At 39.4% G+C, this 68948-nt stretch overlaps 8 protein-coding genes, 1 long non-coding RNA gene, 1 other non-coding gene and 2 pseudogenes across 10 annotated transcripts in view; 4 read left to right on the plus strand and 8 right to left on the minus strand.

Annotated features, from left to right (window-relative positions):
* Positions 1–1406: 1406 nt before the first annotated feature.
* Positions 1407–5176, minus strand: LOC133740254 (RNA-binding NOB1-like protein; annotated as a pseudogene).
* Positions 5177–10392: 5216 nt separating this feature from the next.
* On the minus strand, positions 10393–14039 carry LOC133716530 (protein ALTERED PHOSPHATE STARVATION RESPONSE 1). The gene is made up of 5 exons (XM_062143236.1): positions 13810–14039; positions 12822–13714; positions 12504–12721; positions 12173–12399; positions 10393–11501 (listed from the first exon to the last, which is right to left on the minus strand). Exons 2-5 carry the CDS (start codon positions 13546–13548, stop codon positions 10721–10723), a joined length of 1953 nt encoding a protein of 650 aa, XP_061999220.1. The 5' UTR covers positions 13549–13714; positions 13810–14039; the 3' UTR covers positions 10393–10720.
* A 3071-nt stretch (positions 14040–17110) lies between these two features.
* On the plus strand, positions 17111–19235 carry LOC133716555 (L-ascorbate peroxidase 3-like). Its single transcript, XM_062143254.1, has 9 exons — positions 17111–17325; positions 17445–17569; positions 17698–17747; positions 17950–18015; positions 18119–18167; positions 18264–18346; positions 18439–18518; positions 18679–18781; positions 18869–19235. Exons 1-9 carry the CDS (start codon positions 17213–17215, stop codon positions 19064–19066), a joined length of 867 nt encoding a protein of 288 aa, XP_061999238.1. The 5' UTR covers positions 17111–17212; the 3' UTR covers positions 19067–19235.
* Positions 19236–19330: 95 nt separating this feature from the next.
* On the plus strand, positions 19331–21308 carry LOC133716562 (L-ascorbate peroxidase 3-like). The gene is made up of 9 exons (XM_062143261.1): positions 19331–19590; positions 19839–19963; positions 20030–20079; positions 20166–20231; positions 20311–20359; positions 20439–20521; positions 20611–20690; positions 20773–20875; positions 20964–21308. Exons 1-9 carry the CDS (start codon positions 19469–19471, stop codon positions 21147–21149), a joined length of 864 nt encoding a protein of 287 aa, XP_061999245.1. The 5' UTR covers positions 19331–19468; the 3' UTR covers positions 21150–21308.
* A 428-nt stretch (positions 21309–21736) lies between these two features.
* On the minus strand, positions 21737–23958 carry LOC133716547 (protein POLLENLESS 3-LIKE 2). The gene is made up of 4 exons (XM_062143248.1): positions 23671–23958; positions 23359–23571; positions 23106–23261; positions 21737–22930 (listed from the first exon to the last, which is right to left on the minus strand). The coding sequence occupies exons 1-4, from the start codon at positions 23836–23838 to the stop codon at positions 22013–22015; spliced, it is 1455 nt and encodes a 484-aa protein (XP_061999232.1). The 5' UTR covers positions 23839–23958; the 3' UTR covers positions 21737–22012.
* A 2550-nt stretch (positions 23959–26508) lies between these two features.
* Positions 26509–28316, minus strand: LOC133727182 (uncharacterized). The gene is made up of 3 exons (XM_062154804.1): positions 28172–28316; positions 27201–27314; positions 26509–26929 (listed from the first exon to the last, which is right to left on the minus strand). Exons 1-3 carry the CDS (start codon positions 28187–28189, stop codon positions 26792–26794), a joined length of 270 nt encoding a protein of 89 aa, XP_062010788.1. The 5' UTR covers positions 28190–28316; the 3' UTR covers positions 26509–26791.
* A 9-nt stretch (positions 28317–28325) lies between these two features.
* TRNAI-AAU (transfer RNA isoleucine (anticodon AAU)) lies at positions 28326–28399 on the plus strand. Its single transcript has one exon. It is a non-coding gene; the product is annotated as a tRNA-Ile (tRNA).
* Positions 28400–28936: 537 nt separating this feature from the next.
* LOC133716570 (proteasome subunit alpha type-7) lies at positions 28937–31406 on the minus strand. Its single transcript, XM_062143268.1, has 3 exons — positions 31145–31406; positions 30032–30446; positions 28937–29314 (listed from the first exon to the last, which is right to left on the minus strand). The coding sequence occupies exons 1-3, from the start codon at positions 31315–31317 to the stop codon at positions 29153–29155; spliced, it is 750 nt and encodes a 249-aa protein (XP_061999252.1). The 5' UTR covers positions 31318–31406; the 3' UTR covers positions 28937–29152.
* Positions 31407–33955: 2549 nt separating this feature from the next.
* On the minus strand, positions 33956–39584 carry LOC133716578 (histidine kinase 1). The gene is made up of 13 exons (XM_062143273.1): positions 39021–39584; positions 38623–38865; positions 37726–38526; positions 37324–37571; positions 37015–37174; positions 36786–36912; positions 36585–36674; positions 36319–36510; positions 36171–36240; positions 36005–36047; positions 35666–35806; positions 34442–35533; positions 33956–34335 (listed from the first exon to the last, which is right to left on the minus strand). The coding sequence occupies exons 1-13, from the start codon at positions 39234–39236 to the stop codon at positions 34117–34119; spliced, it is 3642 nt and encodes a 1213-aa protein (XP_061999257.1). The 5' UTR covers positions 39237–39584; the 3' UTR covers positions 33956–34116.
* A 14423-nt stretch (positions 39585–54007) lies between these two features.
* LOC133716584 (protein EARLY-RESPONSIVE TO DEHYDRATION 7, chloroplastic-like) lies at positions 54008–57488 on the minus strand. The gene is made up of 4 exons (XM_062143278.1): positions 56232–57488; positions 55554–55720; positions 54836–54920; positions 54008–54479 (listed from the first exon to the last, which is right to left on the minus strand). The coding sequence occupies exons 1-4, from the start codon at positions 57317–57319 to the stop codon at positions 54293–54295; spliced, it is 1527 nt and encodes a 508-aa protein (XP_061999262.1). The 5' UTR covers positions 57320–57488; the 3' UTR covers positions 54008–54292.
* A 943-nt stretch (positions 57489–58431) lies between these two features.
* The window catches only part of LOC133727184 (alpha-mannosidase-like), a 13231-nt pseudogene continuing 2714 nt past the window's right edge, over positions 58432–68948 (plus strand).
* The window catches only part of LOC133727183 (uncharacterized), a 1600-nt gene continuing 1344 nt past the window's right edge, over positions 68693–68948 (minus strand). Inside the window, exon 2 of the long non-coding RNA XR_009855046.1 lies at positions 68693–68948. This exon is cut by the window's right edge and continues 108 nt beyond it. This is a non-coding gene — a long non-coding RNA (uncharacterized LOC133727183).

Here is a 68948-nt window from a genome sequence, read left to right on the forward strand (position 1 = left end):
GCTTCATCATGATTTGTTTAAGGCCAACCACTTTGGCTTGGTAGCCTATATATAGAGGCTACGACAAGTAACAACACACTTAATTCATCAACTAATCTCTACGATTATCCAAGCCTCTCTAGAGCAACCCCTCTCCTTCTCTTACCGGTGACCACACTCCAGTCCCAGAATCCTCAGGAGCCGACTGTCAGTGCCACCAAACCCTCTGTCAACGTGCTTCGGTCCTAGTCTCCTAGGGAGCCGACTGTAGTACCGCGACCACAACGGTTACGGAACCAGCCAAGCAAGGGTAACGCCCTCGCAAACCAGCCAAGCTAAAGTCACGCTTTAGCAAGTTCTCCCCACTTCCCAGTGATTTTCGCTCTGCTCGATCTACTACTTCGAGTATCGATTGTGTGATTTTGAAGGCTATCATCCAAATTATCAAGGCTATCATCCAAATTATCAAGGCTAGACACCCCCAACATCAAGATTAGACACAAAAACAAACATTCGAGATTCAAAGGACAAGAAAACAACTAGATTGCAACACTTGAACCCAGAAATTCATCATATTTATGTTCTTGAACCCGGCTAAAAAGCAAAAGAAGAAAATTTCAGCAATCCTTGATTCGTTCATGTTCTTGAACCCAACACGAATTTCTAACCCGCAGCGGCCTTTGACTAGGTTGAGGTGGGGATCCACTTCGTCGGCACCGTCGATAGCGAGATCGAGGATCAGGTAGTCATCGAGGTTGGATAATGAAATTCTAAGAGAGATGATTTGTTGGTGGGTGTTCTCGGAAATTTCGATGATGTTGTGAACTTTTCCCGGTTGTAAAAGCTCGCCCAAGCGATCCACGGTGTGTTTGACGGTGGAGCCGGAGCCGAGACCGAAGATCATGCCGGACTCGACGACCTTGTAGGCGGCGATTTTCTTCAACTCGTCTTGGGTCAGAATTGAAGAGCTGAAAGTAGAAATTGGGAAAGAGAGGAGGCAAGAAAATGGTCTTACTTGTTTGATCCATTTGTGCGTCACTAAAACTCTTGGTTAGATCAAAAGAAAAAGTTGAAGAGAGGAAGTTGAAGGGAGGGCGACTGGGCGAGAGTGCAGAGGAAGAAGACGAGAGGTGAAGAGGATAAAAAAAAAAAAAAGATAAAAAAAAAAAGTAAATAGGTATATATTATTAATAATAAGTAAAATGTCAAATAAAGGGTAAATCAGTCTTTTTGCCCTCATTTTGCGACTCACGTGCGTCACACGTGGTAAAGTTAACAGCTCCTTGACGGAAAATGGCCGCGGGTACTACGTTGATAAGAAAAATTGAGTCTGGGTATTACTTTGATAACTTTGTAAGTTCGGGTATCATATTATCAGTCACCCAAGTCTCCAGACACTGTTGGTGCAAAAAACCCTAAGTTATAATATAGAGCACATAATTATCGCACTTTTTAAGAAGGCAAAACACCAAAACTGGATCCAAAACAATCTCTTAAACCGAAATATTAGTCTTTTTAACACAAACAGAAGACGGTTAAACACACTATTAATGCTTGGAATGTGAATAATGATTGTCATTGGGATTCCTTCTTCCACTGAAAGCAGCTAATGCCTTCCTTATTGGAGGCTGCAAAGGAGCCTTTTTATCAGAATGGTGGCGGAAGATGAAATCACTGGAAGTGAATAGGTCGTTATCTCCCGGCTTATTTGCTTTCTTTTTTGTCTTTGGATGAAGGTACATTTGTGGGAGCTGATCCTCACTTGGTAATGGCATTTCTTCCACCTTGTGGCAAAGGAAGTGAAAACTGCAAACAGCCAAGCATCAAGATGCATACATTGTTTCTTGACGAAGCTTCGAGTGAAATACAAAAGTAAATTAAGCATCAAAGCGTACAAGCACACATCAGCCAATGCAGACATAAAAGAGACGGGTTCAGGATTGTTGATGGACTTATGTTTTCTTATTCATATATAAGGTCAAGTTAATCTCACATCCCATTCAGTCACAACTATGTGAATAAATTGCATGCTTATGTTCTCCCAGTACCGAATGTGCATACAAATAAGAAACCAAATCCAGTATGCAATAAACAAATGAAAATAACGACTAGAAGAGAAAACAAGTATAACAACCACTCTTATCATCACCTTATACATACGATAAAAAAAAAAAAAAGTAAAGGAACGAATAAGCTAACAATAAGTACTTAGGTAGTGACCAGTTTCTGAAAATAACTGAAAGAAATACTCACTTTTGTGCCACGCAACGTGATCCGGGGCTTACGGGCAAGAATAATCCCATTCTCACCCACTGTAACTGCTACCTTGCTCAAGGTACCGCCATTTCCACACTTCGGACAAAATATTCTCCCAATTTCAGCATGCAGTCACAGTATTACAAGCATGACATTTCAAAATCCACCTAGGAAAGATGAGAGATCAACTATAAGCACAGAAGCTTATGATACAGTTATTTCATCAAGCAAATATTAGAGGCCTTTTTTTTTTTTTTTTTGAATAAAGGGCTGGTGCGGCTACCCTCAAGCCTTGATTAATGAAACTATCGAATACAAGGGGGGGGGACATAGAGCCTAAACCCCTTATTACAATAAGCATCAAGAGGAAATCCCGAAATAATATCAGGAATCTCTATAAAGGACATGTATTCTAACAAGCACCAACTAGCAAAGAGTGCTCTACTGGCTACTCCATTTGCTTTAACATAGCAGTGACATAACAGAAAGATAACTCGATATGTAACCCGATTACAACGTAGAATAATTACCAATTGCACAGCTTTCCTACTATGTTGCCCCCGGAGGATAAACCCGACGACACTTAGTTTCATCCTGCCACTAGGAGGCAGCGACCATTTGACCAAACAAAGAATTCCCCGCCTACCTAGAGCAAATACGGCACACAAGGTGCATAGACCGGCGTGAAACCCTTCACGTCCTACTGAAACAAGGCAGAGACTTATTATCAAAACAATAACAAAACAACTAGAAACTAAATAACTAGAAATTAAAGACCACCAGCAAGGCCCAACAGCAAAAGCCCGGCCCAACCACCACTCCAACCAAGGACCAAGCGCTGCAGCCCACCGAACTTGCTGCCATCGCGCTCTGCCGACACCACGCTGCCTCCTTGCACCACCATGCCGCCGTGCCGCATCCCTACGTCGCCTCACTGCCGCGCCGCATCGAAGACCACCCCAAAACCCGGCTGACTCCCGAGACGGCAACCCAAAGCGAGTCAGACTCTCTCCAGGCTCGTCTCTGCCATGAGATCGAAGTCCCAGCCACCGCCCAGATCCCAGTTGCCGCAGTGACGCCATAACTCGCCGCCGGCAAGCCCCACCCCAGCGCTGCTGCACGTCTGTCCTTGTCCCCGATCCCAAACGACCAGATCTAGATCGATCAGCCCCCTCCGAAATCGAGTCACCATTCTCCAACCCCGGACCCAACCGTTGCCATTGACCTACGCTGCTAGCCCAAACCATCATCCTCTCCCGGACCGGAACGCAGCGGCAGGGGAGCTGGCGGCGTTCGGCCTGGAGAGATCGCTCGATGCACTCCTCTGTTTCTTCTTTCTCCGCGCGTGAGGCGCGCTCTAGACCTAACTAATGAGAAGATACAAATATTAGAGGCCTTAGTCTAGAGGACAGAGAATATATAAATTCATACAAATTAAGCAACTTATATGCAAATCATCATCATAAAACATCATCTTACGTGCAGGTGTTTTAAAAAACCTTGAAGCATGAACATTAGAAAGGCAGCAGAATGTTCCTTTTTCAAAAGTGTTTAGTCCTTGATAAACGCAGATAGTAATAGAATGTGAAAGAGGTTAATAAAATGGGGTATATGTATCAAACAAATACCTGTGCAGCTGGCGGATCTGCATTCCTCCAGGTGCCAACAACCGTAAACCCATCTGCAGAATAACATTTTGCATTGCAAAATCACTTGTTATATAAGCTACACTAGACTCAGACAAGGATCGCAGCGTCCAGCTCTGCTCACTACTATCATCGTTCACATTTGATGTATCAAAACTAGCATCATTATCGCTTGAGACCTCGAAGTGATCCAGCCCTTAATTTATCACTTCAACCTCATATCCTTCAACAGAAAAATTCACACCGTTATCAGAAGTGCTTTTCCCTGCTTTGAAATCATTATCCTCAACCCCATTCTGCTCCTTCCCTTTTTGAAGAACCCTAATTGAATCTTCATCATGCCTTGTTTGCTCGAGGATTGAGGAAAGATCTTCATCACAATTCTTCTCCTCTGTCATCTCACCCTCCACAGGTCTGTAAAATTTAGAAGCCGATGTTTGATCCACAAGTAGGTCACCACTTGTGTTTTCCTCAGCATCTTGCTGAGAATCATTATCAGCCGATGCCTCATAAGACTCACGTTTACCTTTTCTCCTCAAAAACCTTCTATGTGTACTCGAACTGACGACAGGCATCCAATCACCGGCATTATCATCAACTTGTCCTTGGAACGCATCAATTCCGTCAGAAACCATCTCCCCTTCAATCTTTATTATCTCTTTCTTCTTTGGAAAATATCTCCTATGGCTCCCCTCACCACCCTCCTGATTCTCAGAATGAACAGAAGGGCTCTCAGAATCATGGATAACATTCATGTTTATATCTTTCAACGGAAGAATCTTTGAATTGTGGATAGCATGCACAGGCGGAGGACAGTCCCTGAGGTGCTCAGTGCCATGTATCTGAGCCTCCAATGTATAAGTCACAGCAATGAGCTTAACATCCACATCTGACAGTATCCGTAAATCCCCAGTAGCCCTCGCAAACTTAATAACTTTATTGAGGGATTCAGGGGAGGGTTCCATGGTCTGGACTTGGAACGGAACGACGGCGAGGCGGTGGCGGGAAATAGGGTCACGGACCTCGTCCATGACTTCAGGGACGGAGACGAACTTGTCGGCACAGTGGCCGAGGCTCTCGCCGCCTTGAATTATAGCATTTGCCTCTACGACGGCCACGGCTATGCCCTTAGAGGACTTGCAGCTTTCGACGAATACTTTGCTGGTGGCCATTGAGGAGTCGGAGTTTTGGGGATTTAGCCCCGGCTGCTTTTTCACCATGTTGCTCCAACAGGAGACTGAGGCGGCGTTCGGATTCGGGTCGGGCATTGGGGCTGCGGTGAAGGTGGCGCCCATGCTTGTGTGGCAAGAGATGTGGAGGCTGGTATATATGTGCTGTAAAATCGAATAAGTTCATATAAATTAGCATAAACCCTAGTATATATGAGTCCATATATGTGCTGTAAAACCCTAATATATGTGCTGTAAAATCGAATAAGTTCATATAAATATGCTATTGCCAGAAAACTTGCCTATATCAATCAGGAGAGAAGTTTGCAAGGAGCTAGGTTCACATTAGCTATCGTGAATTTAATTTTTCCAACAGTACTCTGATTATCAAAGCTTGGCTTTGGTTCCCTCATATCTTAGACTCTAGTTAGGGTCTACTATAATTTAGTGTCAAGGATAGATGAATAGTCGAAACCAGTAATCACAAATTTGTCTTTGGTAATTTGTCGACCTTCTCCCACAATCAAATCATTCAAAATAGTCGAAAGAATGTATCAAGCTCCAAAAATAGGCAATGGACTCAAGTTTTGACAAAATTCATAACTAATCAAATCCTCATTCAGAAAAATTAGATTTACAAAGTTAAATATCAAGAGTTGAGAGCAGATTGTGTACAGTTTGTCAAGCAAAAATAAGATTTACTTAGTTAAGAAAAGATAATCATATGAATAGTTGAACAGACTTGGTACGTTTTACTAATAAAGAAGGGTCAAGGACCCAAAGCACCAAAATAAGCAAAAATTATCCTACTTACCCCAGCAACAAATTTTTGTTCTCACATTCACAATTTAACGTCAAATGACCATTTTGCCCTTAACTAAATTGAAGAATTACAACCACTGCCACTCAACATCAATCTCTCTCTTATCCCACACTGAGCTCGTTGCCAGTCGTCGAAAATCTCCGGTAAGCTTATCCTCTCTCTTTCTCTCTCTCTCATCCATCTTACCGGAGCCACCGCTCTCATCCATCTAAACTTGGTCCTTGTCCTCTTCGCTATTGTCTGCGGCTTTCTCAGCAGAAACACTGCCGGCAACGATGACGATGGCGATCGCACCGGCGTTTCAGCTACTGCTGCTGCTCAGCCGCAAGAGGTGGTCAAATCAATCCCATCCACGCCGCGTCAGTGGTACGAGTATTCAGATCCGACGGTGTACAATGATCGTGTTGTTAATAGAGTAGGCTCCATGAGAAGTAGCAGCTAGTACCCGGATCTACGATAGGACTCCAAATGGGTCGCTAGATATGACCGGTGGCGATTCTATGATGATACCCACGTCAGCAACTATCGGGTTCCGGACTCCGATCAGGTCCGGCAACATCACCGTCGGGCGTCTTGGCATGAAGAATATGATCCTAGTCACGCCAAGAATATTCATGTGGACACTTATGTGATCCATACAGAACAAGCTTCTCCATCATCTCCCCCATGCATCGAGCGTCGGATTACCGGGGACGGTTGCTGGAGCAGTACTCTTCTTCTTCTCTGTGCTTATCTTGGTCAAAATTCTAGTCGCTGACTCCTTTTTTTTTTTTTTTTTGTGGTAAGCTGTGGGCAGAAGTCCCAGAAGAAAAGAAAAAAAAAAGTTTTATTATCTCGTAATAAAGGTCTATTGGGGGCAATAAATGTTTTGAATTGATGTAATCTCCTCTTTTTTTTCCTTAATCAAAGTTTTATTTGTCTAATTTTAGGGAGATTAGTTCCCATTCCGGCAACTGAAAGTTCTATTGTGAGGCAATAGACGTCTATTGGTGGGCAATAAGCCTCTCCGGCCCCATATGAGATCTCTGACAACCTCTTTGGAGACTTCCGGCAAGGTTTCATAAACCTCATTTGCTCCCCAATAGAGGTCTATTGGGGGGCAATAGAGGTCTATTAGGGGACAATAGAGGTCTATTTAGGGGCAGTAAACATTTCTGACGACCTATAAGATCTCTGACAACCTCTTTAGGGACATCCGGCGAGGTTTTCAGAGAAGTCCGGTAGGTGGCGGCTGGTGACCGGACTCCGGGGAAGTCTCCTATGGCTTCTCTCTCTTCCATTTTTCCTCTCTCTCTCTCTCTCTCTCTCTCTCTATATATATATATATATATATATATATATATATATATATATATATATATATATATATATATATATAGCAAAGGGGTGAGGTAAAATAGTCTTTAAAAAAAAAAACATAATTGGGTATTAAGGAAAACCTTATTAAAGTCTTCATGTGTAAGAGGGAATTAAAAAAACTTAATGGAGTAAGTGAAAAAAAAATCCCTAAAATTAGGGTAAATGGACAAAATATTGTGCGTACAAGTAATGCTAAGAAAAGAAAATTAAACCAAGGGTGCAGCTGGCCCTACCATTTTCTTTGTTCACCCTACTTGCTCATTACACCCTACATTTTAATTTCAATTATTAAATTTACTTATGTAACCCATTTCTCTTTCCAAGAATTTCATTATATGATATACCCAATTAAAAGAGATTTTTTTTTTTAACGAAAATCTCTCAATTAATTTATACAAATAAAAAAACGAAAGTATATTAAAGTTAAACAACTATGAGCAATGAAGAAGAGATTGAGATTTTTCTTTTGTGTTTTAAATTTTTACTTTCGGTGTTCACAAAGGGTATTGCAAAAATTTTGATGTAGTTAACACTAGTAATTTTGTGAATTGAATAACGAATTCATGATGTGAGGAGGTAACAAAAAAAAAGCATAATAAATTCAAATTTAGGTGAAGAAGTGGAAGATTAATGTTATCCAATGAGAAATTAAGTAGTCTTTCTATTTAAATCATTGGTCATTTATTTATTTTTTCTTAGAAATTTGTATTTTAGAAAATTAATGTATTTAGTAGTCATTTTACACTTAGGTAATATAGTCTTTTAATAATTCAAATGTTTTTAGGGTGAACTAAGAAAATGATAGGGTGGCAGTAGACGCACCCTTAAACCAATTAGATTGCATATAGAACAAATGAACACAAAACTTCTCGTTTGTGAAGCTAATGAAGTACAACTATGTCACACAACCTAATCAAAACTTGATTAGTGGTGTAACTGATAGTAAAATTTTATTTTCTAGCTAATTGGTTTGGCCATTAGTTTCTCCCATTAATATTTCAACTCCATATAGTAGCAAACTTGTTGCTCAAGTTTGAATATAGGCTTGTAGCCGTAAAAATATTACAAACGGAGGCCTCCGAGTTTCTTGGAGCGACCTCAGAAGTGAAACCTAGGGTTTCATGTTGTTGGCGGAGGTGTAGCTTAGCTCCCCTGACCAGGCAAGGCTGCGGCTCGCTCTTAAGGTGGTGTGCGACAACGGTAAGGCGGCGGCGCGGGTCGGAAGTCTCGTTTGGATCTCGATTGTCCGGGTTTCGTGTCGAATTTTGCGACGAAGGTGATCCACAGAGTCAGCAGCAGCGGTTGTTGAGATCGAGGGCGGTAGTGGTACCCGGATTAGGGCAACGCGGCGGCCTGGTCGAGCGGTAACTCCCTGCGAGGCTCTATGGAGTTTGTGGTAGGAGGGCGGCGACCCTAGGTTTTGCTGTGCGGCAGTCTGATTCGCTTCTAGGCCGAGGTCCCAGAGTTTCTCCCGCAGTCCAAGGCTATGGTGGAGGAGCGCCCCCGCCCGCCAGAGGATTGATGGAGCGCGTCCTTCCGGCGGCTCCGGTCTACTCGATCTGAAATGAAGAGAGGGAGGAGATGGGTTCTGGGCTAATGGGCCTCCAATCTGTCTGGGTTGCATCTTTGTGGGCTAGATGGGTTAGCCCGTCTCTCTCCTTTTCTTCTCTTTCAGTTATGGGTTAGGTGGGGTCTTTGGGAGGAGGCATGTTCCTTTCTTAATCCTATGTCGGTCTGGTATTGTGGTTGTGTTGATTTGTTGCGATGTACACCATTAGAGGTCTTAGGCATCAAGATGCTCAAGACAGTGGTTCATTTTTTAGACTGGGTAGGGTTAGGAAAGTTTATTTTGTTTTGCTTTTCTTTTCGGTAGTTCCTTTAGGCTTTTCGTTTTGTTGGCTAGTAATAATTTGGCTGCTTTGTGCAGTTTGTAATGTGTCTAAACTTTTTAGTTTAGGCACCTCTGCTTTGTGCAGACTTAATCTATTCTTCGATTTGTATTATGAGGGATTTTCGAATCTCTCTAGCTTGACGCAGTGACGTCGTTTGATTTATTGAATATAGGCTTAATCATATTGATAAATTTCATCATATCTCTTCTATTGTTACTTCAAATACAGTAGTCATCATGCTAAAGTTATGTTACTAGTCATCCCATTATTTGGCCCTCCAAAAATTATGACCAAAATATCACGAAAAGAGTTTACATGAGAATGAGAAAACAAACCAGATTACGAATCTGATTTCTTAGTTTTAGTGGGATGATAAATGTATCAATCCAAAAAAGAATAATAATAATATATATATATATATATATAGGGGCGGGTTCTGAAGCGGACGTCCGCAACCCAGAAAAAGTGCGGACGTCGCTCCTCCGGCCTCGATCGGGCAGCGACGGCGGCGTTTCTGTTGCCGGACGGAACCAAGCCACAACGTGGAGCAGTTCAGAAGCGGCTGGACTCGTCGGCGAAGGGTTTGAAGTCGAGCTCGATGGGCTTCCATGGTTTCCAGAGAGCTCGCCACACACCGCTGAGTTTCCGATCACCTTCGCCTTCACCGCTTGATCTAGGTCGTCCGAGATGTCCAAAGGGTGCGTCCGGCACCCGCAGCGCAGCGATCGCCACCTTCCCGACGCCGGAGGAGGGACATCCGCACTTTTTCTGGATTGCGGACGTCCGCTCTCGAACGGCTGCGTGTGTGTGTATATATTGATGACCGATTGTTAGACTAAGAAATACTTGACGCGGCAAACTTTTCAACTCCAATATATATATATATTGATGACCGATTGTTAGACTATGAAATACTTGACGCGGCAAACTTTTCAACTCCAAAATTATTTCTCATGACTTCAATTTTGCATGAACCACTCCATAAAGCATCGTACTTTGTGCTCTATTTCTCATCTTCTTCAGCAACACATCCGTAAGTGCTGCAGTAACGGACTGCTGTTTCAATTCCACCTTCCAAGTTCTCCGATCTTCCCCACCAAGACCAATGGTCGCAACTGTAAAGAATTACGCCCAAGAAATCTGAAAAAACTCTAACTTTGATAGTGATGAGATTGTACAGAAGAATTTCTCGTTCGAGCATCACTGCGGTTGCAGCAACGGCAACAGACCCGTCAATAACAAGCACTTTCAAACAAACAATTTAGTAGTAAACCTCTAAGACCTTAACCCTTCATTAGAAATAATTAGATAAAAACTACAGTCAACCCACAAGAAAAAAGAGAAAAGGAAGAGCATTCAAAACCTATTACTCTTACATAAAAACACAAGGCTGTTGAAAGTCGAAAACTAAAGATTCTCCTTACCCTATTCCGAATATTCGAACACTTCTTTGTCATACCCCCAAACAGCCAAAGTCACGCATTTTCATTGTTTCCTAATCTGCCTACATTGTGTTAAGTTTAGGGAATCCATGGGGATCTATACACAAAAACTGATTAGAGTGCTGTCATTCTCTCCAATCCCACATCTTTCTCCTTAATTTAGTAGCCTCTTAACATCCAGCTCCTGATCAACGCTTTTGGCTTGGTTATATAATGACTCGAACGCCTGCATACACACACTTGAAAAGCCTACCATCGACTCAAACACATGTGGAAACCCCATCTGCAAGTTATTTATGGTCATGGATCTTGTCACGCTCACAAACTTTTCATGCTTGTTCTTCTCCTCTTCTGCTTTTACTCTCGAGTTCTCCACCTTTGCTCGCTTATCAGCGACTGGGTTCTTTGCAGTAGAGCTAGAGGAATCTAGCATTGAGAAAGGGCCATGTTTGGACTCAAGTGACCTAAGTTGACTTGACTTCCTCTCGAGCTCTTTAAACGCAGATTCTGACTTCTTTTTTTGCTTGTTTTCTTCGGCTTGTTGAACTACAATGGCATGCACTACAGTTAAAAAGCTCTTGATTCCTTCAGATGCTACTTTGTCTGGGATCCGATCAACTGCATGGTGCCATTCTTCACAGAACGTGTAAATTCTTGATTCTTGACTTGTTTTTGGTAAAGGATTTCTCCTAAACTGGAAGAGGCTAAGCCGGAGCCATCCTGTAAGGGACTGGATATAGTCACATTGAGCCCTGACCAGGTTGCAAAAGGACTGGTGCCATTGCTGGACATGAACCTCGAGCTGGAGAGTTGATTGCCTGTGAATCTCAGACGTGGGCTCAGTAGATGGTATGGTGTTAAGGTATTTGAGTTGCTGAACTATATGCTTCTGGACTTGGTGGCACTCATACATGCTTCTCCACATACACATCAATCTACAAAAGAGCAAGCAAAATAGTCAAATATTTCAAATGTAAACAAAATGACCTTAAATTGTCCAGTTTATGGACTTCACACCCCAAAATCCTCGAGTATTGGACTTGAACCCATCTAATTGAAATTGACATTGAGAAGGGTACAAGTCAAAAAGCTCATTAAATTGACATGCACGAAATGTAAAGCTCACTAGTAAGTCTAAGTCTAGTAGGATCAGCTACCTCATACAGAATTAAGTCTCACTACAAAGCTTTGGATGTAGTGACCCTAAATCTGTTATAAGTTAATAGGATAAACACAGTAACAACAGAACTTATCCAAAAAAAAAGAAAGAAATAAAAACTACAGTAGAAAGATAGCACATTATAATTTGTCACAAGTTTTCTATGGGTTTGCGGCCCTTCTCTGAAAAACATAGTACATTCATGCCCAGAAAAATTGTCTTATTGTCTTTCACAGTAGTACATCCATAAAACAAAAGCAAAAAACAGGGGCATAAAACAACCATAAAAGCAGTCAAAAGTAAATGTTCAACACTTTACATTCTGACCCAATATATCAGAGTTGACTTAAACTCTGCTGAGCCAGAAATTTTAAACCTTCTGGCAATTAATTGGAGCACAGATGACATAAGGAGCAAAAATTAGGCAGAATTGAAATGAAGACTAACCCTTTGACAAGCTCAAGTAGTTGAGGGTACAACTCTGTGTCCCTTATCTTGATGATCTCAGCAGAAGTTGTCTCAATGGCCTGAGAAGAAACCATCATTTGTGACTCCAACTTTTCCACCTCTTTCTTGGACTTCTCAGTCTTCACATAGTCTGCTGCCCTCTTCATCTCTAACTTCTTCAATGTTGACACCCTCTTCTCATGCTCTGTCTTTATTGTCTCTGCCTCCTGAAAAGCACCCAAGGAAAACAAACATAAAAATCTCATGGATTTTACATGATCACATTGAATAAGTCTGAAATCATCAAAGTAAAAATGAATAAAAAGTTTACCTTGACCTCCTGGAATAGTTTCTTTTCCCAAGCATAGAGCCTCTCCACAGTAGAACAATGGCTGCTATGTACCACACCATCAGTCCCAATTTCGCTGCCTAAATGACTTAACACCATTTCGTCGCAACCCATTTTCCCGAAACCATTGAGTTTAGGACTCGAACCCCATGTCCATGTAGATGGAGTATTCAAATTACAACCATGGTTATATACTTTACCTGCAGGAAAAAACACCAAAATTATTATTATTTTCTCTCAATTTTCTCAGCAACAAACAGAGCTAAACAAAACGTGAAAATTTCAAAAACTAACACTTACCTCCTTTAATCTGAGAAGAAAATCCAGGAGTGGGAACTTCCAAGAGAAACGAGAGATGGCCACCGGCATCGGCAGCTTTAAGAAAATACTCATCAAGCTCCTTAATGATCTCCACCAGATCCTTAGCATTCCTGGACACCACCATTGCCATCGAGCTAGCCTCACTGTCCTTCGAAAACCCACTAACAACCGAAGGCGGCGCCACGGTGCTCGCCGCCCCGGTGACAGTCGTAACCACCGCCTCCGACGCGGTGGTCGTAGCCTCCCATTCCTCCTCGGTCACCGACCGAGACGAAGCCGGCACAAAAGGGTCCCAGAAATCCCACGTGGACGACGGCGGCGGCGGCGGAGGAGGCGGCAGGGCGGTGGAGGCTGTGGAGGTCCACGTGGTCTCGGAGCTTGGGCTCCGCGGAGGAGGCGGAGGCGGTTGAAGCGGAGTCTGTGGGGTTTGAGGCGGCGGCGGCGAGTGGTGGGTGTGGTTGTTGAGGTGGTGGGACTGGTGTTGGGTTGGGTGGTTGGGGTGGTGCTGGTGCTGGTGGTGGAGAGTAGTTTCGGCATTTGAAAATTGGAGCAAAGCAGCACCTGTGCTTCGGAGAGATCGTAGGTACATGGAGTGTGAAGCCGACCAAGCTTGTCTTGCCTTGACCAACTGCTTCATGTACCTCTTTCTCGATTTACATCTCGACACCATTTCTTGTCTCTCGATTCTCGAGTAACAACAACCCATCTTTCACTTGATTCAACAGTTTAAAACAAAAAAAACAAAAAAAAAAAAGGAAAGGAAGAGGAACAGGGTTTTGAGCAAGAACACCAAAAAAGAAAAAAGAGTGGGGCTTTTGAGCTAGTGATGAAGCTTGGATACACTCATTAATGGCGGGTCAAAGGTAGTCAATCTGTGACACATTTTTCAGGTAAAAGTACGATTGTTTAGGCTCTGAAAATCTCTTTCTTTCCAGACAGAGGCAGAGACAGAGACAGAAACTCTTACCTCCAGAAAAATCAAAACTGTTATACTCAGTTGCAACGTTGTAGCTGATGCAGACTTTTTTCTGGGTTAGGAAAAACTACATTTGCCCAGTTTTTTGATCTGAAACCCAGTTTGTTTTGATCTAAGACTCTCTCTCTCTCTCTGGAGATTTGGGAATTATCTAGGATGTGGTGGAGGAAGAAAGGAGAGGGTCATAGGGGGGTTGAGGTGTTCCAGAGACAATAGGCCTTGGGCAGAGAGCTAGTGTGCATTGTATATTTGAATTTTGGATGACCAAAGTACCCTGACCTTGTGTTTGGATTTACAGCACGGACTTGTTTGTGAGTCAGTGACTCAGAAATGTCTGTCAGTATCCAGAAGTACAGTTCGACCGTTTATCTTTATTTTGGTTCAACGAAAAATGGAAATTTCTTGATAAGAAACTTTCGTACAAGTTGCAAGAAGATATGTTTGCGCCTCCATTGCCAATTTGCCATGGCAAAATTAAGAGAACTTGGTTGTATAAAACGGTGGAGATTTTTCGATCTTATCAGTTTATCGGTTAGGTTTTGGATCACTATGTACACTTTAAACATGATAAAATCAATGATATAGTATATAAAATTTTATTGTGGTTAGATAAGTTCATTATTCACATATGGTGAGAGTTCAATTTTCATTATTTTCACTTTATGTGTTGAACTTAAAATGAAATTTTATGATTCATAGTGTGAAATATTGTAATGCTCATTCTTTTTTATCAATTTTATTAATATTTCTTCGAGAATACTTAGCGGTCATAACATACTAAATGACTCTTCTAACAACACTAATAATCAAAATAAATTATGTGGTACTAGTTTAGAGTTTTGACAAAATCAAATTTATCAAAAGCATTACACCAATTCAATTGATGGTTAACTTGTACAACTTTGCAATGAAAAATAATTAAACTTCGAAGGTTAGAAGATGATCAAAAGTATTCCTAAAAACAGAAGTAGTTAAAGTATGTTATTAACCCTAAAAAAAAAAAAAAAAACATTCAAACATATATTCTGGGTTCGTTGCCTAAGCAGTAATCGATTGAAGCTGCATCAATAAATTATTTGCTTTGCTTATGAAGCATTTGATTAATTTCGAGCTATTGTTCATATTTCCAACACTTTTAACGACATTTTGATTTTTTGAAATATTGGCCCCTCAAGAATTAATGAAATTTCCTGGTCCAATAATGTCCGTTGGAGTATTGTGTAAAATTAAATTCTGAGCATAACGTGAAAAAGTATCCTCTTCCTATTATTGCTATTTAGGTCAATTATTTTGAATGAAACAGTAAAATTAGTTAAAATAGCAATTTTACCTTGGGGATCCTAAACCCTTTGAAACCACAGTCAAAAATGGTCTAGTCAGATTGTACTTGTTTCCCAAGTTAATTTATCTTCGAGGATCAAGAAAATCATAGAATAGCTCAAAAACAACCATTAAAATAAGAGCTAGATTAGTACTAATTAATTACGAAGGACAGCATTATTCCTCCCAGTATATTCTAATACCATATGATCTAAACAAAAGTTTTGTTTGATTCGGGATCAGATGGCATGGCAGAAGGGTATCATTTGGGGCGTTAAATCTTGTTTTCTATCTCCTTGGTTCTTCTGGAGAACAGTGAACAGAGCATTTCTGGGTTTAAAAATGGCAGCAACGTCCCCTTTTGATCTTTCATTTTTATATTACAACCTCTACTTTGTTGTTCTGTCACCACATGCTTCATGGGCCTCTTCATGCATATGTTATTGCATAATTCTTTTACCCAGAAAAGAAAAAGTTACCAAGGTTTATGCAGCAAATATTACTACTTTACCAGAAAGGGTAATGCTAGGCTCAACCGCAGGGTGCGGTTGGGTCAGCCACACCTCAATCCGAGTCCGCCACGTGTTTGCTTTCTTTTCTCATTTTGTCTCTTTATATTAAACAATAATAAAGGTTAAAAATAACTTATCACTTTCCTACATTGCCCTCCCCCACAATCCAGATTTCTCCTCTCTGTTCTCCTCTACATTACCCAGAGACCAGAATCCTCTGCAATATTTTGCTTTGTCTTCTGTTCTTCAGTGAATAAATTTCAAAATTTCAGTCCTCATCGCCTTCACATTAAGCAAGCAAAACCCAAATCTTTTCCTAAATCCCAAATTTTCAATCTTGGCAGTGCTCTCTCTGAATTTTCAAATCCCCAAGATCTTCGCAATATCCAGAAAACAAAATCAACCTAAAACAATCTGACCAAAGAAAGACCCAAGAAACAAAATCATCTAGAGAAAGAGAAACACAAGAAACCCGACCATTGCATGTCCTCCTCCCTCATATCAAGTTCATGAGCCCGTACTAAAAAAAGAAAACTTACTCAAACCCATCTTACACTGTTCATTGGTTTGATGTTTGATTAAGATTGGGGGCCTAAATTAAGAATGGTTTTGCGAGGGATTTGATGATTTTGTGGATGTGTAGAACTTGATTCTTCTTACAGTGTGCTTTAAGATTCCAGTACATCAGCTTCCGAAGTACATAGAAGATGGACTTGTTTTTAAAGAAGTCATGAGACCTACTCAATCTACTAGAGTCCTACCAGCGGACCACACATGAATAAATCAATCTACTAGTCTACTTATAAATCTTAATTACTGCACAAATAATTGAACTATTGAAGTATCAAACTATGAATGAGGTCGAAGAATAATGCGTTTGACCAAATGAAACTGAAGCATTAATTTTTCTGTTCTTCAAGGTGACCTAGCCTACTGCTCTTGCTTTGATCTTTCAGTTCTTGTTCGCTGAACACAATGGCGATAAACATTAGGCCTGGAGCTGATTATATGAAGACTAGATGAGCTTGTAGACTAAATGTCTAAACACAAATTCTTACTTTAGTTTCTCCCAAAGGCATTTAGGGTCACTTGCTCCGTTAGAAATTTAGTCAAAAATTGATTGATCTTCGACAGTTTTGCAGATTGTTCTTGTTCTTCATTGTCGTTTTGGGCCAATGGCCCAAGTAAAGGCTCAAGGCCCAAGGCCCAACTTAACGACAAAGTCCTTCCTCGGACTCCGGATGACGCATCGGTTCGTTAATTCGTTCCAGAAGGTGCGAACTCCAAGAAAGATGAGGAGGTTTAAACCCACGCGCACTATCAAACCACCCAGCCTCACGCTCCACTAACACCTCCCGATTATTCACTCTATCCGTCCTCTTTCCGGCGCCTCCATCTCACGCGCACTGATGACGCCCCTCTACCACCTCCCTTTAATTACTTAAAAACAACGAAAATAAATAAATAACCAAAAACGCTCAAAGCTTGCCATTCCCTCTCCCGCTATCCACAGAGCTAAGCAAGCCGAGCCAGAACCAAGCGCGTGGAACGTACGCGCTGCCATGGCGGAACCAGTCGTAGACGCGCGGTACCTGAAAGAAATCGAGAAGGCTCGTCGGGACCTCCGCGCTCTCATCTCCAACCGCAACTGCGCTCCCATCATGCTTCGTCTGGCGTAAATTCTCATTTCCCTCATTCAATTTCGTTTCTTGCTTTCGTTCGTTGACTGAGTGAAGCTCAGAGTTGACCAAAATGCTTGGAATTTCTGCAATTCTTGGACTTTGATTGTTGCAGGTGGCACGATGCTGGAACTTACAACGCTGAAACGAAGACTGGAGGGGCGACTGGCTCCATCAGGAATGAGCATGAGTTGGGCCATGGAGCTAATAGTGGTTTGAAAATTGCTGTTAATTTTTGTGGTGAGGTTTTTTTTTTACTTTTAGTAAGTTTCTCTGATTCTAAGTTACACTAATGTTTGATCTACAAGGATAGTATTGATTCTTGTTTATCATCGCTAATTTTGGTGTGATTCTATTTTGATATGTAGAGGAAGTGAAAGCCAAACATCCGAAAATCACATATGCTGACCTTTACCAGGTGACTATTGTTATTGTGTATCTCTCCTCTATACAATTGTTAATCTTTGGCTTTATTCTGTACTTCATGTTTAGCATAGCAGTGAGAGAAAAAACACTGCAAATCTCGGTTTACTCTATTACAGTGTCGAGGTCTTTAATTTGATGAATTTTTCTGTGTTTGATCTGTAAAACTTAACAACTTTTTTGTTTTATGACCTTAGCTTGCTGGGGTTGTTGCAGTCGAGGTCACCGGAGGCCCTACTATTGAGTTTGTTCCCGGTAGGAAGGTATGTTACTGATCATGCCTTAATGGCTGTTGTCAAAAACAATCTAAATTGTTGGGTGTTGTTTTTAGTTTTTAATGAACTTAATTTTTATAATTTTAAACAGGATTCATTGGAATCTCCTGAAGAAGGAAGGCTTCCGGATGCCAAAAAAGGTATATGGATGATGCCTATGTACTGAGATGAAGATTATCATGATTGTGCTTTTGCTTAATAGTACTGAATGCTTCGGCTCTTCAATTTTGGTGCAGGTGCACCACATTTGAAGGACATCTTTTACCGCATGGGTCTGTCTGATAAGGACATTGTGGCACTGTCTGGAGCCCATACATTGGTATATCTATAGCTTTTTACATGGTTCCATCACTTTGTGTCACACTTTTGCTAATTATAGTACATAGAACTTATTGTTCTTTGGTTCTGTAGGGTAGAGCACATCCAGAAAGGTCAGGCTTTGATGGCCCTTGGACAAAAGAGCCTCTTAAGTTTGACAATTCATACTTTGTGTAAGAGAATCACTGATTTGTTGAACATTTTATTTGATAGGAACAAATATAGTATTAACAAATTTCAGTGGGATCATCTGGACACCCTTTTCTTTTAATCTGGTTTTGCGCCGATAAGTTCCAAGTTCTAACTACTGGTTTAACTATACGAAATTGTCAGGGAGCTACTGAAAGGAGAATCAGAGGGGCTGTTGAAACTACCCACAGACAAGGCTTTATTGGATGATCCTGCGTTCCGCCCCTACGTTGAACTTTATGCAAAGGTAATTCGACCTGGGTACTTCTGGAAACTTGGGTGAAATGTTATTGTGGAGCATAATGTTTACCTTTTCCCCCCGATTACTTTGTAGGATGAGGATGCATTTTTCAGAGACTATGCAGCATCACAGAAGAAACTATCAGAGCTAGGCTTCACTCCACCTCCATCTAGTCTCAAGGAAGCTGTAAACACCAGTGTCGTAGTGGCACAAAGTGCTGTGGGAGTTGCAGTTGCAGCTGCGGTGGTGATTCTGGGTTACTTATACGAAGTTCATAAAAGAGTCAAGTGAAAGTGTCTTCTTTCTAGCATATCATAAGAAACCAGTGAATTATATTTCTTGTTCCATTCAGAGAAGAATAGTACTTATTCTCAGTGGAACCTTGCACTTTTGCTGTAATAAGTTCTAAAATTCTCGATTCAGCTTATAAAGGACGTGTTGCTGGTATTTATGACTACAATGCTTGCCTTTTAATAACTTGACAGAGAAATTTAAAGAGCACAATTGAAAGAAGGGGGAAGAAACCTTCCTGCTTATTCAAAAAGGGAACCAATGCTTTTCTTGTTCTCTGCAAAACCCTCCTGCCAATCTTCCTTTATTCCGATTCTTCTTAATCCTCCATATAAAATGAACTGCAACAAAACCTCTTATTAACAAGCACTGCAATTTCAGTAAGGCTGCATACCAGTTCTCATGGCGGCATTACGGTCTGTAAAGGAAAAGCAACTCTACCTCCAGGAAATTCAGAGGGCTCGCCAAGACCTTCGTGCTCTTATCTACAGCAAGAACTGCGCTCCTATCATGCTTCGTTTAGCGTAATTATCCCCTCTACCTCTTTCCTTCACTTGGTTGTTCCACTAAACTTGTTCTTCGATGTCTTGTATTCCTAATTTCCTATTGTTAGCTTAACTCTTTAGCCTACCTGATTCTGCCCCTTCTTAGACTGTAAAGATGGTACTTTTTGAATCAAAATTTCAATATTATGGATATGGTGATTAGTTTTCATGATTGAGGGTCCTCATTAATCAATCAGAAGTCACATTTATGAACAATATTCTTATAGGTGGCATGATGCTGGAACATATGATGCTGGAACAAAAACTGGAGGGCCTAATGGCTCAATCAGGAATGACGAAGAGTTAAAACATAGCGCAAATAATGGATTGAAAATCGCGGTTGACTTATGTGGTAAGCCTTTCTTGTTCAAATTTCAGTTGGGATTCTCTGTGTTCTTGATTGTGGTTTGATTTTCAGAAGAAGTGAAGGCCAAGCACCCAAAAATTACATATGCTGACCTCTACCAGGTATAATACTTTCTAGTGTTTGATGTGTTTAGTAGCTAATGTTAATCAAACCCACAATTTCACTTACTTTAAAGGTTGGTTTCTAGCTTGCTGGGGTTGTTGCAATAGAGGTCACTGGAGGTCCACCTATTGACTTTGTTCCGGGTAGAAAGGTATGCAATCGAAAAGAGTTTCGTGTGACCGATACCTAAGTTGTTTTTCTTCAATACCTTTCTTTATCTCTCAATTTAGGACTCAAAGCAGTCACCACCAGAAGGGCGCCTTCCAGATGCCAAACTCGGTATGCCATCAACTGTGTTCGTACAATTTCATGTGTTAAAAAAGGTTTCTAACTGCATTAAGTTTCACTTTGTTCATAGGTGCATCACATTTAAGGGATACCTTCTACCGTATGGGACTGTCTGACCAGGACATTGTGGCGCTATCAGGAGGCCACACATTGGTAACTTTCGCAATCCGAAGCAGACAATCTTATTCTTCACTGCACTGATCAACATATATAGAAATTTATCTCTTCTTATGGTCCTGTAGGGAAGGGCACATCAGGAGAGATCAGGCTTTGATGGAACCTGGACAAAGGAGCCTGCGAAGTTTGACAACTCATACTTTGTGTAAGACATTCATAGAAAAGTCACCTACTTGTATATGCAATAATCAATATGTAATGTCTGGAAATGTGAATTCTTTGATCAGGGAACTATTGAAAGGGGAGTCAGAGGGACTGCTGAAACTTCCCACAGACAAGGCTCTAGTGGAGGATCCTGAGTTCCATCACTATGTCGAACTATATGCAAACGTAAATTGGCTGAAGTGTCTATGTGCAGTTGATAATTTTATGATACCGCATATTCCAAAATTAAGATGAATCATATGTATATTGGCAGGATAAGGATGCATTCTTCAGAGACTATGCAGTATCACACAAGAAACTATCAGAACTTGGCTTTAGTCCACCTTCTTCAGGTCAGAAGGTAGGACTTGCTCTTAGCATTGCTGCTGTCTTAGTTCTGGCAATTGTCTGGGATCAGTTGACAGACCCGTTTCTCATATGGAAACAATACAATAATTAGGGTCCATGGATATACACTGGGACTGTACAACTTTCATATATAAGTACGTTAAGCGTGTAAATAGGTACACATACCCCATGTAATTTGATTAGTATATATATTGTTGCTCAATCCAGAGCCAGAAAATGAAGAAATAAAGATTTCAAATTATCGAAACCACTCAAATAAAGATGTGCTGTTTACAATGCATACATGAATCCATTGAATATGCTTCTACTTCTACTATTTAGAGGAGAACAAGTTCATCTCCAACTAAACTGATCTGCTGAGGAACTTGGCTTGTAAATATGCTTGAGTTGATGTTATCATCATCATCAGCAAAGCAATATCTTGGTGAGTTTTACATTTACCAGAACCTATTGCTAGTAAATAGCAATTGATGGAGGCGATAGTCTCTGAAAGGCTGAGGCTGCCAAATTGATGGAGCCTAGGAAGGTATCGAAAAGCTTGATCTGCACTTGTTCATCATACATGTCAGCAGAAACATCGAAAAGCCGGGTCTGCTTGATCTGCACTTGTTCATCATACATGTCAGCAGAAACAACACTTGTTGGACATTTCCAAATAAGATAAAGGAAACAAAGAAATATAAAAAAGATTCATTGTTATTCATTATCTTTAAAGATGGCCCAAAAGGCATACATAAATGTAAAACTTAAATGAGCTTTTTTCCTGCTGAGTGGAGTAATAAGCCTGAGATTACAGCTTCAACTACACACTCCCATTCTCTACCAGAAGACGATAATTGAAGGAGAACAAGTTCATCTCCACAACTCCATCTCCAGCCTAAACCCCCCGAACTTAAATTAGTTATATAGCAGATACTTAGTTTAATTATTAGAGACTAAAGCAACTTAGATTACTTAGGCCCTTGCCCTTGGACTTAAAGAGAGAGTAATGTCTTGAAATACCCTGAGCCTCTTCTCAATCTTCTTTGGAAACATCCCCGAATTGTTTCCATTGCCAATCGCCTTCGCTGCTTCATTTGTTGGGTCAATCACAGCAGCAATGATGGCCTCTTCAAAGTCCTTGCTATCAGGCAAAAACTGAGCCAACTTGTTGTTCTCTTCATTTTCCTCAAGTGACAGCCTTCTTCGGGTCTTGTTTTCCGGTACACCCAACTCCACAGTAGGCTTTGTTGGGATCTCAATTGCATCACTCACTCTCATATTGGCAGCATTCCCAGACCTAGTCCTCTTAAGGGTCTCAGCACATTGAGATTGAGAACCATTCCCTATTGGACCAGGAATGAGCTTCGAGTAAAAAGGCTGTGCAGCACAATTCAGTGAGTTAAGTGCGTTGTTGTTTCCAAGAGGAGGCAGAACTTTGGTTCTGGGCTGAGTTAGCAGCAAGGAGTTGATGTTTTCGTCCGCAAACTCATCGATTTTGACAGATTCCACTGGAGGCAATGTGGTGTGGTGATTGTCTCTGCAAGGCTGGGGCTGCCAAATCGATGAGGACCCAAGAAAGGCATCGAAAAGCCGGCTCTGCTCTACCCGGTCCAGACCCTTGTTCATCATCTCAGACTCCAAGTCCTTGAGCATTTGCTGCGCCCTTTCATAGGCTTTGAGATGTGAATCTGTTCCTCTTGGCCCATCAGCCACCGCAGGCTTGACTCGCCGGAGATTTTCTTTAGCTTCCGAGATTCTTCCTTGCTTCATTAAGCAGATTCCGAGATTGCACATTTTGTTGTTGTCTGGTGCTATAGTTAGTGCTCGCCGGTATGCATCTTCGGCTTCAATGTAGTTGTTCTGCTGCATCAAAGCCCACCCCAAATTCCCCTGAAAACACAGATTCAATTAGTACTAGTCTCAATCTATTGACCCAGATCACATTTCTTCAACAATTTGGTTTGTTCTACAATAATCTAGTCACTTAGCATTAGACCCAGATCAGATTGATTCAACAATTCTGAATTGAAACAATAAACTTTGGGGTTTTGGGTTCTGGTCTTACCAGTAATCTAGTGGCTTCTTGTTCCACAGAGACTTGAAATTTCTTCCCTTGAGATCTGGCAGTTTTGGTGCGTTTTCCATTGAAAGCCATTCCTTGTTGAATCAAGAACAACTTGTGCCTCAAAAGTGCTATTTGATCATCCAATCTTCCACATCTCTGCACAAAAATCAACCCCAAATTATCAACAACTCCTAATTTATACACACACAGAATGAATATTGAGATTTTGTTGGGGTTTATGAAGAATTAGTACCTTGTAAAGATCCAATAGAATGTTGTCAAGTGACTCCTGGGCTTGATCCGAACACCGATGTCTCAATGACTTGATGGCTTCAATGGCTTCCTCAGCCCTATTCTGTTGCTTCATCACAATAGCCATGTCCTTGAGAGCACTGTCAACTCTATCCCCAGAATTAATGGCCGCCCAGAACAGAGGAATAGCCCTCTCTGGATCCTTATCCACCAGCTATTCAAATCAAAAACCAAACACCCATCAATTAAACATGAATTGAAATAACTAATCTGGGTTTTGGAATCGAATTTCGAAAAGGGTCCAGAAGCTTACCTGAACATTCTTGGCTCTGACGTAAGGAGTGTCCCCCACTGGGACCTTGTGAGTCACATGGAACGACTCGGACCGAGTCCTCGAAACTCCGAGAGGCTTGGCCGGAGAGGAAGGAGCAGATTTGGTGGGTCTGAAACCCGGTGGAGCATTCCACATATCTTGCATCATCTTCGAATCCGAGATCAATTTCAATCAAACCCGATGAAGAAGACAATATGGAACTGAGATGACTCAGATGGAATTGGGAGGCTTCAGAAGAAGAAGAGAGAGGAGGAGAGTGAAGGAATCGGTGTGATTTGTGAAGGGGTATTAAGAGAGAAGAATGTATAGAGAGTGAAAGATTCGAATTTTTTGACCGTTGAGGTTACCGTTCTACAAAGTAGCCGTTGGAGATGTTGGAAAGAAAATTAGCGTATTCGCACAGGTGGCTATTTGTCCAAGTTTGGGTTAATTATTTGTATTTGACCCCCTTGTTTTTTTTTTTAATTCCATATTTTAGGGGTTACCTACCATATAAGTTTGATTTTTGTTGGAATATGATTCTGACATCGTAGAAAATTTGGAATAGTTGAATTTGATTTGGGGTAAAAAAAGAAAGAAATTTAGGATATAGAATAAAAATGTACATAGAAATTTGTATTATATGGTATGAACACAATCCAAGTTTACCTTGTAGGGGATTTTGATTTGAAAGTTTAGATCGGGATTGAATAGTAAAATTGAAATGTTTATTCTCCGGCGTGTAATCTGATGACGTGAATCGTGCATTCTGTAGACTATTTTTTGAGAATCTGTCCGGCCAAATCATTCACCCACTTGATTTGTGAAAATTTGGCAGACTGTTTTTGTATTCATTTTATGGATGATCAAACTGTTTATTGATTTGAGTGATTGCAATAAGGATGCAGAGATCAAAAGAACAAATGAAACATTTCATATCATAGAATAAAATTGGGTAAAACAAACGTCTTAGGATATAGAATTAAAATGTATACAAAAATTTGCATTCTAATGGTATGAACACAATTTAATTTTACCTTGTAGGGGATTTTGATTTGAAAGTTTGATTTCTGGTTGAATTGTATCCGAATGTTTATCCTCCATTGTGCAATCCGATGACATGAATCGTGCTTCATGTAGGCGTTTTTTTTAGGATATGTCCAGTCAAATCGTTCAACCAGGTGATTCGTGAAAATATTGCAGACTGTTTTCATATTCATTTTTTGGATGACTAAACTATTTATTGGTTTAAGTGATTGTACGTAAGAAGGATGCAGAGATCAAAAGAACAAATAGTAGTGATAGTAAGAACGAATGATAATGATAATGATGTCACGTAAAAAGTTAGGGTGGTTGGAGAGAGTGCACTTCCACATCTTTCAATTTGTAGATGTATACTCAAGAGCAAGTCTAAGTTCGATACACATACATATATATAGTGGTTTCTAAAGTAAAAAAAATTGAGGTTTGACATGTTCGAGGACAAATATATAAATTAATTATATTTTGGTGAGCTGGCAAATGAGTGCACAATCCGATCAAATAAAATATCCTCTAAAATTTACAATTTTAGATGGAATGTTATCGTCTCAATTCCAACACGACTCGAAACCCGCACGAAATAAAGAGGGTTGAACCCGCACGATTAAAAAGCGGGTCGGCCGTGGGTCAACCCACCATGATCCATTTAATAAATGGGTCGGCCACTGGTCAACCCGCCAACACGAAGTGAACCCGTATAACCTGATTATGCTATACTTCTTCTTGAAATGTTGGACGTTGGGAGTATTTGATCATAGGATTAGACAATTTGAAATATTTTGCTTTATAATTATTGGATTTAATTATTTATGAATCTATATAATTATTTATATTCTTCGTCTTGTGGAGTTTTTAGTGAATTTAATCAATTTATGCATTTTTTTAGTTAAATTGGTCGCATTATTAACCCTTAAATAGGTCATGTTGTCTAACACGACACGACCTATTTGTTAAATGGGTTAAGCGGGTTGGAAACGGGTAACCCATTTAATAAATAGGTTGGGTTTAAGTTTAAATTTTTAACAGGATTATTAAATGGGTTGGGTTTGAGTTTGTATCTTGCAATACGACAAATACTTTGACCCAACACAAACCCAACCCAATACGACCCATTAACAGCCCTAATGATATCGACCAGAACAATGTACCAACTTTATGGTGTTGCTTTTGTGCCAACTTCCTTTCAGGGCTGACAATTTGAGGCTTAAGACAAGTAAAATTCATGGAGATGGAAACTTTTCTATAGATTTAAACTATATTTTTTAACTAACCTAAATAAAAAATGAACGTAAAATAGAGATTACAATCATTACATAGCACAATTGAGGAATACATTCCAATCACCTATATATGAGAACCAAGATCAACTTATGAAAATTCAATTACAGAAAATCAGATTCATAAGATTCTTATACCAATATAATTCCAGAAGAAGAATATTTAAACTCTAGTATCAACTAGAGCATCCAAGTGATCCAACCATTGTCTTCCGTTTCTGAATTGTTAATAGCGAAATGGGATCAGCCTAAAAGATTTGTCGATCGTACATCTCTTTTTACTTTATTCACTTATGGGAAGCTTTGGAGGGCTGCTTCCGTCACCTTGCCCACCAATGACCAACCTGAACCTTTTCAAAATGAAGCTGATTAAATGATTTAAATCCCCAATTTGCCGTTTCTGCGATCTCCAGGAAGAGTGTAGAAATTTTCCCAAGATCCGTCCTGGATCAAATCTTACTAGTTGCAGGCCAAACTAATCAAAGTTCTAAAAGAATGAAATATGATCAGTAACCAAAGCTCCAAGAGAATCCTGTATGTTCTTTTTTGATATATAACAAGTCATGGCATATCCTGGACTAATTAATAATACAATGACTGATCACATCATCTGAACTCCCATAATCATATAGTAAATTGGAAGCATAGGTACATCTCCAGAAAGGAAAGGTGCAAGGATTGGTGTAACTTGTGTTGTATCACATTACAAATATCCCCAACAGGATGAGAACACTACATACAAGGGGAGACAGAATGTGCGGACAACTGTAAAATATCAAACAAATAATAACCGCTACTTCAACTCAAAGCGCCCGATCTCGAAAACTGTCCGTCTTATCAAGTCTGGCAGTACCTGAGCTTGACGATTCACCCATTAGATCAGGAGAAGCTGCTCTCTGGGATGAATCTTTCTTCAAAGAAGTTGGTAGACCCGAAATCTCCTGAAGAATAATGAAAGCAAATGAATCACCGAAAGCTAATGTAAATTAACATGTCTATACATGGGGCAAGAACCCTGCATGGCGATTGGGACACCGAAAGCTAGGCCTATGCTTTCATCAGATACTATGTATAGTATTGTTCACAATCACTTCACATGGCGATTGGGACACAGTTGTATACTCATTCCTTCAATCACATATTCGTAAAAGCAATAAAGAAAACAACTCTGCTAGAATCAACAAATAACTAAGACAGTAAATGCCAAATTACCTTCATCAGATGCAACCTCATGTCACAAGGTCGAACATTATTTCCAATGCATGCCATTACAAATTTTGAATAGTTGTCCAACACATCAGCAGCAGCTTGCTTTTTCTCTTCAATCTAAATAAAAAAATCCAATAAAGAAGGAAGTTAAGTCTTGTTGGCAATGAATATCTAGCTCATCATACTTCAACACCAATAACTAGTTTATAATCGACTAAACGTAAGTGGCAGAACTAAGTTTAAGCACTAAACCACTTCAGTCTGAATCCAAAGCTGTTTGAGGCATATGAAGTATGAACTTTATCATGTTCCAAATGTTTACAATCACCTAAAGTTCAAACCCTGAATACACCAATACCTGAATCATGGTTCTTTCTGTCATAAAAACCGAAAAACTAGTGTTAACTAAGCGTTCAAACCCTTCCAATCTAACCAAGACTAGAGCTAATATCGATTCGTTATCGCTGCAAAACCATATATCCCATTGCTTTGTAACTGAAAGTGCAAAAAGGAGTGCAACCACTCCTCCATTCGAACAATCCACAATATAGAAAAGCAATCATTCCCCATTATGCAGCATCCCAAACAATTGAACATGCAAATTGTTTCTCACTTTACAGAAGATAACAATAACATCACCAAGCTACAAATTCTTCCAATATGAAAATTCTACTACATAGAGCATGAAGGTTTTGACACAGTAAACACACAGCATAAGCTTAAATCTACCAAAACCATCTGGGCATCTCAAAAGCCTAAAACTTTAGCGACACAATGACGACAGCAACCCTTAAGATTTCTGAAACCCAACTTTAACCGAAAACCAAATAGAATAACAATATGCAAATTGGGGAAGAACCAATGGTTGGTTTGGGCGTTGCAATTTCATAGAGAAAAAACGATGGCGGGCCGTTTCTGAAGGTAAGCTTCATTAAATTAGAAAAATTTTGAACTTTAAATTGTGAAAACTGTACCTCGTAATCGTCTTTCATGGTGATCGAAAGTCTCTGGTTTCCAGTCCAACAATTCCAACCATCTGCCAAGACAAACAGAACCACCTGTACATAAAATATTTCAATGTCTTTAAAGAATAAATATTTATATAAAACTAGAACTATTCATCAAATTGGCCTATTAGCTCAGCTGGTTAGAGCGTCGTGCTAATAACGCGAAGGTCACAGGTTCGAGACCTGTATGGGCCAATTGTTTTTCATAATTTTTCGGATTTGTTTTGTTCTTCTTCATGTACTTGTTTTTATTTTCATAATTTTCTTGTGCTATTTTTCTGGGTCATATACTAGGATTTGTTTCCTTCTTCTTCTTCTTCATATACTTGTTTCTTGTACTAGGTCTTTTTATTAGGCTTACTGCAAGATGAAGCCATCAAATATAAGATGGTGGCGGAACAAAATCTAGATTGATGTATTTTTGTTGTACCATTCGCTCCAAGTTAATCTAGAGCAATTTCAAGTTAGGCAGAAGAGTTGTGAAATTTGCAATCACCATAATGTGGAAGGCTCAAAGCCTCAAACAAAGTTGGACGCGGACTACGGCAGGTTATAAGAAAACGTCAATGGGACATCAACAATAACAGGATATCCAGATTACAATAGCTTAGCTTGCCTTTTAACTGATTTATTGGTCACTAATATCTTTGCAGCTCCTATATTCCCAATCCATTTCCTGTGTTAAGATGGGTGTCTATTGACACTTTTGACTACCATCATTAGAGGGCAATAGATTCTAGCAGTCTCAAATTCAAACTTCATAAAAGCAAATCTAAATCCATTCCAACATATAAGCTGTGATGACTAGCAGTTCAAAGGCATACCAAATGCCATCAGTACCGATCAGTTTAGGCCAAGCAAGTGCAAAGTACAACTCGAAAATAACAGCAAGGTGGAGTACATTGACCAGAAATTAGAGAGAAACTTGCAAAGGATCAGCACAGAAGATCATGTTTCCCTGGCAGGTCCTTTCTTTGCAGCCTCAGCAGCTGCTTTCTCTGCTTCGATGTCAGCAACAATAGCATCGATTTCAGCTTCTTCAAGTTGTCGCAGACCATGATCCTTTGTCATGACAGCAACTTCTATGTTCTTCCCTCCACTTTCAACAACCTACAAGTCCATTCCAAAATTTGAATGTCATGCCTCTTAGGACAAAATCAAAGTAAATATATAAACAGTGATAGTCGTGCAAAGAACAAAGTTATATTCAGATATCTAAGCTCTCAGCTTGGGCATAAAAAGTTATAGTAGTGCAATACATCTAAGGTCTAATGCCCTTGTGGTACCTTATACATTCTTTTGGTCATGCAAGCAGTTCAATGAAGTATGACACATTTCAGATGCTCAAAACTTGAAAATGTACCATGCCCAAGGCTAACAATAAACTATCAGTGACATTCTAATATGATAAAGTTTTAAGCTTTGTGATAAAACAAACAGGTCAGTTACCATATGAAATGGAGTATAATATATGTGTTCCTTTTCAAAACCAGTGCAATATTATGATCAAAGGCCCTCAACAAGGATCTAAAATCTGGCTATGCACTTCGATTCACATCTAAGACTTAACGACCATTATATCAAAACTCAACTGCACGCTGTTACCTCAGGATTTTATTGCCTTCCCTTTCGAATGATTTAGATAACTTTGCAGGACATAAAGTTTGAATACTAAACTAATGGTATTAAATCATGTGCATATACAGGATTGGACTTTTGTGTATTGAACATCAAGAAAATTGGGCAATCAGTCATAAAAAAAAAATAAAAAATAAAAAAATAAAAAAAACAGGTTATGCAACAAAAGAAACAAGCCAAAGAACTGACCTCAAGCAAAGCACGGATCGCAAGCTTTATGGTGTCTTGCCCAGAAGTTTCTTTGTAGTTTTTCTCCAGAAATTCCCTTATCGAATTGGAGTTCCTTCCCGTTGCATTCGCTTTCCATGCTGAAAAAGTCCCTGAAGGATCTGTCTGATAGAGTGCTGGTTTATTCGTGTATGGATCAAACCCAACAATCAAAGTTGAAAGACCAAATGGCCTCACACCACCACTCTGCGTGTACTTTTGCTGAAGACCAGCAATGTAACGCGTTATATACTCAACTGTTACTGGATCCTCAACAGTAAGCCTATGGCTTTGACATTCAATCCTCGCCTTGTTTATCAAGACACGAGCATCTGCTTTGAGCCCAGCACAGGCTAGAGCAATGTGATTGTCCAGGTTCACAATCTTCCTCACCGATCTGAACAGAAGAAGCCACAAAATGATCAGAGAATACTCAAGGTTACGACCTATTATGAGCACAACACATTCTAAGTGATAACCGATATGTGGGTTGTGTCCAGTCCCATCAAAAGGTAGTATGCAAGGAGAAGCATATACAATATACATAGACACATGCCCTCCCAATAATTACAAAGCCCCTATTATGACAGTTCAAACATGCATCATGCACTCATACCAAGGGCAATGTAACAAACAGATTAGCCGTGCACTTCTTCGGCTGACCATCTTAATTCTTAAGGGGGCATTAAAAATGCAGATAACCAAGTCATACATAATCCTAAGGCGGCGTTAAAAATGCAGCCTTTTTCAAAGAGTCAATCATGTTTCCATGGTACTTGTACTAAATTGTGGAAGTTCTAAGAGTTCAGATTACGGATCTATCTCAGTTCACCCTCATTAGACTGAAATTTCCAAAATAAAATTAACATCTTGAATTCTTCAAAAAGCAACCTGAATCGCAATATGTGCAAACCCAATCATAAATCTACATTCAATTAGTCTAAGCTAACTGCAGAAACCAAAATTGGAAATCGACGTCATACATAAACCCTAACCCTAAAGCTCAAATTTACCATCCATTAGATCAAAGCAAAGAGAAACCAATCATCTGCGTGAGAGAGAGAGAGAGAGAGAGAGAGGGAAGCGAAAAGGGACCTGGAGTCCTGAAGCTTAGCGGTGGACTTCTTCTCGACGCCGAGAACGATGGTGTCGGTGCCACGGACGCCGACGGCGGCGTTACCCTTACGCACGGCTTCGAGGGCGTACTCGACCTGGAAGAGATGGCCGTCGGGAGAAAAGACTGTAATGGCCCTATCGTACCTCGCCATCTTTCTTCTTCTACTCTTTTGATTTCTTCTTCCTTGTGATCTAGTACTCTCTTTTTAGCTTTGTTTCTCAGTGCCTCCAATTATATTTGCAATTCTCGACTTATTAGACAAGTCACTTGTTAATTCTCTGAACCATGGACAAAATAGTCATTTAAATTTTCCAACTTTTGTGCCCAATAATGAAGTCCGTAGAGAAAAGCCCAATTATGAGTTTGGATCACATTGACACGGAGCCGGACCGGTAGGCCCAGTTGGCTGGCGATTTGTTTACGTTTTGTGAAAACCGAGCTATTATCAACCGTTGGATTTCCAATGAGAAGCTCATCATCAGTCGGGGCCGCCTCCCTGTTCTCAGCTAGAATTTGATTGTTTTCTAAATTTGTATTTTGTGATACAGTGTCACGATCAATTAAACAAGTGAAATTAAAGTTGTGGTTTACTAAATGGATCAAGATATCATGACTTAAAAGTTACATTACACAACTCAATCTTAACTCAAGTCGTGTTTTCATTTTCATTAATTAGATTGTGTAGTAGGAGATCTAGGTTTAGGGTGCTTCAGCTAAAAGAAGGGTCTGCTTTTTTCCTTCTAGCCAACTTTTTCTTTCATAAGAGCATATTTAGCGATGCTAATAATTTTGTAGTTAAATTTTAGTCAAAAAGTAACTAAAAGTCATCTTAACTAGTCACTTTTAAAACACGTCTATATTAGTTATTTTTATTTTAGTTAGTTTTGAATTCATCTATACTATTATTAAGAGAAGAGGCTTTGTTAGCCAAAACTAAAAAATTTGACAGAAATGACCCTGAAATATTAAAAAACTTTGAGAATTAATTAAATCACAAGGGCAATTAGGACAATTACAAATTATATTTTTATTAAAAAAATATTTAAAAAAATCTCATAACCCAATTTTGTCTCCCACTAACTTCTCTCTACAATAACTGTTTTAATCCATTATCTTTTTTTCTTTCTGAAAAAAATAAAAATAAAAATACTTGCACATGCAGAGCATGTGTGGAGGAAGACTAGTATTATTTATTGAATGAAGAAAAAAATTGTTTGAAGGCATTTATAAATTACATAGAATAACTCATATTTCTTTCTATATTTGGGAGTGTATTTTAATGGAAGGAGGTCAGTCATATTTATATTTCAGTAAGTAGTACCAGAAACGACATATCTCAGAGGGGTCGACAGAAAGAGCCATCCTTTAGGACATACAAATGACATATTCTAAGAAAAAACATAACCTCGCACTCCCGGGTACACCCACCTTTTAAGGACATTCAAGTACCTTTATTCTAACAAAACCTAGAAACTCAGAAGCAAAAGAAATAAATGTAGCAACCGAGCAACTAGATCTTGCGACCCAAGTAAGATTTAAACATTGCTAGTTGAGGATGATGCACTTGCATCCCCTACAGTCCCACCATATATGAATGCAGCTCCCAGTAGGAATCTCATGCAGTCCAACACAGATCCTTCCCCAATATAAGGTCCAATGTGAATCAGCAGCCCAGTACTAGGCCCAATTAACACAATGAGAGCAAAACCTAGAGGAGAAGAGAACCTCCTCCACAGTGTTGCTGTCGTTGCAAAGGCACCGGCACCATCACAGCGAGCTGCCGTCAGTGAACTGCCATCGCCTCTGCCGGCAGAAAAGCTTGGAATCGGCCTTGCACGAAGCAGTGGCCAAGCCTCTATCACCAACAAAACAGTCAAACCAAACCCCCTAGCAATGAAAGTCCCTGCACTGCCTATCACCGCCGAGGAGTCTCGTGCCATCGCAGCCAAGATGACTGTCATCTGAGGAGTCGGTCCACGCAGAAGACTTACCCGATCCAAACATAGGTTTAAGGGACACCGCTGAAGCCAATCGTCGTCGCCACCAAGGAGGGGAGAAGAAAGAGAAGCGCTGCCACCCTTCCAAATCCAAAGTACAGAGCCACTATGTAGCTGAGAAGCCTCTCTGCCGAGAGTCAGAAAGTTTGCAGCGCCACCGCCGCCAAACAAAGCTGATTGCGACCTTAGGGTTGCTCTGGAGTGAGAAAGAGAGAGCATTCTTATGAAACATATTTAGGATTGAAATAGCTAAAAGTTAAGTGTCGTCTGATTTATTTTCCGGCTGCAACATAGTAGCAAAACTGTGATTTTGGTAAATTATGCTTCGTTGTATTCGAGTTATCTTTCTGGTATGTTAGCGCTATGTCAAAGCAAATGGAGTGGCCAGTAGAGCACTCTTTGCTAATTAGTGCTTGTTAGAGTATATGTATTTTGCAGAGTTTCCTGATATTATTTCAGGATGTTCTCTAGATGCTTATTGTAATCAGGGTTTAGGCTCAATGTTCCCCCTTGTATTCGGCAGTTTCATTAATCAAGGCTTGAGGGCGGCAGCACATGACCTTCTTTCAACAAAAAAAAAAAAAAAAAAACTACTTAGGAATCTGGTGCAGCTGTTAAAAATTAATAAAAAAACTAAACATGTTCTCCAAAATAACTAAAGAACCAAGATAGAAAGTCTGCTAAATTTCCTTTAAGAACCCACAAAGGGTCTCTTCATCTAGGCATTTGAAGGTAATATATTAACTCTTCATTAAGGGAGGAACTAAACTAGCAAAGCACAAGAAGTTCAGATAAGCTATTAGGAAATGTGACATTTTATTCTGCATAATATAGAGGAAAAGTGGATATACATCTCTTATGTACAATTAGTATTCTCCGAGTTCCATTGTCTAGTTTTACAGTGCAAGGCTTGCTAAGCAGATTGTTTACTTAGGTTTCCTTGATGTTGAAAGTCAGGCTTCTGTTATTTTAGTGAGTGAGAGAATGGTAGACACCATCAACTTGTAATCAATTGGCTTTGTTAGATAAGCATCCATCCCCACCTCCAAGCATTTCGCTTCATCTGATGACATTGCATGAGCTGTTAGAGCAACTATCGGAATGTGTAAACTGGTTCCCTCTTCGGATTTCCTGATTGCTTTTGTTGCTTCATAACCATCCATCTTTGGCATCTGATCACAGAAACACACAAGTTTATCAAATTTCATGTCAGAGGTGCAATGTGCTATATGCATATGAACTTATTTAGCAAAACATGAACCTTCTACTACTTCTTACCTGGCAATCCATTAGGACCAAGTCATATGGACGGGGAACCAAAGTTTCATTTTCGTGTCCATCTTTCACGTCCTGTCTACAATTTTCTGCATTAAGCATACAACTCAAAGCATCTACTGCCTGCAGTCCATCGGCCACAGCAATTACTGTAGCTCCCATCTTTTCTAGCATTATACTTGCAACTCTCTGCAGCACTGGTGTGTCTTCCGCGAGCAGTATGCGTAGGCCTTGAAGAGACTTTGGTTGATTCACTGGTTTCCTTGTATATGCGTTACTGTTCTCTTTAGGACTCCTGGTGACCGATTGTTGTTCTTTAAGTTTTGAATCTGCACATTGAGGTTGTGTATCATGGGATGCTTGACTGGTGCTCATTAATCTGGGTTCTGCATCTTCTTTCCTTGAATTATTGTCCTTTGGGAGTACCTCTGTGAGTTCGACTAAGCAGCTGTTAATAGTCTGGTACTGTGAAGAACAATTTTTCACAATCTTGTCTCTTCGTCTTTCTCCAATATGAAATGAACTTTTGGAACTGGAGTTGTTCTTTTCACCTTTATCAGATTCATCAGAGCTGCAGCCAACGTCAAAGTGAGTAGAATCAATCTCAAGGCATTCATGTGTTTCAAGATTTCTCTCTTTTATGACAGCTTCCAAAATGTGAGCCATTTTTGCTTTGTATAGAGGTTTGTTAACCATCAATACATTCCCTCTTCTGCGAAGCTCCATCTTTATGGCATTGGAGGTATCATGATTCAGCATCCATGCAAACGTTGCTTTCCCAGAGTATTTGTCAAGAAAATTGAGCTGTTCCTTCCATATATCTGTGCTTAAGTCAAGCACTCCTATATCGACAACCATGACAAAAACTGGGTTCCTTATATCATGTATACTTCGTATATCAGCTTTCAAAGATTCATTTAGTGACTGATGTGCTTCAGGGCTGTTATTACGAGCTGAATTTCTGTCTTTAAAGAGTTCCCTAAGAATTTGTGCCAGCTCATTCCACTCGGATGTTGCCAATGTGAAAACTCCATTTTTACATAACCACTGGGACATAATCAATCTACCCATGCTGCCATGTAGTGCAAGCACCACCTGCATTCATATTCAGCAATGTGATCTAAGAATAACATGTAACTGTTCATGACTATGTTCAGCTAAGTCAGGATTTGGTTAAGCTTCTACTCTGTGATACCTGGAACTTGAAATAAACAAATTTTTACTTACCACCACACCGTGCTTTGCAAAATCTACTTGACAATATTGCTCTGTGCCATCTGCAGGTGTATTCAGAACCAAGTACAACTGCATTAAAGTTCCTGGCCCATCCTTCTTTACAACCTTAATTTCTCCACCCATCTTGTTAACCTGTCATCACCAGTATAATCGTTATTAACATTTCACATATTTTTTAAACATGCACCTTATCGTGATCATTCAAATGTTAAAATTCGGATTATCTTTGTGTAGCTATGTAGGTGTGCGTGGCATGTGATTATGCATCAGGAATTCAGGATATGCTTTGACATTCCTGATGCTTCTATATACTTGACACACTAAACTTACCAATGTCCGCACAATGCATAGCCCAAGACCAGTGCCACCATGCCTGAAAAGGGTACAGAGTTGAGCATGCCTCATAATAAGTTATGCTAAACGAGAGAAGTTGATGGAATCAATTAGGATCCATCCAAGTATGGAACATATTAGCTTGTTAAGTATTGATACTCACGTTCGAGTTGTTGAGGGATCAGCTTGCTCAAAGCTTTCAAAGACAGACTCCCATTTACTAGCATCAATTCCTGTAAAATATGAGAAAAATGATGAATGGTAGTCTTTTTTTCCATGCAGCTTAATTCGATCAGTTCTGAGGTGCATACCACAACCAGTGTCATCTACTTCAAACCAAAGAATCATTTTGTTGTCTTTCTTGTGAGCCTTCTTTGCATAGTTCCCTTGCTTCAACTTTGCCTTATGTGAAGACCATAAACTTTTCTGATCGGGACTGATTCTCCTGGTATCACCAGAAGAGTTCAAGTTCTCACACGATCCTCTGAGTATTATGTGACCAGCTGGAAACATATGTCATTACAACGTTATGAAAAAGCAGAGCTAGCAAAGTCATTTGTAAGAAAGTTGTACTTACATGTAGTGAACTTGATGGAATTGCTAATTAGATTAGCAAATATTTGAACAACTCTTGCAGAGTCTCCTCGAACTAGTCTTGGCATATCATCTGAATCATGCATCAAAATGTTTGAGTGAAAAAAAAGTGGATTTACTAATCAATTAGTAAACATTTCTGTTCAGATTAGTTCTTTTGCGCCTATAAAAATTATATTCATACCAGAAAGATCTAAAACAGTCTCTACATTGTGGTTGATGCACTGCACAGAGAACATATCAAATAGCCCTTCAAGTTCTCTTCCCAAATCAAACTCAGCTTCTTCCAGCACCAGTTTTCCAGATTCAACCTGTATAGAATGTATCAACATGATTTCATTGATCTTAAATTTTCATACCAGTCTGACTGAAAAAGAAAATGGAAATCTCATAAGCTTTCCTTTATATCTCACCTTGCTCAGATCCAGTATATTGTTAAGAAGCCGAAGTAGAGCTGTTGAGCATTTTCTAATTTGAGTGACTGTGGAGTACTGTTCATTTGTAAGGCAGTCATCGCTAATTAGAATGTCAAGTAACCCAATAACCGCAGCCATCGGTGTCCTTAATTCATGACTGCAATGCAACAAAGCGACGTAGACTTTGGTCAGTAGTGAAATACAATGAAGGCATGAATTTAAGTCTCTCTAGACTAGTATAGAGAGATTATACATCATATTATCAACGAATATACAATTATTGGGTCAAAATGTTGAATCATCTACCTCATGTTTGCTAGAAATTGGCTTTTATAATTGCTAGATGCCTCTGCCCGTCTCCTCGCATCAAGATGACTTATCAGCTCTGCTCTTAGTTTCATTTCCTTTGATACTCCATTTGTCAGTATGAAAATGCAGACACATCCAGTGACTAGGATACAAAATGATGCAGATATCAAGATCACCAACGTTTTGAAGGCTCTCTCATCCACCTTCCCCATTATATATTTTCTTGGAATGATGATAACCCCTACCTGCACAAAGTACAACTCAAGTTAAATTCTTGCTAGCAGCTAAGATAGGTAGTACAATCCAACTGAAAGATAGGTAAAGTCATACAATTCAATTGTCAAGCAACTTTTTCAAAACCTAGGGAAGGGTATTGTCAAATAATATGGTCAAACTTACCAGAGGAAGTCTCTTTAGCTTCAGAAAAAACGAGTCGATGTAATATTCCTCATCTCCCAGCCTGGCATTTTCAACATGAACCTCCTTATCTTTAGGAGGAAACTTGTTGCCATATGCTCTTTGTAACCACTCAGCTCCCATTCGTATTATGTGATCCTCCGAATCCGTAGCCATCATAAGCTTCGGCCCTTTTGTAGTATTTGTCAAAAGAGGAGCATTCGTGGAAGTAGAAAGTAAGTAACCTTCTTGAGACGTCAAATAAATATGTCCACTGTGAAACTCAACAAGTTCTTTCATCAGCTGTCCAACACTATACAGTGCTGTGGTAACACCCACCACAGCCACTATGCTTTTATTGGAAGGATCCGAAACTGGCAGTGCTGCTGAAAGCAATGGTGAATCCGAGTACTTGCTGACCGCCACGTGCCAAGTTGCCACACCATCTGGTACTTGTGAAAGGCCTGCTATGTTGATCAGATCATCTGGCTGAATTTGGATTGCTTTACCTATCTTCTCACCAGTGACAGGATCAAGTGGTTCGCGGAACCACTTTGCAGAAGTGTTGCCATGTATGGACTGATCATTCCACGCCTCACGTGTTGAGAACAAATCAGCATCATAAGCCCCGGTGGAAGTGATTGAATAGTTTGCAAGATCAGAGTAAATGTAAAACGAGTTGTTACTCCTGTGATCTCTATGGAATGCCTGGACAAAACCATTTCTGTAATTGATAGTAATTGCACTCAGAGCTTTTCGACTTGCAAACATTGCCCATGTCATAGCCCTCATCGATTCATAGAGCTGATAAGAGTAGTGCAAAAGCATTAAACAAAGAACAATGCATAACAATCTCAAATCATACAATCGACAAACATTACTAATGGCATAAGAATCAACCTCAACTTGTTCTGCTTGAGTAGAAGGGTTGCTATACTTTCTGATGACATACTCCGAAAGCTTCACCTGTGCTGTTGTTATCTCTGCCGTTGAATTCAAGATGTTCCACATCCGCAAAACGGGGCGTTGCAGAAGCTCGTAACGAAGCCCATAAGCTAAGTTGCTCAGTGATTTTGCTGTGTATATTCTTGTGAAATGCCATGTCAGTATAGTTAACAGTCCAATTAGAATAGCCAGCATAACCTGCACAAAAATCACTAATGTTCATTCTACTGATCAAACTTTTACAACCACTGAAAAAGGGTATGAAATTTAACCACTGAATCAATACAACAAGCATGTGGTCCTCATCTTTTGCCAAACCCAATTAAAAGTTCTGTGCTTGAAATCATACTAACCATGATAGCAAGGCGAGCCACAAAGACACTGTAATATGATGAAAGACAATGAGCATTTGCATACTGAAACTGGTCTCTTTCAACATCTCTGTGAAAGATTCTTCTCCCCTGGCCTTCTGGGCTAGTAGCAGCACTGTTAGTACTGCTTCTTCTCCATGGAAAAGTAACAAAGCTAGAAACTTTATCAAACACCTTCCTCAGAATTAGAGCTCCCATTAGTGTTCTTCAACCTTGTGAACATTCACAACTTTATAGAGAGAGAGAGAGAGAGAGAGAGAGAGAGGTGGTGGGTGGTGGGTTGTGTGTATTATATACCGGCTCTGGTGTCATTACCCACTATTGAACACAATTGCTTAATGCAATTGCTGTGACTCTGTGAGTGGGGAGTTGAGTTGTGGTACTTTGATTCCTCTATCTATAATCTACAGCATCAATGCCACAACATATCTCTAGCTCTCTTTATTTTTGCGATTGTGATTTGTGAAAATGAGACCGTTGTTTGGAACACAGGTGTTGTTAAAGGGAGTAGTAGCAGATCGACATGGAACTGAACCTTCGGCATCCATTACAGCTATTTGAGAGCTACATGATGAGAGTTAACCAGGGCCCACATTCCTCTTCTTGCCTAGTATACTAAAGCAAACCTTATCATATATGTGTATATTTTACAGTTAAACTGGTAAATATACTGGGATACAAATTTATGATCCATGATAAATTAGGGGACTCAAATTTGAATAAACGAAACATTAACAGATTATTTATCGAACAAAACTTGATTCACCAAATTTGCTATACCAATTCTTGCGGTTTTCTATATGCATTTTGAGCTTGTAGTGTAGTATGTAAAACTGTAGGCTTTCTCATACTTTTCCACGATCAAAAACTGTCTATATTGTAAGTCCTCATTCACAAGTCTTTTTTTTTTTTTTTTTTTTTTTGAGGAGTCCTCATTCACAAGTCATCTCCACACAAAATCAATCTAAACAATTTTTTTTTTTTAAGTTCAAAAAGAGGGATAAGAGGGGCAAAAAAAAAAAAACCTCTTTACCTCCCCATTTTATTAGAGAAAAAAAAAGAGATACAAAAAGAGGGGACGAAACCAAGACCTCCATAGTAAAACATAACATACATTAAATAAAATTAGCTAATGAAAACAAAATTGTGGAATACCTAAACATTCACTATTGCAAGTCAAAATAATAAAAGGAGGAGTCACATCCCACCAAGCTAAACTTGTTACATAGTACCATGATTTGTCACGATGTCAACAACTCTGTTAACTTCACGAAAGATATGTGATGAGGAACGAAAATGCATCTGAGAAATGTGGTGCAAAAAATTCATCAACTATACTCTAAGTTGCCATGGCACCAAATGAGAAAGAAAAAAATTAATCATTTAATTTTCCTTACATATATAACTATATTTGTCATCGCAATTCAAATGACTAAATAGTTTTTAATTGTGAGTCCTTACTGAGTTTTAAAGATAGCCTTAATGTTAAACATTTTAGTTGTTGAAATATTGTATAATGTGGTTGCCAAGGTGATAATAAGTATGTTTTCTTTCATTTTGCACCTTATAATAACTAAAAATCTGATACTTGTAGTTTTAGAGATAAACACCGGTATCATCACTCGTAAAAATCAACATAAGTTAATGATGGTAGGCAACTGATATTTGTAATGAAAAGGAGTTGTTACGTAACTATCATTAGCTCTTTCAATGGTAAAATTAATTTAATTATTGAAGTAAAAGCACATAGAATTGGCTCCTCCAACTCACCTAGGATTATCATTATTGCATTGGCTAAATGTTGGGAACTGAGGACATTTTACTGAACATGAAGTAGACGACTTGACTGTGACCGTCTCCTAGATTGATTTCATAGTCAGATTCTCTGAATACTTGTCTTTCGGTTGTCAACTGTAATGATGTTTCTGATTTAATTATTGGTTGGTTGAAATGATTTGGAATAAAGGCTATGAAACATAAGTATGTCCTGGGGTGAAATTCCTAAATTGAAGCAAAGTAGCTAAAATTTAGCCACTTTAGAATTATTATTTTTTTGGATAATGTTTGAATTAGCTTTCTTTAGAAAAAATAATTTAGTTATATTGGATTGCTTTTGGTCCAATAGCACTATAAGAGATCTTGAGTTCAAAATTTTAGAGAAACAAAATTCATTAATGAGTACTAGTCATTTTCCACACATGATTTGCATGTGTAAGTATTTTTTATTTTATTTTTTTAGAAATAAAAAAGAAAACTGTCATTACAGAGAAAAGATAGTGGGAGTAAAAAGTGGGCTGTGAGTTTTTTTTATAATAATAAAAGTATATTTTATAAATGTCATAATTGTCCTTGTGATTTAATTAATTCTCAACGTTTTTTAATCTTCCAAAGTCATTTCTATCAAAAAAATTTATTTTAGCTAACAAACACTCCTCTCTTAATAATAGTATAGATATATGCATGTATAATCCTTCTAATTACCTGAAATGAGACTCTGATAGAAGGGCTTTGGACGGAAGATTTGAAACTAAAATTTCTAGTGAGGAAGGCTACCTTCTATCATGTTAAACAACAAGCGATTCCAAAAGCTTAAATTATCGGAAATAAACCGATAATGTAGATCAACGGTTATCAAAACCCTAAATGTAATCGCTTTTTATCTTTCAAATTAAGTAATGTTGCAATCCAACTTTGTGGGATGAAATATCTCAGCAGTCCTAAACTTTTTAGGACAAGTAGGTAGCTGCGGATAACAATCTTTTATCCAGAAGTTTAAGTGCTAAGGGCGGCTTTATTATACAAATGGAATGAATGAACACAAAGCATATCATGTGCACTTGCATTGACTCTGCTTAATTCATCATCCTCTTGAACACAAGATTTGTGATCCACATCACTACCCATGATCCCCAGTCTTTATCTAAGAAACATTATACTGGAAACAAAGCTCTTGGATTTACCTTAAAAATTAAAAATTACTAGCTGTGGTGTACTATGCTTTAATCCTTTTACTACATGACCTAATAAAAAGATAGAAAGCAATGATATTATTGTTTATTGAACTTAGCTCACTAGTGGCTCATCCTCTTTGTTAGACTAATTAATGTTTTCAATGGCTTCATAATCATAGGTAGTCAGAGTCTGGTGACCATTTTGGAGCTTCATCTATGGCTTCCAGCAAGAAGAGTCATTTGATAAGTGGATCTACTTGGAAAAACATGCTGGTAAAAAGTTGGAAAAGACTGGGATCAACTTGAACACTAGGGTTTTTTTTTTTTGGAAGGACTGAGGTGTAAGGTGGTTTTTAAAATCTTAGTGAAGATTGTCTTGTTCTGTTTTACATGCTTTTCCTATCACCATAGGATCTCAAGATAATGTCATTTAAGTCCGTATCAAATAAGAATTAGTTTATTATTACCCTACTCCTTAGGTTTTTACTCAATTTTAATTTAGTCCTTTATTTCTCTTTCTCGCTCAAAATCTAGGATGAAGGATTCAATCACAATCCTCTCCCCTCTCATCTCATGGACATGACAATTCTAGTTCTTTCGATTTGATTGTATTTAGCTTGATTATATCTTATGTTTATTCAAGCATGCATCCTAGAACAAACAACGAATGATTGTCTTGAGATGAAAAAGGAGAGAGTATGAGACGATGACTTAGATTGACATTTTACTCAAATTTAGAGAAAATCAAACGCAATGGATGATCAGGATTAAAGCGAGACTTATGCTACACAATTAGCCCTTTAAAACTTTGTAACACAAGCTTAGTGATGAGTCTACTGTACTAACATCGTCGATCTTAATCACAAGCATCTTGAAGATCATAATCTTAACATAAAAGTATATAAGCTATTGGCTTTTGTAAAAGTAAGTTTCTATGATCGAACATTGGTAAGACTGTGAATGCTACGCCAATCGTTGAGATTAAACAGATTTGGAGGGAATAACCAAATCCCTAGGCATGATTACTGATGCGAAGACAAACAGAATCGTTCCCAAAAAAGATGACCAGAACAAATGTAGAGGGTGAGGACTGAAGATACTCATAATCTAGAAACAGACCAAAAGAATCCGAGTGGGAAAAATATTGGCTTTAGGGCAAGAAGAATATCATATATGGTATGACTTACACAAAAGAGGGATTTGATTCGTCCAAAATGACTTGAAAGAGTCCGCGACAGCCAAGAAGAGCTAGTTGTGTGGCTTAAATATAAAGCAAGGAGAAAGGGGACAACACCACATTTGTACCCTATCAATCTTCCAAATTCTAGTGCTGGGGATGTCCATTATTAGTGTACCCAGAAAGGTATAATATTGGTGTTGCTTAGCCATAAAGTTTGAACGTGAGCAAAGTGGTGTACACATGGCAAGCTCAAAGAGATGTTTTATTAGGTTAATGTGTAATTGGAGGCTTAGATGTGGCCTGCAAGATAGGATGGGATCCACAGCTTTGGTGGGTTGGTGGACTCTGCCAATTATAGTTGAATCTTGACTATCTTGATTCTTGAGGAGGAGGATGCTTGGAAGGCATAAAAACCGTACCCCTTTGCTTAATCCAAGAAAGACTTGCTTTAGAAGTTATTCAGTTCCAGTTCTAGTAGTTAAAAACGAAATCTCTCCTCTCACCGAGTGTTCTCGAAAGAACAGGTTTATAGCCGGAAAAGGAAGAGGGTGAGAGTTCGAATCTACCAATACCAACAGACTTCAAGTCATGGCCTCTGATTGATATTCTTTTGACGGTGACAAAAGCAGGAAGAATAAAGCATTGATAATGTTGTGATGGTTCATTTTGAGTCGTACAAATCTTGCAATGACAACATTTGTATGCTTCATACTATAATAGAACACAATTTTACATTAGGAAATTCACTTTATCCAAGGCATAAACTATGAATCAATTATAAATATGTTGTAGTATATATGAGTCATATTGTATGGGTCATGTTGTATGAGTCATAGTATGAGTCATAGTATAAATGTCTATATTATGTAATAGGTACTTGAGTGTATAAATATGGTACTTGAGTGTATAATGTAGGTATAGAGACTTACGTGACATACTTTATGCCAAAGGGCAACAAACATGACAATTATGATCATTGCAGCCACCATGTGGAGCTGCAGCCCTCAATCAACCAAGAGAAGAATGTCACAAAATTGGTTTTCTCTTTGAGCATTCACACTACAAATGTACTCCTATAAATACACTCCTTTGGGAGATGAATAATACACTTGAATCTCCATTCTCTCTGCAACATTACCCTCTCTCTCTCTCTGTTAATTTCCGTTTTCCTTAAACACGTTATCAGCACGATGTTGCTCTAGAATTAGAATTGAAAATCGACAAAGAGTAGAGGAAGTTTATATCCAATCGAAGTCATTTTTCCAAACCTACAAAAAACCTCCAAACCCTACCACATATCAAAGCCCTTGTTCTAAAAAGCCCAGAACCAGCCGAAAACCACCTGAACCAGCCACCTGAAAAATTGAACCGCTTCCGGGTTCTGCCGAGAAGCTGCGCAGCAGCTGTCGAGCCACCTGCCGGGCACTTTTCCGGCGACTTTTCCGGTGACTTTCCGACCATTTTCCGAACGACTTTCCAGAAACTGCGGACTGTGGGGTACATAAAGGCCAAGGACTATTTCGAGGTATTTCTTACTAAAAGTTCCCGCTTTTGAGTTTTACCTTTTTCCTATGTTTCTTTAATTTTTCTCAGGAACTTGCAATTAGAAAGCGGAATCGTGGGGATTCACGCTATACTAACTAAGAGCGTTCGTAATCAATGAACTAAGAGTGTTCATAAGACTTCGGACTAAGAGCGTCCGTAAGCATCAATGTATGACTATATAAAGCGGAATCGTGGGGATTCACGCTATACGAACTAAGAGCGTTCGTAATCAATGAACTAAGAGTGTTCATAAGACATCGGACTAAGAGCGTCCGTAAGCATCAATGTATGACCATATAAAGCGGAATCGTGGGGATTCACGCTATACGAACTAAGAGCGTTCGTAATCAATGAACTAAGAGTGTTCATAAGACTTCGGACTGTTGTGAAATTTTAATTAAAACTCGCAAGCGCACGAATCGTCGTTAGTACAGTGTGCAAGTACGAGGTCGTTCCAACTGAGGATTGATAATCAATTTAAATCCTAACCTAATTAATCCAAACACAAAAACACATAAACAATCAAACTAAAGAAGATATGGATTTTTGGGTTTTCGACTAAACAAATAATGTGAAAATTAAAGAAACAAAGAAACAAACAAATAATGATAAAACTTAGGGTTTCAAAATCAACCACTAACAATCTTATTTATGTTTCGATGCAATTAACAGATTCTTTTATTTCTTTAGATGATAATTCCCGTATCTAAGTCCTTCTCAGGTACTCTAGACCATAGTTTTCCTTAAGTGTATGATGCTCTCCCTCTCGGGTAAAGATCGTATATCCTAACTATGCAGTTTATCCTTCTCAGGTATAAATTTAACATGCAAGACTCATTACGCTTTAGAAAACAAGGGAATCAAGCAAACCATTAGTCTTTCTCAAGTAATAATGTAATTTACCACACTTAATCACAAGAAGCTAATCAAATTATATTACATCTCTGCTTCAAACTTGTCTTCCAATTACTATATGCAAAGCCCTAAGGTGATTGACTTGGATACACATTTACGCAAGCGTACGTATCGTTGTCAAGATAGGGAAGTATTGAGCCCAAAGTTTATCGTACCACGGGGATTAGTGGCTAACCCACAATCCTTGGGTAATCGGAACTAAAGACACTTAGCAAACAAAGAAAAGAAAAAGAAAATAAATAAAAATGTTAATCTAAGGCACCAAGCCTTAGCAATGCTCGGCTTTGATTTTCACCAAAGCCTAATCAAAACTAAGAGCCTAGTGGTGGATATGCACAAATGAGTGGAATAGTTGAATGTTTGTGAGTTGATTTTAACATGACAAAAAGTAATGAAATATAAAGCAACTAATAAAAATGCAAAGAAATTAATAAAATCGTAAACAAATAAATGGGAATGTCGGGTGTTAGGGAGGTTCCTTCACCCAATTTCATGTGTCGGAAGCTAATCTAATATAGATGTAAATTCCTAATTTGGCGGTAGTCGTATCCAAGGCGGTTCAAGGCTCAATGACCGAAATTCCCTTTCATGGTATTCCTACTCCGGTTCAAGGGCCGTAGGAACTCACTTGGCATGAATTAGAGCCGGTTCAAGGGTCACTAATTCACATCAAGAGGCGTAAAGATCGAGGAATTAGACTACTAAGCGACCCGCCCGCGCAATCACGCAACGGGTGTAAATCACCATGCTTATAACCCCTCGAATACGAAATTGAAGGTTTCTAGCTTAGGAATTAGAGGGGGTCAAGCCTCTAACTCTGTCCTAGACATGCTCAAAATACACACCCTAGAGTTGACTAGGCTCCTAGACATATATTTCAACCCAACAATAATTGATATAAGCATCCATCATATGAAAATTGCATCATTACATTAAATTAAACATCTTTTACATAAAATTTGGGTTAGGGACACAACCCTAAACCCCAACAAGGAAATTACTCACAACCCATAATTATAGACATCAAGATTACAAAATTCAAAGAGAAAAGAGTATAGAAGTGTAGGAGAAAACAAGGGTAGACACAATTAGCTAGAAAGCTAACATGACTATCCTTGAATTATAACTCCCACAATTACCCAAGTCTTGAATCTTGTAGAGGAGAAGCTTTTGATGAATCTTTGAAGCTTTGGGTGAGTAAATCCTTCAAATCCCTAAAATAAAACTAAAGAAAAGATGGAAAAATGGTGGAGAATGATGGGGAAGAGAGCAGCCCAAAGGGGCTGCCTCTGTTTTGTGGTGTGCGGCTGTCTCTCGGGTTCTCCCAAAAGAATAAGATGAAGAGGGTATTTATATTAATTGTCGTGGCCACTGCTTGAGATAGAAGAGAAAAGGATAAGGGGTCTGGGACGATGCGGTGCGTTTTCAAAGTCAAGACAAAGGAAGAAAAAATGCTTCTGATCGCATCCCACGTGATTAGTCTTTGCATAATTTGAATGCTCAATGCCACATGTCAGCTCCTAATTGGTCATACCAATTAATGGTACCAAACGTGCATGCATGTCGAATTAAGTAGCTAATTAACCAATACTTCATTGATTAATTAAACCATGCTTAATTGGTTAATTAAGACATCCATAATTTTGTCCTTTTGTCGAAAGTCACGAATTGCTCTCATTTTCGCGTAATTTCTTCTCGTTTCAGCAACTTCACTTATTTCCTACAAAATAAATGAAAATAGATTAATTACATATTAATTGACTTAAGGATTAGCTTAATTCTAGTATTTAGAGTGCAATTACGCGCATAAAAATGCGTGTAATCAGTGATCAATCAAAGAACTTAAACATAAAACATCAATTCAAATAGTGACTAAGAATTCATCATAAAGAAACTATAAATCCATCAATATAATATCAAAGTACATAAACAATCATGATAGGGCATCATCCTAACCCTAAAAAAAGTTTAACAAAAAATAACTAAGTAAAACATAGGAAAAAAAAACATAAAAAGAATGGAAGGGAAAAGAAATTAAGGGAAGATGGATGAGTCGTCTCCGCTCCTTAGGCATCTACATTGTGCTCCCGAGACTCCCCCTCTCATGTAAATTCGTGCTCCCTTATATAGGAAAGATTTCTGCTCATCTTTGGCTTCATGTTTCCGTGTAAAACTTGGGTTTAGATTCCTTTCTTCATTTGGAATGGACAAAATCTTGAAATATCTTCAATAAAAGTAGGAATAAGTTCATCATTTAATCTTCATCTGAATTAAATTCCTTGAAACATTAGGATTTGACAATCTTGTGTCACGGAACTTGAGTTCTCCACGAATGGTTGTAAATTCCCGAGCAGATTTCCTGTCCGAATTATCTTCACTCAAATAATCATAACTTTCTCCAGAAGTATCGAAATCAAGATCCGTAAAATTCTACAGAAAGTAGACATCCGTAGCTTTCCAATGATATAAAGCTCATTGTCTGATTCGATCGGAGAATTTCCCAGTAATTCGGCGAAGTTGGATGTTCTGCACAGACAGATTCCCAGTCTCAGATTGCACATTGCCTTTCAATCCTACTTAGCTCATTTTGGCTTCTTTTCTTCTTTCTATGGAACAAACCTACAAAAACGCTAAACTAACGTAAATAAATCATAAATAAAGAGAACTAAACAAAAATATGAAGATTAAGAGGCATAGAAATATAGGATAATATGAGCACATCACGGACTAAGAGCGTCCGTAAGCATCGATTTATGACCATATAAACATCATTGTTTCGGTCTAATCTAAATATTCTTGGAAGTTGATTTCTTGGTAGCATAGCTCGGAAATCTTATTATTTTAGTTTTCGTGGAAGTTTAACTCCGAAACTAATATATCTTCTTTTCTTATTCTCAGGATGTCGAATGGACCTGGACTCGATTTTCCTATGCTTGACTCAACAGGCTCAGATTACTATAGCTGGGTAACCGATGTTGAGAACCACCTCACTTCGAGGGAGATATTGCCCATAATCCAAGCACCTCGCCAGGGACTTATGTTCCAACGAATGCCCACAAAGCATGCTCAAGCAGTTATCTTGATGCGACGTCATATGGACAAAGCACTCAGGTTGGAGTATATGTCGATCAAGAATGCAAGAGAGCTATGGGTATCGCTAGAAGAGCGCTTTGCCAATATCCAAGATACCCTCCTCCCTGACTTGAAGATTCAGTGGAATGATACTTCTCCGACTTCAAGTCTGTTTCTGAATACAATTTAGAAGCTCTTCGCCTCAAAGCCATGTTGAGATTTTGTGGAAAACCACTCACAGAAGAAGAGCTAATTGAGAAGACTCTCTCCACATTCCCTGTCGCAGCACTTATACTGTCAAAGCAACATCGCACTAACTTCAATGCTGGACGACTTACGAGGTTTAATGAGCTCATAAATGTTTTGTCGGTAGCTGAAAAGCACAACAACATCCTCGTAAAGAATTATAATTCAAGGCCCATTGGAATTAAGAGCGTTCATGAGGCGAATTATATTGCACCCAAAAGAGGGCGCAAGGAGTGGTACCCCAATAACATGGGATATGGAGGACGAACGAATCCATATAACAGCCCCAATAAGGAAGGAAACCGCAACTATAGAGCTGGCACACGGGATGGCAACGCCACACGTGGGAGAGGTGGATATGGCAACACCAACTGTGGAGGTCGCACCATGAGATATGGTAGTAGCAGCAACCCTCCTAGGGAATATCCACAACGTGCACAACCTGCACCTCAAATAAAGGGAGCTAACCACAATGACATGTGTCATCGATGTGGATCAATTGAGCACTGGTTCAAGCAATGCCATGCAAGTACCCAACTAGCTGCAAGCTACAAGGAGTATAGGCAATTGAGAGAGCAAGAAATCAATCTTGCTGAAGATAAAGATGGTGAAGATATCACTCTCACCACTGAAGACTTCCAAGCTGCAAATAAAGAGCACGAGGATGCCGCAGACTTTGATTAGAATAGTCTTTTCTATTTTCCAAAAACGGCAAATGAGCCTTAGTCAATAAAAGACAATTGTATTAACTCTTTCTCAGTGGCACACCCAATGAAATATGATGTCTAGGAAAGTAATTGAGATCGGGGTATTTAAGCGAGCCTCGCTCCACCAACATCTCTCTACGTACCTGGTCATATTTTGTTGGAGTTACCAAACGGATTGAGAGACTACAATTTGTCTAAAGTTTGATTTTGGAATAGACTTTGGAAAACTTTGATGTAATCATTGGCTATTAATAAAGTGTCGCATTATTATTCAATGTCATGGACATGTGTTAAAATTCGAACTTTATTATTTGAAAGATATAAAGAGCCAATGGTTTTCATGTGAAAACACATGGTGAGAATGGACAAGAGTTCCTTTGCATCACCTCTAATGACTACGGACATAAACGAGTATTAGAGGAACTTATGTGTCGCTCTAGTGGGTTGCATGCAACCACTATTCGAGTCATTAAATCAAACCATGTCATATATAAAGAGATGACTTATGAGATTCTGACACATATAAGCTTTGGCACGACCGGTTGGAACATCTAGGTCATGATATGATGATCCATATATTAAAACACACGGATATCATTCATTTTGCAAAGCTTGCTTTTTAGCAAAGGTAGGATCGAGACCATCCTATGCAAAGGACACTAAATACCATTCTTGCAAAGAATCCAAATTGATATTTGTGGACCCATTCAACCAACTTGCGGACGTTTAAATATCTCATGTTGTTGGTTGACACGCAAACACGCTAGTCACGTGTTGTGCCATTGTCCATCTGTAAAAGCTGCTTATGCTATACTCCTAGCACATATCATATGACAACGGGCTCACTCCCCGGATCATCCTATTCAGTTAATCGGGTTTGACTATGCTAGAGAGTTTACATCGAAGAGTTTCGATGGTTATTGCAATGGGAGATGTTGGACATCACATTCCCATATACACACCCAAATGGTCTCGCGGTGATGCAATATCGCATACAACTATGCTAAATCATCTCCGACCTACCGCCACTCAATATATCTCTGCGTTACAGCTAGTGGCTGGGTACAAGTATTTTGTACTTACGCACATTCGAGTGAGCCATTTATGTGCCAATTGCGCCGCCACAGCGCACTATGATAGGTCCTTCAAAACAAGTGAGCAACTCAGTTGGATTTGAGACTCCAACAAATCGTCCGCCACTTAATGCCCTTGCAAGGCGATCTCCTTAAAATATCACTTTGATGAGACAGTCTCCATGTCGTTAGGGGGAGATAAGAACATGAATGTTGAGCAGGAACAACAGGAATTGTCGTGGTCTGTCCCCACTATGTCTCATCTCGATCCCTATTAAAGTGACGAGAACACACACATTTGCTGCAAATATGCCTGCAAGGAAGGACGTCCCTACAAGAGGACGTAGCGCCACCCTACACAGAGGTAGGCAAGGCGCCAACACCATAGAGAGTGGCACTCTGGCGTTACAGGCCATGGCTCCAGCTAAGATGCATGGGAAGCCAGTGGATTCGAAGGATACTTTGGCACAAACCAATCCTTGGATCACACTCAACATCCGTCTCATGAGTATATTCAGGATTATGGTTATCGTTGGGGGACGCCTCAAACGTCAGAACCTATTCCTGAGAATATAGAGCTCTATGAAAATTACACTAGTGTACATGAGACGTGGGATAGAAACTCCATCATAATTGATGATGTAGTTGCGCATTTTGTTGCACATGAGTTTGTTGAGTACGATGATATCGAACCACACTCTGTTGAAGCATGAATACCAACATAGAGAAATTTGGCCTAAATGGAAAGATGCGATCCATGTTAAGATGGATTTTCTAAACGAAGAGGAAGGTCTTTGAGCCAGTGATGCCAACACCTCCTTACATAAAACCTATTGATTAATAAGTCTTCGTTAGAAAGCGTGTTGAGAAAACGAGATGACAATCTCGCCTTATGGCGCAAGGCTTCTCACAAAAACGCCCTGGAATTGACTACGATGAGACATATTCTCTCGTAATGGATGTCATTGCACTCCACTACCCTGTCAGTTTGGTAGTTCCCGAATAACTGAACATGCAGCTTATAAATGTGGTCACTACGTATCTCTATGGGGATCTAGATAAGGAATATATATGAAAGTTCATGATGAACTCAATTTACCCAAGTCAAGTGGCTCTAGACCACGGAGCGCGTTTGCAATAAAGTTTGAAACGCTCACTAAAGTGACTACTTGATTGGGAAGGGATATGCCCTCGCGTTTTCATAAACAAATTTCGGATTCTATCGCGGTTCATGTTGGACATGATCTTCATTAGAAGCCCTTAAAGAGCTAAGGGAAATCGCTGAACACTTAAAATCCGAGTTTGAGATGAATGATTTTTTGGAGAACACGATTATACCTCGGTTTGGAACTTGAGCATCGTGCTAATAAAAGCTTAGGCATTTTTGACAAGGTCAAGCCTTCAAGCACCTCCATGATCGTCCATAGTCTTGATCCTGAAAAAAGGATCATCTTCGTACAAAGGATGATGACGAAGATGTGCTAGAGGCAGTAGTGCCTTACTTAAGTATAATAATCGCATTATTATACTTAGCTCAATACACAAGACTGGACATCTCATTTTACCATAAATTTATTAGCTAAAGCTCTGCGCCAACGCAACACCATTTGAATGGTTGAAAAAGATATACTTCGATACTTGAGATGTATGATCGATATGAGCTTATTCTATCCCTACAAACAGAAACGCCGCCAACGTTGGCCTGCGTTTTCTATCCCCACCCCAAAACAACATAAGTGTTTTGGAAGGTTTTGCTGATGTTGAGTATCTCATAACCCATACAAAGGTCTTCCCAAAACTGGTTAAGTGTTCACCATGGGTAAAGACCGCGATATCTTAGAAGTCAACAGAATAGACCTTAGTCGCTATACCTTCGAACGATGCAGAGATTATTGCTCTTCACGAAGTGGTTCGTGAATGTATATGGATTGGATCCATAGTTACGCATGTTCGAATAGTTGTGGTTTGAAAGTCTACCACAGATGAGCCTACAAGCATTTAGGATAATATATGCTGCTTATTTTTTGAACAAATGAAGCAAGGCTACATCAAAAGCGACAACACCAAGTATAATCAGCAACAACAGACTTCCTCAAAGATTGAAATGAATCAAATCCAATCAGAGGATAATGTAGCGGACTTATTCACTAAAAGTCGTTACATAAATCCACATTCGAGAAACATGTGAAAAGCATCGGATTGGAAAGGTTATCCGAACTCCCATGATTGAAGCAATCAGGGAGAGATATCGACATCAGGGGGAGTTATGATGTCTACATGGTCGATCTCGAAGAGTGAAGGACGTGTTGTACTCTTTTTCCTCCTCGAGCTTGTTTTTGTCCCACAGGGTTTTACACTCGAGTAAGGTTTTAACGAGGCAACAAATGAAGTGTCACCGCCGAGTTTTGAGCGGCACATAGGGGAGTATCCAGAAACATACTCCACACTCAACGCGCGTTGTACTCTTTTTCTCCTTCGACCAAGGTTGTTTTTTCCCACAGGGTTTTATTACTTGGCAAGGTTTTTAACGAGGCAACTTAGAAGCGCAAGGCCTAGACAATACTATTGACATGAAATATCCAAGGGGGAGTGTTGTAGTATATATGAGTCATATTGTATGAGTCATGTTGTATGAGTCATAGTATGAGTCATAGTATAAATGTCTATATCATGTAATAGGTATTTGAGTGTATAAATATGGTACTTGAGTGTATAATGTAGGTATAGAGACTTATGTAACATGCTTTATGCCAAAGGGCAACAAGCATGGCAATTATGATCATTGTAGCCACCATGTGGAGCTGCAGCCCTCAATCAACCAAGAGAAGAATGTCACCAACCAAGAGAAGAATGTCACAAAATTGGTTTTCTCTTTGAGCATTCACACTACAAATGTACTCCTATAAATACACTCCTTTGGGAGATGAATAATACACTTGAATCTCCATTCTCTCTGCAACATTACCCTCTCTCTCTCTCTGTGTGTTAATTTCCGTTTTCCTTAAACAAAATCATCATTTTCAGTCATTTTGTGCTTCTTTCTAGGTAAGGATGGAACAATGTGCTCCGAGTGACTTGACTTGGTATGCATCAGATCCCTCCAAATCTGTTTAATATCAACGATTGGCGTAGCATAAGATCTGAGTGACTTGACTTGGTATAAATCAGATCTCCGAATTGTGATGCATCAGATCTTTTGCCAAACTCCCCTCCCAACTTACCATGAAAAATTGGCATGGTTGAGATGGGTTTTGTGTAGTCTTAGCTCTAATAATTTGGATTTTCAAAAGGTATGTGTCTGTATTAATGTTATATGATGATTTTGTAGCGACACAAGTTCACAAGGGCAGGAGCTCAATCTATGGTCCTGAGGATTTGTGCTACTAAGGAAACATTTGTATCAATCATAAATGAATAGAAGATAGTTACAAAGATAACATATATCTACACTCCACCTACAATAGTACAACAACAATAACAAAGGGTTCCTTTTGGGAAAAAAATGGGGGAAGAAAAACTTTGGACTGACTAGTTCTATACAAATGAGGAGATTCCTGATAACCAGTTACTTCTTCTTTGCCCTTACCTCATCAGCTTTTGCCTTGGCAGCAGATTTGGCTAGGGTGGTGGATTTGAAAGCACTTTTCGGGTTCATTGCCTTTCGGATCTTGAAAACAGTCCATGCAGTTCCTATGGCATGTCCTGCTGCATCAAGCCCTTCGCCTGCCGCCTTACCTGCTTCTTCACCATATCTGCAGAACAGATATGAGCAGAAATACCACTTATTGAATCTAATAAACTAAGCCATACAACTATGATGCACAAAAAATATGGTCATGTAGACAGAGAACGCCTTCAGTGATGCCAGCAACAAACATGAGTTGGGAAAACTGGGGATAACTTGCTAACGCAAACAAACACAAATTTTTATTTACTCTTGGTTAATGCACCCTAATGTGAAGTAACGCTGGATCAGTGGATCATTTACTCTTGATCAATGCAAACCAGCACCCACCAACATCTTTCTTAATTAATGCATTAATATATATTGTTTCTTTGTTTCATTTACAGCTACACTACCCTACAGCATGTATTGGAAGAAGCTTACTTGTGAGAGACAAGCTCAGTTGTAACAGTAGATGATGCTGACATGACATTTTTTCCGGCTAGTTCAACAGCATCACAGACCTTACCTGATAGAAGAAGAAGGCAAGCAATTAGTAGACTATGAAATAAACACACAACTTATTAGTGGACAATTGAGGCTGGATAATCACCAGTAACAAAGAATATCTTAGACATGGTGCAACCCTAGTCTACCACAACAACAGACAAGTTCTCCCATCTGATCAAAATGCGGTCATATAATGATTACAGAAACAGAAAACAATAAGAATACATAATAGATCGCCTGTGGTGGCATGTTTGGATCTTAGTCTGCATTCCAATATATCTAGACATTTCCAGCTTAATGCATGGTAACCGATAGCGCATAATGGTATAAAGATCTCTCAAGATGCCAACGAATCCCACCCTTTTACAGTGAGGGCTCAAAGATGAATATTTGTGGAATACTAAGAAATAGGTTATGTTCACCAATCAATCATAGTTTATAAACATGTTCATGAACCCTGGCGAGCATTATTATGACATAAGGAGACCAATAATTTTATCTACAACATTGAAATTACACAGATATAAAGAGACTCTGTGTATCATTCAGAGTTGGATTAAGATAAGAAGTTGTAAGGAAAAGTAAAAAGGACAAAGAAGAACAAGTATCATCTGTTTCAAGAGAAATCCAGGAATTGAGATGAGAAACATACAAAATCCATCCAGCCCAGCAAGCAAAATTTCCCCAGGCAGAAGACGAAAGAATTTCTTTCCCACTTTGGAATTCACCACCGCACCTGTGAAGTATCCAGAAACTTTCAAAACCCCAGAGAGGACACCGGCTGCTACTTTTTGTGTTGTTTTGCTCACTTTCTTGGCCCTGAAGAAATAGTGAAGATCAGATCTTTGCTCAAACCATTCTGCTGACACAAAAGAGAAAAGCAAAAGACCCTAAAGACTCATCTAGAAAATGATATCCTTAACCACAGACATATGGCTTGGAACAATAACAAGGTGTGTCCAAACATCTCTGTGCAACTAATATCTGCCCTGCATCCTCCAATAACATATGAAGATACAAACGCAAGTGAAAATTACGGCAGCATGACCTCAAGTATGAAATCAAATTCATAATCTTTGACTAATAATAACTGCCTCAAAAGCATTAGCTGCAACAAAAAAGTGCATTTCAACTTACATAAGAAACATCTAATTCCCTAAAATATTCAAAATGTGGAGCTAGTATCCATCCGATCAATGAAACAACAACCAGAACAAGACATTTTCATTAAGCAATAGGAAAACAGGACTAATGGTTGCATCAAACAGCCAGAGAATCCAAATAGTAGAGACAATCACACAAAACAAGATATTGGGTCATCATCTTATACCTTTTGATCCTCCTCATGGTTTGGGGACTGATTTCCTTATTCGAACCCGGCTCCATCCTCTTCTTCATAACCTCATTTCCCCATTTCAACCTCTCCACCGTGACATCTCCACACCACAAAATCCCCCTGATCAGCTGCCCCGTCCCGGCCGCAATCAACTTAGCAGCACTCCCATTATAGTCCTCCACATTGGGAGCCAATGTGGTCCAATACGCAGCGCTCTGCTCCTTCATCTCCTTCTTCTTCTCCGAACTCAACTCCGCCGGCGCCGTCTCCAATGCCAGGGAACTATCCAACGCCTCCCCCTTCTTCTTCGCCTTCTCCGAAACCTTCTGCACCGAAAAACTGCTGTAACTCTTCAGAACCTCATCTAATTCCTTCACCAATTTCTCCTGCCCTTTCGACGCAATCGTCAATCCGTAGTTCAAGAAATTATCAGCCTCCTTAGTTTTCTTCTCATCCTTCTTCTTCTCCTTCTTCTTCTTCTTCTTCTTCTCCTCCTTCTCCATCGTCTTCCCATCCTCGCCGGACTCCGGCGCCGGCGACGACGACTCATGATCCTCCGGCGCGTACAGCGAGAAAAAGTAATGCGAATCGTCGAGCTTGACCACGCCTTCGTCCTTCAACAGCGGCCACTGGATCTCATCGTCAACACGGGCGAGGATCGCAACGACGTCGTCGCCCTGGACGAGCCGCACGATAGAGAAGTCGCCGCTGGCGAGCTCGACGCTGTAGTTCTTATCAATTAGGTTAACGATCGCGCCGGGGATCTTAATGAGGACCTCCTCGGCGGCGACGGGCGGCGCCGACGGCGGTTCGTGGCAGGTCGGGCTATCGGGGAATTGATTTTCCGGCGGGATTTCGTAATATGATAAATTCTCCGGGAATAGATCCTCGACGAGGTCCTTCATGTCGAGGGAGGGGTAGAGACTTGGGGCCGACGGTTCGGGTTTCGGGTTCGACATTGAGGGGACGTCCGGGTTGGATTGGACCACCTCCGGGTACAGTTTGGGCTTCCGATTAGGGTCCGGGGACTCCATTGGTTCTTGAAAGCGTACCCGATTAGGTTTAGGTTTGGGGCACTCCATTGGTTTCGACTTTCGAATTGTGAAGAAGAGAAAATGAGGGAAAATGGGGAATCGATTCGATTTAGGGTTTCGGGAAATAGAGGGACAAAGATGGGGCCTCGGGGTTTCCGTGTTCTCGAAGACGGTGATCGGAATGGGACGCTGACGTGGCGGTTCCGTGTTCCCGCGCTTTTACCGGTTAACTGTTTTTTTTTGGTAATTTTTTTTTGTTTTTTTTTTTTTTAATTTCTTTTCACAACAAGAATATTTATAGCTCTGCTCCTGTGGTTTTTTTCTCTTGCTTTCTGAAAATAGGTTGTACAGCCGAATCAAGTGGTTTGTCTGGTTTAATCTTACTCGATATAAAACCTTATTGAGAGGTGGTCGGAGTACTCAAAATTTCAGCATTAAAAGTATATACAGTATTGTTTTCAGTTAGATATTTGAATTGTTGATTAAATTGTCGGATTATACTACCAAATTTATTTCTCTGTATATGACACGCAAAGAAACCAAAGAAAAGTTAACTAGCATTTAATTAGGATTTAGTAGGTAAACCCCAAATCCTAATTGAGTAATTGTTCATCTGATTTGGCCTCTGTATACTGTTTAACTTTTTTACCATGTATAACTACAAGTCAGTCAAACGAAGGAATTCATAGAATCATACACTTATAATTACATTACCACCAACAAGGGGGGGAGACGCACTCTGTGGTTGATTGGTCAAGGATGAATTAGTAACTAAAAAAAAAAAGAAAAAAAAGAAGAAGAGAGATTTGAACATGAACATAAAGTCAGATGCATGCTATTTGACTGTCAAAACTCAAGAGTGACCGTTTAACATTCCACATATAACCGGAACTCTTTTCCACAAAGCACGTCTGAGCTCAGTTAGTAACTATAGATCCTATTCACCAAAAGTAGATCCCGTCATTGAATTTACACAAATTCCTGAGATTATAGAAATCAGAGGAGCTCTGCATGAGTCCCCTAGCCTCTCACTCCCTCTGTCTATAAATTAAACTCGACCAGCCGGCTAATGCAATCGATGCCTCAATCGTCTTCGTTTACCTAACAACGCCGATTTTTGGTTTTAGAGATGGAGAAGGGCAGTGTGGCCTCAGCTTTTCATGTGCTTATTGTTATTGTTGTTGTTGTTCTTATTTGCTTGTGTAACAAAGCTGTTAATGGCGGTTTTGTGAAGTACAACACAAGGAGTGGTCTGGTGGAAGGCAAACTAAATGTTCATTTGGTTGCACACTCCCATGACGACGTTGGATGGTTGAAGACTGTTGATCAGTACTATGTTGGATCAAACAACAGCATTCAGGTTACAAATAAACGTCCAAATATATTTTGTTAATGGAATAATTACTTGAATTGTCGATGAACTAATGTGTTATTTTTGTTGTGTAATTAGGCTGCATGTATAGAGAATGTGTTGGACTCTGTCATGGAATCGTTGGTTCGTGATCCGAATAGGAAATTTGTGTTTGCTGAGATGGTATGGTTGTAGGGGTTACGTACATTGTGTTAAGAGTTTATGCGTTTTTTTTTTCCTTCTGTTTTCTGATATGATTTAGTATGAACTTTTAGGCATTTTTTCAAAGATGGTGGTTAACACAAACTGTGGAAATGCAAGAACAAGTGCGAAAGCTAGTAGAAGCCGGGCAGCTAGAGTTTGTGTATGCCTCTAGCAATCAACTTGTTTTGAAAACTTGTTTATTGGTGTTTGGATTTTGGATCTGTTGTTAAGCCTTATACAAATGTGTATGCATAGAAATGGTGGTTGGTGCATGCATGATGAAGCAACATGCCATTACATAGACATGATTGACCAGACGACACTAGGTCACCATGCAATCAAGGAGCAATTCAACAAGGCCCCCCGAGCAGGATGGCAAATCGATACATTTGGACACTCTGCTGTGCAGGCTTACTTGCTCGGAGCTGAGGTACACAATGTGTTATATTGCATCTACAATGCTTCATTGTTAAAAAATCAATTTAGTGTACTAATTGTAATGTATGTGCAAGTAGTCTGGCTGATCATAACCAACATATTTTGCATTGTACATTTTTCACTTACTGCTTTCTATTGCATAATGCTTGTTTACAGACTAACGAGTCTTACAAGTTACGGCATTGTTGCAGCTTGGATTTGATTCTGTACATTTTGCAAGGATTGATTATCAGGACAGAGAAAAGCGAAAGAGAGATAAGTCTCTTGAAGTTATATGGCGTGGATCCAGAACGCTTGGTTCTTCATCTCAGGTTTAAAACTACAAATTAACCCTACATTATCCATTTCTTTTCCCTTTATATTTAATAATGTATTTTATTGCTTACTGTACAAATTTCTGGATCCTCTGTAGATTTTTGCCAATGCCTTTCCTGTTCACTACGGTCCACCCCCAGGTTTCCGTTTTGAAATCAATGGTGACTTCATCCCTATTCAGGTTATAGTTACACAAAAAGTTACTACTCCCATTAGACATTAGATGTTCTTGCTGATTTATGTATCATCTAATCTGTTAAATGATAAAACTGCAGGATAATCCTTTACTTTTTGACTCCAATGTTGAAAAGCGTGTTCATGATTTTATTAATGCTGCAGTCATACAGGTAAATCTTCTCTCCTTGTTCTGTTTTTTATTTAGCTTAATTTCTTATCTTTTATTAATCCTTTGCTGAATGATGAAAGATGAAGCCAGGATGTGATAAATGCTTGAATGTTCTTTATGTACAGGCTAATGTGACAAGGACAAATCACATTATGTGGACAATGGGTGGTGATTTCGAGTACCAATATGCTGAGTCTTGGTTCAAAGAAATGGACAAATTAATTCACTATGTTAATAAGGTGGAGTTCTATCAAAATGATGATTGTATTGTGGGGATTCATCATAATCCTGTACATGATCTTCCTTCCTCTTCACTTTGATATGCATCATAATCAGAAGTGTTATTTTTTCAGGACGGTCGGGTTAATGCATTGTACTCTACCCCATCAATATATTCTGATGCAAAAAATGCAGCAAATCAGTCATGGCCACTGAAAACCGATGATTATTTTCCGTAAGTTTTATTCCTTTCTTTACCTGTTCTCTTATAATATAGCATTTATTTACTTGTCTATCGCTACACTCCTTGCCAATGTTCTGTTTAACAGTTATGCAGATGTGGTCAACTCTTATTGGACTGGCTTTTTTACTAGTCGCCCCAGTCTGAAGCGATATGTAAGAATGTTGAGTGGCTACTACTTGGTATGACATCAAAATCTTGTAGTTCCTTTCTGTATACTCTGTATGCGGGAGCCTGAAACCAGCATCTGATGCATAAGTGCTTGTGTGAGATAGGCAGCAAGGCAACTAGAATTTCTGGTGGGAAAAAGGTCAACTGGTCCAAATACTTTTAGCCTTGGAGATGCTTTAGGAATTGCGCAGCACCACGATGCAGTCACAGGCACTTCTAAACAGCACACAACAAGTGACTATGCAAAGCGCCTGTCTATTGGTGCCTCTGAGGTCACCAGCTACGTTTTCTGTAAATTTTTCCTTCTGAGTTTCCTATTCTTCTTGAAGGCTAAACTCGTGACATTGACATTTATAGGCAGAAGCTGTTGTCAGTGCTGCTTTATCATGCCTAACTACAGGTAAATCAGGAGAGCAATGTAAGGACCCGGCATTGACTTTTAGCCAGGTAATTTTTTAATGTGCTTCTTATCTCTTTTGATCAATTGGTACCTTTTGTGGCTATACTAACTATTCTCTAGAACTTGCAGTGTCAATTACTCAATATCAGTTATTGCCCTCCAACCGAGGAAGGGATACCAGAAGGAAAGAGTTTGGTAAGTATGTTGTTTTATGACCTTGTGGAGCATGTGCTAGTGAGATTCTTTTCTTCATTCTCTTTCAATGATTTCAGGTTGTAGTGGCTTATAACCCTCTTGGATGGAATAGAACTGAGAATGTTAGAATACCTGTGAGTATGTACACTATGTTTCGGTTTCTTGCCAAGCAAGTTTTGGATCTCATTTGATTAAAAAAATAACTTGCCTTTCCCTTCCTGCATATTTGACATGAAATGAGTGAAAATCTCAACCAGGTTAATGATGCCAATCTTGCTGTCCAAGATTCCCTCGGTAATTCTCTTGAGGCACAGTTTGTAAGTTTGGATAATGTTACAATAAATATAAGAAATTTCTATACAAAAGCATACTTGGGACTGTCATCAAAACAAGTTCCCAAGTTCTGGCTGATCTTTCAAGTCTCAGTGCCACCACTTGGTTGGAACACATACTTCATTTCTAGACGAGCTACCAGAGGTAGATGTGTGTATTCTTTTTCTTTCTGCTTCAGCTAAAACAGAGTAGCCTAAACTCATCTGCTTTAATATGTGCTAAAAATTCTGTAGGGAAAAACAGAAATGGATTTTTCTCTGTGATGGATAGTCCACAGAATGAGACCATTGAAATTGGACCTGGAGACCTGAAGATGTCATTTTCTGTTGCTTCTGGACAACTCCAACGGATGTATGATTCCAAAACAGGAGTAAGTTGTTTCACATTTGTCAAACAGCAGCTTTACACAATCATTACTTCCATAATGTTCTTAACTTTACATCTATCTTTGCACTAGGTTGATGTACCAATTCAGCAGAGCTTCCTTTGGTATAATTCAAGCTCAGAAATTCCAGGTTTGTGATTCACTTACCTAATTTGTATTGATGGAGTTCCTGTTTTACTGAGAAGCAGTTGTGCTATCCATTAAACAGGTTCTGGTGCATACATTTTTCGCCCCGAGTCCTTTCCAAAAATTGTGTCAAGATCAGTAAGCCATATATTTATCCATTTTTCATGTGATTCCTAAGCTTCAATATTTTCAGTTCACTGAATTTCAGTATAGGAGAATATATGTGTATAATCACAGGTCACAACTTGTATAATTCTATAGTAATGTACTATACATTAACACTTATGCATGGTTCTTCACCATAAATTTCTAAATTGCAAAGTTTATTGAACAGGTAAACTTGAAGGTCTTTCGTGGACCACTAGTCGATGAGATTCACCAAGAGTTCAGTTCATGGATCTATCAGGTCAGAGAGTTGGAACTCTTCTGGTATCTGAGATCCTTAATTAGCCTAACTTGTTTATGTTAGTCGTCTCTCCATTGTTTTTGGAGATAGTAAACCACATTTTGATAAATCTGGGCTTGCATTTGTATATCAGGTCACTAGACTTTACAGGGACAAACAGCACGCGGAAGTTGAGTTCACTGTGAGTCTATATCTGCCATTTTAATTTGATGAGTTTTATTTCAACTCTGTTTATATTGGGTGGTGATTTACATGCATAGTATCATCTCTATAGACTATATTAAAGTAGTTGTGACACATTTTTATTTTGAAGATCGGTCCAATTCCCACCGAAGATTATACTGGAAGAGAGGTCATCACTAGAATGACAACTAATATGACCACAGAGAAGGTGTTCTACACTGATTCAAATGGAAGGGATTTCATAAAACGGGTAACTCCCAGAGTTTCTCTTTCGCTAAAAATATTGTACAGGACATTCTTGAAAGAAATATGCATGAATTTGTTATATCAATGCTGCAGAGGTGTTCTAAACTCTGTAAAGTATTTTGAGTGCTGATCATGGTTTTGCAGGTTCGAGATTATAGATCCGACTGGTCCCTTTTGGTTAACCAACCTGTAGCAGGAAATTATTATCCAGTAATTCTCTTTAACTGATAAAGTTCAAAGTTCCAACCTATTTTGTTTGTAAAAATGGTACTTTAAAGTGATTTTACTGATGATAGTTATCGACTCATCAGTCTTTTTTTTTCCTCAGTTAAATCTTGGCATATTTACCTCGGATAAGAAATATGAGTTTTCGGTCCTGGTAGATCGTGCCACTGGAGGAGCTAGCATTAAAGATGGAGAACTGGAGCTCATGCTCCATAGGTTTGAATTTGGCTTACTGATTTAAGCATTCAGGTAAAGTAATTGTTCTTTTTGTGATCAACATGTTAATCTGGTTTTTGCTGTTTTACTACAAGGCGTGTGCTCTTCGATGATCATAAAGGATTGGAGGAAGCCCTTGACGAAACAGTGTGTATCAATGGAAATAGTGTATGTGAAGGACTAACGGTATGGTATAAATCCTATTTCAGAACTCTAGCTAGTTTACTGAAATGTTTGAACCAGAGCTGGACCCGGTTGATGAGGAAGAATTGACTGATCTTGTATATATATAATCAGGTTCGAGGTGTTGTAAAAGGAACATAGAAAGTGTTTCAGAAAATGGAGAGAGCTTTGCTTCTAAGAACTTGAGAGAGAGAGAGTTTAGATGCAGATAATAAGTGTAGTATTTTCTGTTTTTCATCCTTATAACATGGATGAGAAATGGACTACATATAGTGGAAGATAGGGAACATGTAGCCTAAAGTCCTCCATAAAACAAGGACCCCTAAAGTCCTCCATAAAACAAGGATTCCTAAAGTCATCCATAAAACATGGAAAGGGTAAGCCTATAACAACATAATGATTTACCCTATATCTATTTACATGATATAGCCATAATGATTTACAACACTCCCCCTTGGATATTTCATGTCAATAGTGTTGCATGGGTTGTGCGCTTCTAAGTTGTCTCATCAAAAACCTTGCCAAGTAATAAAAACCCTGTGGGAAAAAAAACAACCTTGGTCGAAGGAGAAAAAGAGCACAACGCGTATGAGTGTGGAGTAGTAATATCACAGCTTCGGAGATAAGTGGAGTCTTCTTATTAGCATCATAAGTAGGTAGTATGTCTACGAGAGGGATGCATTTAGATTTGCTACACCAAAACCTTGCCCGGTAAACCCAGTGGGAGAAACCCGTGGTCGAAGGGAAAAGATGAGCAAATGCATATATGTCAAATCAAAGCATCTTCAGGATGTAGTATAAGTGGGGTGACCATTCTAAAGATGTGCCTCGTTAAAACCTTGCCAGGTAACAAAACCCAGTGGGACAAAATAACCCTGAACGAAGGACGAAAAGAGTACACGATGGTCAAGTGTATATGCTTCGGGATACTCCCCCTGATTTCGACTCCCCCTGAAAATTACATGTTAGGTAATTCAGATAGTTTACGTAGACCAATACCTTGAACATGCTTCTGGAATGTAGACTTTGGTAGTGACTTGGTAAAGAGGTCTGCACGATTATCTTCAGATCGAATCTGCTTGACTTCAATCTTCTGATGCTCCTGTTGTTGCTGATTGAAGAAGAACTTCGGTGCAATATGTTTGGTGTTGTCTCCTTTGATGAAACCCGTCTTTATCTGCTCTATGTAAGCAGCATTATCCTCGTAGATAATGGTTGGTTCATCAGTGGTGGAATGCAGTCCACATGTGCTTCGAACATGCTTTGTAACGGCTCTTAGCCATGTACATTCACATACTGCTTCTTGAAGAGCTAGTATCTCAGCATGATTCGAAGAGGTAGCAACAAGTGTCTATTTCGTAGACCTCCAAGAAATTGCAGTATTCCCAATGGTAAAGACATAACCAGTTTGGGAACGTGCCTTGTGCGGGTCTGATAGATAGTCTATATCAGCATATCCAACAAGGCGAGCATCATTCTGAGGATCAAGGGGGTTTGATCCATTCCTTGATGCGTAGGGATAGAATAAGCCCATATCCGTTGTACCTCTAAGGTAGCGGAAAAATGTCTTTCATGCCATTCCAGTGGCGGCGTGTTGGCGCAGAGCTATATCTAGCTAACAAGTTCACATCGAATGAGATGTCCTATCTAGGGCATTGAGCCAAGTACAATAATGCGCCTATTGCACTTAGATATGAGACTTCTGGTACCAATATCTCTTCGTTATCATCTGCAGGACGATACGGTTCTCTCTAGACTTCAGACGACCATGGGTGTGCTTGCTTTTATCCTCATTAAAGCATCTTAACATCTTCTGGATGTAATTTGGTTGATGGACCAAAATTTCATCTGCACTGTGCTCGGGCTCCAGGTCGAGACAATAATTTGTTCTCCCAAGGCCTTTCATCTCAAATTCCAACTTCAGGTGCTTTGCGGTTTCCTTGATCTCTTCAGGAGTATCGATCAAATTCATGTCATTGACATAGACCGCCACAATTCTAAACTAGGAACTTGTTTCCTTAATAAACACGCATGGGCATAGTTTATTATTCACATATCCCATCCTGATTAAATATTCACTTAGACGGTTATACCACCTCCGTCTGGATTGTTTCAATCCATAAAGTGAACGCCTCAAAACTAATGGAGAGCGTGTTCCGTGGTCTAGAACTATTTGCATCGGGTATATTAAGTTCTTCAGGAACTTTCAGGTATATTTCTGTATTATGATCCCCCTAGAGATAAGTTATGACCACATTCATAAGCTGCATATTCAGTTTTTTCGGAAACTACCAAATTGATAAGGTAGTGGAACGTTATGACGTTCATTACGGGAGAATACGCGTCCTCGTAATCAATCACAGGGCGTTGAGAAAATTCTTGCGCCACTAGACGAGCTTTGTGTATCACAATCTCATTTTTCTCATTACGCTTCCTTATAAATACCCATTTAAATTCTACAGGTTTAACATGGGGAGGTGTAGGAACAACAGGTCCAAAACACCTTTCTCTTTGTCAAGGAATCTAATTTGACCTGGATTGCTTCTTTCCATTTTGGCCAGTCGTCTCTACGTTGACATTATCAACGGAGCGAGGTTCGATGTCATCGCTAGTTATAATTTCGGTAGCTACCGCGAATACAAATATATCATCGATGATAATCTCATTTCGATTCCAAATCTCACTTAAGCATGCATAATTTATCGAGATTTCTCTATTCTCGAGAGTGGGTTCAAACGTTGGAGCGTCCCCCAACGTTGTCTCTTCTAGGACGGACCCATAATCTGGAATTATCTCGTGAGATGGATCAGTTGAGATCGCGATGTCTAGTGGATTCGTTTGTGCTGGTTTTACCCTCTTCCGGGGATAGGAATCCTTCGAACCTAGTGGTCTACCTCACTTCTGGGCAGGGACATATGACTGGTTAGCCGCTATGGTCGTACCTCGTCCATCTGGGACGACATGTCCTACAGGGACATCTATCCTTGCAGGCACATTTGCAGCAGGTATATGTGATCTCGTCACTTTAGCTAGATCAGAGAAAGCGTCTGGCATATTTTGGGCTATACTTTGTAGATCTAGAATTCTCCGCACTTCACTATCGCATTGTGCGGTTCGGGGATCGAAATGAGACATAGTGGGGACATTCCACGTCAATTCACGTCGTTCATCAGGAACGGTAACGTTCTTATCTCCCCCTAACGGCGGGAAGACTGTCTCATCAAAGTGACAATCTGTAAACTCTCCGGCATTATCAGGTCTTATGGACTTTATGGGATAATCCGAGTGGTGATCCACAATTTCATGATCTGGGCGAGAGTTTAGCAAAAGCAGCATTTTCTTGTGGACAATAGTGTAACATGTGATCACTTTGTCGATACATCAACCACAACCATGAAATATTTAAATTGTCCGCATGGTGGTTGGAAAGATCCACAAATTTTCCTTGCATTCTGTGCAGAAAAATGGTGTGTGTATATACTAGTCTTTGCACATGATGGTCTAGAGTTTAACATTCCTAACGATCGAGCAAGTTTGGCATAATGTGTTACTAAACACAGGACCCTTATTCAGAAGGGGATGCCTGTGTGATAAGTTGAGGATACGGTGCATCATACTTTGACCTGGGTGTCCCAAATGGTCATGCCATAGCAAGTAGTTGCTCGAATTGGTTAGCTTCTAGCTAACAGATTCCAATTTCTCCAATGTACGCTTCTGGCCACACACTTTGGAGGTTATGCAAAGATATTACACTCATTTTTCTCAGTGGTTTCAGCGTGATAACCGTTGGTTCGAATATCCTTAATACTCAATAACATTCTTCTGGAACGTGGAGAATATAAGGCCTCATTAATGGTAAATTCAGTACCATTGGACAACATAAAGTGGGCTTTGCCATAGCCCTCTATCAGGTTGGATTGGCCTGATATGGTTGTCACAGAGGTATGCATGGGCAATAAGTTTGAAACATATCTCCGATCTCGGAGTATGGTGTGCGTAATAGCACTTTTAACCAGACAACAAACTTCCCCACAGAATATGCCTATTAATTTATTTAATTCAATGGATCACATGTATAAATAAATTTATTGAATTAAATATATTCGAACATAACCACATTTCTATAATCCAAAATAATTGAAAACATAAATCACCAAAATCCGAAGATGTTTCATTCATTAAGATGAAATAGATATGGCACAAGGGGCCAATTATACCCATGTCTTCGAGTTCTAATCCTCGGTATGTTCAGTAACTGCCTGAAAATCCATGATCTCTAGTGTGGAATCGATAGAAAATGACCCTTTAATAAAGTTGGTATTTCGAGTTCTGCGACTGGCGTAATACTCATCTACTGCTTAGGCTATCGCACAACAGGTGCGGGACCAGCAGTCAATTCCTCCACATTGATAACAAAGATCATGCTGATCGATTCTGGTGGCAGCGGGCCGGACCAGTGTTCCTTTCAACTCGGGCTTGCTGAGTTATGGCATCATGGTTCCTACCACGTGGGCCTTGGCCACGTGGAGCCTGATTACATGGCCTCTTGGGCTTTGGCCAAGTGGCAGACGGTCATATGGGCTAATTTCGTTCTGCCAATCATGTCTTGCTTCAAGCAAAAAAATGGTCATTTGATGGTGAAAGTGCTCTTCTAGAGCGACCCAAAGAATCTGTGTATCCTCTTCATCGGATACTCAACTTGGAGTGTTTTCTCCATATGTTTCCTTTGAAAATTATGGCACTCATATTAAAAGCCTCAATGACGACATTGTTAGCATTGATTGTTGATCTCATCTTCTTTGCAGTTAGATGAATTATCACATCTTGAACCACTTTAGATAGTTTCTTCCGGAAACCTCCAAAGAAACAAAGTCAAGTTTGTTGAGATTTGGTATTTCTTACAGGAAAGGAACAAATAATCTTAGTGCTTTGGGTAATATCGTCCATAAGCAACTAATAGGAACTTCAGGTTCTATAACATGGTATGAAAAATCGGATTAAACATGTAAAATCTACTGGTTTTATCATGTGTGGTGAATTTATGAAGGAAACTTCAAGTTTCTTAAATGGCATTATCGAAACTACAAGTTCGATATGTGTATGAACTACTGGTTCATTTAGAACTTCTAGTTCATTAGGTACCTGCATTTTCTACACATATATTCTAGTGCGAAAATTTAGACAAGTAACACAATAATATTGAATAGAGCAAATTGAAATAATATCTCACAAATTGAATAAATGGAAATCACAAATCAATTGAGATATTAATTGCATGCTAGTAATATAACATATTAATTGTCACACAATTATGTGAATAAATGCTTCTGGCAATTAATTACACATATGAAATATGGTGAATTTATTTGCAATAGCCATAATGACATGTACATTGTCTGGGTTCAAATCTCAGTAGAATCAAATCATTTTTCCTTTTATTTGATTCTGCTGGACCAAAGGAATGGGCTTGATAGTGAAGCCTATCGGGCTTAGT

Source organism: Rosa rugosa, chromosome 1 (genome assembly GCF_958449725.1).
Source record: "Rosa rugosa chromosome 1, drRosRugo1.1, whole genome shotgun sequence".
Taxonomy (NCBI): domain Eukaryota; kingdom Viridiplantae; phylum Streptophyta; class Magnoliopsida; order Rosales; family Rosaceae; genus Rosa; species Rosa rugosa.

Coding starts and splice junctions, on each gene's coding strand:
- LOC133716578 (XM_062143273.1), bottom strand. CDS start 39,236: ATGGGAGCTCTAATTCTGAGGAAGGTGTTTGATAAAGTTTCTAGCTTT. Junction 38,527..38,622: donor CTCAAGCAGAACAAGTTGAG/GTTGATTCTTAT, acceptor TACTCTTATCAG/CTCTATGAATCGATGAGGGC. Junction 36,048..36,170: donor GATCCCTCAACAACTCGAAC/GTGAGTATCAAT, acceptor TACCCTTTTCAG/GCATGGTGGCACTGGTCTTG.
- LOC133716547 (XM_062143248.1), bottom strand. CDS start 23,838: ATGATGCAAGATATGTGGAATGCTCCACCGGGTTTCAGACCCACCAAA. Junction 23,572..23,670: donor TCAGAGCCAAGAATGTTCAG/GTAAGCTTCTGG, acceptor TGATTTGAATAG/CTGGTGGATAAGGATCCAGA. Junction 23,262..23,358: donor TTCTATTGGATCTTTACAAG/GTACTAATTCTT, acceptor ATTTTTGTGCAG/AGATGTGGAAGATTGGATGA.
- LOC133727182 (XM_062154804.1), bottom strand. Junction 26,930..27,200: donor TGAGGTTGCATCTGATGAAG/GTAATTTGGCAT, acceptor ATTATTCTTCAG/GAGATTTCGGGTCTACCAAC.
- LOC133716555 (XM_062143254.1), top strand. CDS start 17,213: ATGGCGGAACCAGTCGTAGACGCGCGGTACCTGAAAGAAATCGAGAAG. Junction 17,570..17,697: donor AATTGCTGTTAATTTTTGTG/GTGAGGTTTTTT, acceptor TTTGATATGTAG/AGGAAGTGAAAGCCAAACAT. Junction 17,748..17,949: donor CATATGCTGACCTTTACCAG/GTGACTATTGTT, acceptor TTATGACCTTAG/CTTGCTGGGGTTGTTGCAGT.
- LOC133716584 (XM_062143278.1), bottom strand. CDS start 57,319: ATGGAGTGCCCCAAACCTAAACCTAATCGGGTACGCTTTCAAGAACCA. Junction 55,721..56,231: donor ACCATGAGGAGGATCAAAAG/GTATAAGATGAT, acceptor CTATTTCTTCAG/GGCCAAGAAAGTGAGCAAAA. Junction 54,921..55,553: donor TGCTGGGCTGGATGGATTTT/GTATGTTTCTCA, acceptor TTCTTCTATCAG/GTAAGGTCTGTGATGCTGTT.
- LOC133716530 (XM_062143236.1), bottom strand. CDS start 13,548: ATGGGTTGTTGTTACTCGAGAATCGAGAGACAAGAAATGGTGTCGAGA. Junction 12,722..12,821: donor TTCTTCTCAGATTAAAGGAG/GTAAGTGTTAGT, acceptor TTTTTCCTGCAG/GTAAAGTATATAACCATGGT. Junction 12,400..12,503: donor AACTATTCCAGGAGGTCAAG/GTAAACTTTTTA, acceptor GGTGCTTTTCAG/GAGGCAGAGACAATAAAGAC.
- LOC133716570 (XM_062143268.1), bottom strand. CDS start 31,317: ATGGCGAGGTACGATAGGGCCATTACAGTCTTTTCTCCCGACGGCCAT. Junction 30,447..31,144: donor GCTAAGCTTCAGGACTCCAG/GTCCCTTTTCGC, acceptor TCTTCTGTTCAG/ATCGGTGAGGAAGATTGTGA. Junction 29,315..30,031: donor CGATCCGTGCTTTGCTTGAG/GTCAGTTCTTTG, acceptor ATGGACTTGTAG/GTTGTTGAAAGTGGAGGGAA.
- LOC133716562 (XM_062143261.1), top strand. CDS start 19,469: ATGGCGGCATTACGGTCTGTAAAGGAAAAGCAACTCTACCTCCAGGAA. Junction 19,591..19,838: donor CCTATCATGCTTCGTTTAGC/GTAATTATCCCC, acceptor ATATTCTTATAG/GTGGCATGATGCTGGAACAT. Junction 20,360..20,438: donor CCTTCCAGATGCCAAACTCG/GTATGCCATCAA, acceptor CTTTGTTCATAG/GTGCATCACATTTAAGGGAT.